We start from the raw sequence: 72,089 nt of genomic DNA, 5'->3' as shown, positions 1-72,089 counted from the left end.
TTTTTTCATCATGAGCCGAGACCTCTTAATAGTTCTCTGGCTCTCCATCTTTACTAACTAGAATGAACTTTGAGCTTGGATACCTTGCTTAAGGTTTACGCACTCTTGTTGTAACGACCCGACCCCCTAGGACTTAAGTTAGGCCGTTACTAAAATACATACATGCATGGCACTTAAAACGAGACTCCTTTATGTTGAAATAAATGCTAAATAGATAAGGAAGTTCAAAAGTTCTTTATTAAATGCAAACGTTAAAAACAAGAATAGGGTACCCTTAAATCATAAAGGTAAATAAATAAATATGAAAAAAAAAAATTCTCACTAACAAGTTTCAAACGTCAAAACTAACATTAAGAAAAACATAAAAAGAACTCTAAATCTCATTATGCGGAAGCGTAAAAACTAGTCTCAGTGGCTCGATCACGAATTTCGTTTGTCCATCACCAGTGCATCTCTACCTTACCTGAAACAACAACATGAGAAAGAATGAGTATGAAATACTCAATAAGTAACCCCACTACTGGGGTCAGGCTGGGGATCTATGTCCTCTAGACACCCACCTTTGGCACATATACACATGAAACAAGAAGAAGTTTGAGTCCTATCCTACTGTAGTTAAGTATTCCCACTACCTCTGGTGAATCCCGAAGGAGACACAAACTGGTGAATCCCAAAGGAAACAAAAACTAGTGAATCCCAAAGGAAACACGTCTGGAAAATCCCTCACTATTGGCTTCGAAGTCAAAGGTGACTTCATTCTCTCTAGTGTCCACCACTCGGGCCATAAAGCCCCAGGCTCCTTGGTCGAATAGTCTATTGGCGTTCAATGCGGATATCCACTTTGGGTAGGACTATTGGTCCCAACCCTTTAAACTTAAAACTGGCTCCTATAGGAGGGTTAAAGCATTGACCTCCTTTACGGGAAGCAATCTATGCTGGCATGTTAGCAGCTAACACCAATCCATGCCCAATATAACATCAAATATCACGCTTATCCTAAAATTATTTCAGGGTTACATCTAAATGTGTGATGCTACCTCTAGACTGACATGCTTTTATCTCTTTTCTATAGGCTAACATGATCTTTCTTGATGAACGTGGAAATGGACAATGACAAAATTGGAAAAGGTTCTGAGGTCTAACACATGCATGCCTCATAAAGTTACAGCATGATATATAAACTGAGTGCTGAATGAGCAGAGAGTCAAATTAAAAACAAGGGACATGGTGTCCCAAAATGGGAAGTGTACCTTGTCACCCGGTTGCCTGATCTTTCTCGGCTCACACCCAGTGGTAGAAAATACCCTCCCCTGCTGTTGCTGGCGGGCTGGGGGCCTTCCCTGGAATAAGGACATACGAGGCTGGCCCCTGGTTGCTCAGGCGCATTCCTCCTCGGGTCTTATTCTGACATAGTGCCCTTCTGGGCCACATCGTAAAATAAAATCCCAGAGTTCAGCTAGACAACGCCTTCAGTGTGCGTTATCACAAGTGGTACATATCGACCTATCCTCCCTGCCAATCACAGCCTGGGAACCTTTTGGTCCCACTGACGTGGAGCATTTCACTTGTGTCTGGCTCTCCACTGATGTTCAGAAGCCCTGTGCTCAGCCTTCCTTTTCTGCCCTTCGGAGGTCTCAATCCCGAAGTGACCTGTATTCCTCTCCCATCTGAGAATCGGCATTTTCAATCCTCACGGCAGCCCGTAGTGTCGCAGCATATGTCTTGAGATCCAAGGCATGCACCATACCTCGTAGTCCGCTCCTCAGGCCCTGGATGAAATCTCTCGGTCCTCACTGCCTCGGGTGGCTACTAGTTCATGAGCAAAGCGAGACAGCTTACTCGAATTCTTGCTCGTATTCCTCCACCGACATAACTCCCTGCCTTCAATTTCAAGAATCCTGCCTGTTTATTGTATCGGGTGTTGGCCGATGAGTACTTCTCAATAAAAGCATTCCTTTGAACTGCTCCCAGGTTTGCAAGTTCACCACCAATATCAATCATCTTTTCTACTAAACGCCACCAGATTTTCACGTTACTAGGTCGCAATGAAGACTGGGCATTGAAGCTTGTGCTCTTCTGGCACCCCATAAAATGGAAATATTGTCTCAATAGATGACAGCCACATCTCTGCTTTGATGGGTCCCCCAACGATCCATCAAAGGGGCGAGGTCATTACTTCCGGAAATCCCTTAGATGTTTAGCCTCAAGAGACAGGCCTTGCATGTCTCTGTCCTGTGGTCGAGTCTGTCGTAAATACAGCTCGGGTGGGCACTGGTTCATCCTGAGGCTGGGTCTGGGGCAGGTTGTTCCTGCCATCGTGCTACGATCAGTTCCTGCAACTTTTCCCATTAGAGCGGTTGCAATAGCTTCACTAATTTAGGCTTCCATTGCCTTTTCATCAACTTGGGTCACAGGCGGAATTGGGGTTGTCGGAGCAGTCTGGCTACTCCCAGCTCTCTCTACTTGCATTTCTTCTCTAACTGTTTTTCTTGTTCTAGGTTTAGGTGCCATGTCCTGTCATAAATTCGTACGTTAACTAACTATTTCTGGGTCTTTCTCAGACATCATGCATTTAAAACACTACATCACTGTTCTTATATATGCATTGAAACTTTCATTAGTAGAACGTACCTGGCGATGACGAGGAATCCGTTACTGGGCCACAAGGACTATCTAGACTTACGTAGTAAGTTAGTCTACAGAACCCAAAACATGGGCACTGATACCAATTGTAACGACCCGACCCCCTAGGACTTAAGTTTGGCCGTTACTAAAATACATGCATGCATGGAACTTAAAACGACACTCCTTTATGTTGAAATAAATGCTAAATAGATAAGGAAGTTCAAAAGTTCTTTATTAAATGCAAACGTTAAAAACAAGAATAGGGTACCCATAAATAATAAAGGTAAATAAATAAATATGAAAAAAAAAACAATTATCACTAACAAGTTTCAAACGTCAAAACTAACATTAAGAAAAACATAAAAAGAACTCTAAATCTCATTATGCGGAAGCATAAAAACTAGTCCCAGTGGCTCGATCATGAATTCCGCTTGTCCATCGTTGGCGCATCTCTACCCTTACCTGAAACAACAACATGAGAAAGAATGAGTATGAAATACTCAGTAAGTAACCCCACTACTGGGTCAGGCTGAAGATCTATGTCCTCTAGATACCCACCTTTGGCACATATACACATGAAACAAGAAGGAGACTGAGTCCTATCCTACTACAGTTAAGTATGCCCACTACCTCTGGTGAATCCCGAAGGCGACACAAACTGGTGAATCCTGAAGGAGACACAAACTGGTGAATCTCGAAGGAAACACAAACTGGTGAATCCCGAAGGAAACACAAACTGATGAATCCCGAAGGAAACACAAACTGATGAATCCCAAAGGAAACACAAACTGGTGAATCCCGAAGGAAACACAAACTGGTGAAACCCAAAGGAAACACAAACTGGTGAATCCCGAAGGAAACATAAAATCTAATGGGCATCTAACTAATCAGTAAGGACATTCACACAGTCTCAACATCAAAATCATCACCGTACGAATCTATGACTTACATATAATCCTCAATACCATGGCTCTACCACATACACATATACCTCAATAGCATGGTTCTACAACATACATGCATACCTTAACATCATAGTTTTATAACATATGTATACCTCAGCATCACCAGATCAAATACAATCATATGGAAGCACATACCATCTCATACTAGCATTCAAGTGTCTATGTGCATATTTAAATAATTCAGATCTCGTGCCAAAAATACTTTGATTCATATCATACTATCAATTTATCATGCTAACATTTTTCCATAACATACATTTATCATGCTAGCATACAACTAAAGTCTGGCCCATGGGCAGTTCCAATAGTAAGATTACTTACCTTAATCGAAATTCCACAGATACAATCAGACAACCAAACGATGACCGCGGTTTGAAGTAACGGCCCTAACATACGAATACAACCATTAAATTTCAGTCCAACAATAATTGTGAAATCTCATATTCAAATCCACAATACCCAAAAGCTTACCCAAAGAACTTGATCAACAACCACTCCTAAGATTTCGACTCCAAAATCTCCTTCTAACAAATTTTAAATCCCAATGGACGATGACTTGGAACCTTAAAGATACAAGGGTTAAGTCAAACTTAATTCAGTAATCAAAGCGTGCCCACAAACCAACAATAAGGACCATAACTCTTACTAAAACTCTTGTCGAACGATCTTGAATCCGCTGAATAGTCGCTGCTGTAATTTTCCAAGCTCAAATCTAAAATCAAAATAATGCGACTAATTTAATCTTTAATCCAACTTAGTGGGCATCCAAAATCTTTCAAGAAACCCAACCACAAAATATATCTTACCAAAATCTAAGAGTCCGACAAAGACCCACGCAACAGAAGATAGGCAGCGTGGCAATGGACGGTGGAGAAAATCGGCTGGAGGTGGCACGCGGCGTTCGTGGCTAGGAGGCTGGAGCAACGGTGGCGTGTGGTGGTCAGAAGGCTGGAGCGGCGACGGCGTTCGTGGCTAGAAGCGGCAGCGGCATTCGTGGCTAGAAGTGGCAGGCTGAACTAGACGGATGGAGCGGCACGAGGGCAAAACAGACGGCGGCGACTCAGATGGTTCCTTCGACTGGCGAGATCGGTGCGACACGCGGTGGTCAAAAGCTAGAGCGGCAGCGGCGCAGGGAAGGGAGGCAGTGACCGACAGTTGGAAATTTGGGGGAGAAGGGTTTCAGTGCATGAGGTAGAAGACAAGTTCCCTTTTTATTTTATAAAAATAATAATAATAATAATAACTAAAAAGGAAATAGTATAATTACATTTAAATCATTTCCGTAATCCACTTTATACTATTTATTTCCTTTCCTTTTCAAAGGAAAATTAACTCCTGCCATTAATTTTCAAATTGAATTTCAATAATTGAATAATTTTCACGTCAACACTTAAATTCCCACACTTATACTTGAAATCCAAAATTTCAAAAATGCCCTCCAACTAATAACAATTACTGAAATTCCAAATAATAAAGTTACTGAAATTACATTATTACTAAAAAAATGTGCGGGGTGTTACACTTGTGGACTTTTGAGGATGAGTATCTTCCACTTGGGGAATAGGTTGCATCCCCTACTTATGAACTTCCCCATGAATCACTTTCTCATATATATCTTCCTCGTGAATTTCTTCATCAGATGAAGACTCGCCAAGATCATCATCATCAATATGATCTGGTACATTATCATCAGGTTGTATCTCACCAACATCATCATGTACATTATCAACATTCTCATTTCTTGGCTGAACAACAGAAGGAGTAGAAGTAGAATCATTAGTAGTATCAAAATAAAATTATGAAGTAGAAGTGTGCCTTGTACTAAGAAAATCTGCACCCTTCTCGTGCTGAAAGAATACTACATTTTTGCTTCTCACTACTTTTTTCTTTTCTGGATCATAGAGCCTATAACCATACTCTTCAACCAATAACCAACAAAAACACATGGATTGGTCTTCGAATCAAGCTTTGACCTTTGTTCTTTAGGCACATGCATATATGCTTTGCTACCAAAGACTCTGAGATGCAAATAAGTGGGATCATATCCCTTTCATGCTCTCTCTAGAAGGTCTAGACCTAGAGGAATTGATGGAAACCGATTAATCAAATACAAGGCACGTTGCACTGTTTCACCCCAAAATTTCTTAGGAAGATCAAATATTCTAAGCATACACCTCATCTTATCCACAATGGTTCTGTTCATCCTCTCAACAACTCCATTGTGTTGTGGTATGCCAGGCTCTATCTTCTCATGTCTAATGTCATGTTGTGAATAATAATACTTGAACTCATTCGAAGTATACTCACCACCATTGTCAAACCAAAAATACTTCAATTTTCTTTCAATCTCCTTTTCTACCATGACATGGAACTTCCTAAAAATCTCGAACACTTAGCTTTTTGTCTTCAACATATACACCTAAGTACTTCAAGTAGTATCATCAATAAAAGTGACAAAATATTTATCCACCAAGTGACTCCACCTCAGTAGGCCCATAAATATCATAATGTATTAACTCCAATTTTCATTGCCTTCTAGTGGACTTCCCATAAAAGGAAATTCTATGTTGCTTACTGGTGCTTGAACTTTATGAAGTAGAAATGTGGATGATATGCGTTGATGAGATTGCGTTGTGCACTCAAGTTTCCTTAGCGGAATCCAAGTATAAATTCCATTGAGTTTCCTAGTAAGTCCAAGGTCGAACACAAGGACTTGTGAAGACAGGTTGCGTTGGTAATTTTTAGGAAAACTTTATGGTAACCGAATAAATAAATTGTTGGTTTGTTGTTGATTGCGTTAATGAGAAAATAAATAAAATGCGACGGATTTGAGAAAAGTCAGTTATGTGATAGATGCAGTGAGTATGCGATGAACGGGTTGAGAATATCTTTAGCTAGCGTTACTTGGGAATGCATCAGACTATACAATCATGCTACCACCATGCACAGTAAGTCATTTTCCAATGCAAATGCGATGCTCCTAAGTCTAGGACGCATGTGTTGAATGCAAAAGTGTCCATAGAGCTTATCCCTAAGTCTCTACTCTTGTCCTATGCGATGATGCAAAATGCATAAAAGCAAGGTGACTGCATACAATCATATCTTATCTCTAGGATGCATGCGATGCGTTGATAATAAATAGTGCTCATTTCTAAGCTCCTATCTTTTGATTATGCATTCTAATCTGACTCTCCCGAGCCTAGATTCTAACCTGACCTTCCCAAGTCTAGATCCTGGCCTTAGACTACCCTTCCGAGTATCTCTAATGAACGAATGAAGCATACATAATACAAGATAATCGCATAGCATGAAGATTCCCTAGCTATGCTAGTAAAATTCTTCTCAACTCATTCAACTAATTTAGCTACTCATGCATAAATAACAGAGAGTGAACAGATATAAAGAAATAGATTCCATTTCAATAAATGAGTGGAGTACAAAATGATAATGGAAGTTTAAGGTAAAGAGCTTGGTAGCAATTCCTTGCTGACCGAGGCTTTTACACTGTAATCTCAATTCGGTTCTAAAGATGTTCTCGCTTCCACAGGTGTCGGCCCTCTCTCTGTCCTTGAAGCTTCCTGTGCTCCCCAAGCTTACCGGAATGATCTATCAGCACAACCTTCTCTCTCGCATCTTCTTTAAAACGAAAAAAATGGAAAAAGACGTGCAAACTGAAGTATGAAATCTCTAACTGCTGAACCCCTTTTCTGAAGGATGCCTCTAGTATTTATAGAACATCCAAAGTGAACGGCGGCTTCTCTCTCATGATTGTATAGATGGGATGGCTTAATTCCTAACTGATGCGTCGAATATTTGTCACCGAAAAGCTTAATGTACTTGTGATCGTTATCGGCTTTCAACTTAATTCGGAGTCGACTGTCATCAGTTTTCTGTCCCATCACGATTAATTAGCCTTTCACCCAGATGCACCCACCAAGTTGGCTGACCAGGTTGTGGCAATCCTTCTCGAGCGAATGTTTGCGAGCACAATCATCATAAAGCCTTGCGGTGAAGTTGGGCTTTATCAATGGTTTTCTATGATCGCAATTCTTGCATTGCGTCAACGATATTCTGCACAAAAATACAAAAATCAACTGTTCTAATGTGATGAATGCATGCGATAGCAATATTATGAAATTGATGTTTAATGGACGCAAATTAACATATTTCATCGACACAATCTAACATTGTTTAAGAACTTAGCATTATGATAACGTGCATTTCTGCCCGTTATTACTTACCTGCTAAAGAATGATCACAATGGTCAAGAGAAATTGTTTTATCAACAGGGATAAGAGATTTGCCTGCCAACAATTTAATCCCCTTATCGCTCATATTCCCTAGCCTTCCATGCCATAAATTTGGAGAATTATTTTCTTCTACTGCATTAAGCTTAAAAGAACATATGCTCAAGTTTACTTTATACAAAGAGCAACACAACTCACCTCGAGCAACTATTATTGAACCCTTTGACAATTTCCACTTACCATCACAAAAGGTATGTCAAAATACTTCTTGATCAAGGACATTTGCAAACAACAAAAGGCGTAAATCAGGAATATGGTGTACATTCTTTAATGTAAGCGTGCACCCAATACTTGTCTTCACACGAATATCAACTAACCCAACTATGCTAGTTGAACTCTCGTTTCCCATTTTCACACTACCGAAATCACAAGATTGGTAGTTTATGAAATAATCTCTTTTAGGAACACAATGGTATGAAGCACCTAAATCTATCACCCACCCTATGTTTGAACTCTCTACGTGATGACACTCACTGGTTGCACAAATCGAGGTGACAATATTATCACTCTAAGAAATAATAGCTGCAATATTTTATCATCTTCCTCTTTTTGCGAGTCTTGATTCTTACTTTGTTCTTTCTTCCAACGATAGCATAACTTTTTTTATATGGTCAGGCTTGTTACAATAATGACATGTCCTGGTTGAAGGAACTCTTATCAAATAGTACCTATGAGCGGAAGCAAGATCACTCCAAATTCATTGTGACAAAAAAAACAAGCATTCACAAGCGTACATAGTAATTATGCATTTCATAACAAATTATGGCATGCTAAGAACAAATAAAAACAAAGGACAAAGAGACTCACCTTTGAAGAACTTTTCTTCTCTTTTATCTCTCGCTCTCGCTTGAAACATCACCTCTCGCTATCGCTGTGAACACCAAACCAATCGTCTACCCAATCTCGTTGTCGCTCAACACCGAACGGTCTTCTACACGAACAAGCAGCAACGTGGACGCCACCACTCAGTGACCTTGGTATTCTCGAAGTGAGAATCCAGAAGGTATGGGCTCTGTTGGATTTGGTAGAGGGAAAGAGGAAAGAACAATTGTATTCAATGACCAAGCAAGTGAAAGAGGTTTGGAGTCTATCGTATAGACTGGTGCTTGGTCGTTTAGTAAAGGGTGCACGATCGTTTAGGTAATCGGGTTTGATCGTTTAGACAATCGTTTAGGTAATCTCGCTCTCACGCGCAATCTCTTAGTAAAAGCTACAAGATCGTTTAGACGCGTGTACACGATCGTTTAAGAGAACTTGAGCTGTTGTGCAGGTTCTCGTTGGCTAGACGATAGACAATGTATAATTAGTGAAGATTATCCGATTTTTAAACAAAATGAAATCTATTTTCATTTTATTCTTCAGTTATGAAAACTAAATGCAACCTCCCACTTTCACGCACAGTCATGTAGAAAACCACCAACAATTATCTCATAATTGTTTAATTATAAATAAATATAGTAACTAACTTATCATATTATATTTATAACCTATAGTTTTAATATTACATCATATGCAACATTTAAACCATAGTCTTTTTCTCCTCTACTAGATATAAATCATATTTATATCCTTTTCCTCCAATTAATGTATCTCTTACATCATGTCAACTATATCATATATAATCAAACTCCCTCTTGTCAATTTGAACACTTCAAACTGATCCAAAAACTGATTCTCAATTTGAATCCTTTGAGCTACCAAGGGGACTTTATGAACCTGAGGCTTGAAGCTCCAACGGTACGTGAATAGTTGACTAAACTCTTTAGCCACGAGATCCACTATTCATTAACTGCCAGGCACTTCACTAAAGACCGACGGCTGCACTCTTCTCTCCACAGATATATATATATGTCCATCGGATATAACCAATCAACAGTACGATAACCCTTCACAGATGCTCGTAAGTACAGCTAGGCCAATTTTCCATTTTGCCCCTATAGTTACGTCTAACTCCTTAAGTACTACCGATCCCTCTAGTGAACAATACAACATAGTCCTACTATTTATGGACACCTCTCAGGCCATGAGAAGGTGTGTGGTGCCACATCGTTCAAGCCTCGGAATCAGTCTTTAAGCGAGTAATCTATCTACTTACCCCTACTTCGGGGAAGGAGTGAATTCCATCTTGTGTAGTTGAGTTCTCAGCTCCTAAATCAAATGAATCCCTAAAGTAGTAGGTTTGAGTCAACAATCTGGCCACTTACACCCATGCAAATCAAAGGACCGCCCTCAAAGGTAAGAGTTCCCAACTCACTCAGAATTAAGCTCATGTTATCTATGGTCATCTTAGTGAAATGAAATCTCTGTCATGAATGGTGTTATATAACGAGACTATAACACTTAGTGGTTCGATCTTATACAAACTTCTTTGTATAGGACGCCCCCGCTCGCATGTCTCCACGTGAATGATCAGGATTAGACCATCTATAGCACGTCACAACACTTGTAACNGCTCGCATGTCTCCACGTGAATGATCAGGATTAGACCATCTATAGCACGTCACAACACTTGTAACAATCTACAAAGCGGGTCGCATCCGCAATGTCACCAGGATAAGGTTTCCCTCCTATATTCATATACTACTGACCATTTTGGTTATCACTTAAAGCATGATTCATCTGTATGTCTCCACATACATGCTTAAGTTACAACGACAACTAGGGATCTTAGTTTATTGGTTTGTGGTAAAACAATTAAAACATCTCATGTTTCATATACAACAGTGAAGAACTCATATATTATCATATCACAAGCATTTGTTCAAAATAGATGTTTACAAACTACAAGACCCAATGAGAGTTTAGGGCATCAACCCCAACACTAGTCTCTTTGTTTCTAGACTTGGACCTCCCTTTTGAGTTACCACAATCTTTAGGTTCCTTACCTTTGTTACTTCCCCGATTCTCAACAACAAGAGCATGTGAATTATCAACTCCCATCTCCTTTCTTCTTATATCTTCATTGAACATGCTCTATTTGATAACATCCAAAGACAAAAACACTTTCTGAAGCAGAGTTACTAATAGTCAGAACCAAGGTTTCCCAATTGTCCGACAAAGAATTCAACAAGAACAAAGCCTATAATTCATCATCAAAATTGATCTTCATAGCAGTTAGCTTATTAATAATATCCTGAAAGTCATTTAAATGCTCATAAACAAACTTCCTGCCTTCAATTTCAAATTAACAAGTTGTTTGATTAAAGAAGCTTTGTTATGTGTGGTCTTCCTTTCATAAAGACCTTCCAATTGATTCCACAAACTCGTATGGGTAGAACTCTTTAGACACATGGTTGAAAATACTAATATCAACCCACTGTCTAATAGTCGCCAAAGTTTTTCTCTTTAACTTTCTCCAATCTTTTTCTTCATTTTCTCTAGTTTTGCAGGTTTAGAAATTGTGTCATCTGCTTTTGTGGTTATTTCAATTGGATTAAACAAATCTTTTCAATATAACAAATCCTCCATCATTGGTCTCCAAATGAAATAATTGGTTGATGTCAATTTTTTTCATTGAACTACCTCTACCATTACTACTAGATCCATAATAATGATTAAATTAAAACTCGCTCTGATACCAACTAATAGCACCCAAACAATATAACACAACTCACTAAGATCTCCTAAAAAACAATCAACTAAAAAATTTTCTCCAAAACATCATAAATAAATCATCAAATAATCACCAAGCAATCAATCAACAATAGGCAGCAATAAACCACAAAATTTTAGAAGGCTAAAAGCAAAGAGCACACACGAATTATATATGAAAAATACCTTCGATGTAAAGAGTAAAAACCACAGGACCTGTGAGGAGTCCACCCTTGTCAACTTCTCTTATTATGATAAAATTGAGGAAAAAAGAACCCAAATAAATCATACAAAAGCTCACTACCCACCAATACTTTCATACATAAAAGATGAATAAAAGGAATGAAAATCACCCAATTTTACAGATTCTGTTCCACATTAATTATAGATAAACTAGAGCTCCTACAACAATCCAACCATTCAAAACGAGACCGTATGCATCCTAAACAGGCTGACTAAATTTTAGCATAATCCAACGGTTCAAACTTTGACAATTGACAACTTTGTGGAAGCTATCGCTGAAAAACCAAACTGCTGTCTTTCTCTCCGATTTTCTGCTTCTTTTTTCACCTCTTTTTCCTTAGGTCATCCTTATATCACATAAAAGAAAACCTAGGGCTTTCAAGATGGACCAATCTAAAAAATTAGCTCCAATTGAGCTCACAAAACATAAATTTAAAATAAAATCTTGTTTGTGCAACAAGTGAGTTGGAGACCCACAACATTTTGTGCATCGATGTCATCTTGTTATCTTCTCTGACAATTAGGTGGTGAAGATTGGCCATTGTTTATCATGGTTTGTTGAAGAAAGGAGAAGACAAATCATGAGTCTTTATGACAGTAACTAAAGCAACAGAAAAGTAAAAGAATTTATATAATAATATTATTATTAATTACCTTGATTTTTAACTTAATAAACTCCCATTAAACAATCCGATAAAGTTAACTAATGGTCAAATGGATCCTGGGACTAATTAAAACTATTATCCAAACTAAAATCAAATAAATACCTACTTCAAACCTCACGGACCAATGCGTATTTTGCTAAAGAAAGAGATAAGGATAATAGAAGGAAATGTGTATAGAGAGATTAGAGGGAGAAAGTATAAATATACTGTGCCTTTTAAACTATACTGTCCATATACAATGAGTTCAAAATATGCTTTTTCTGATTCCCACATAAACACAAAATTTTGATTTCAATCGCACTTATGTGATGGCTTCATGTACACAACAACAAAGCGCAACTGCTAATGTGCTGCTTTCAAATAGGCTATGGTGAGTTGTTTCCAGAGGAAACATTCCTACAAACCTCTCTGCCAATGCACCATGCTCGGTTTCGGCTTGGAGTTGCAGTCGGAGAGTTTCCTCTAACTTTGCTGGATGAGAATGTCATATCGGGACTGTTTGAGTGACCAGTAAGCGGCTGCCACGCATTGAGATCGCACATCTGAACGTCACGAATGTTCAAAAGACTCATCCCTGGAAAACAACATGTTGGTGTAGGTGAATTTGGGTTGCACATAGCATCCTCTTGCAGAACATCTCCAATTCTAGACAGTATGCTGTAAGCTAAGTTTCCAAGCACCCGCGAATACGCTTCCAGAATCAAATGCCCAACATCCTATGAAAATTCAAACAGAAACTTGTATGATTTATGTTATTATTGTGCCAACAAGAACAGAACTCCCAGACCCAACACTAGCATTGTTTACCAAAGATTGGGAAGTCAATGTACATGAAAACAATAAAATTTTCTGTATTATAATGCACTGTTTGTTCCAGAAAGGGAAATGGTTCTACTAAGAGAGTTCAGTCCATATTTTTATGTTATCCCTTGTTCTCCTTAAAACAGAGTGTTTGTTTTCGGATTATTACGAATCAAGATTACCATCCCAACAGAGATCTCAATGTAAATATCATACTGCAATGTCATAATCTACCGATCTAATAAGTAAAAAGACATGAGAATGAGAACCGCACTTTCATTTAGACTGGAAGCAAGGGAGACGTAATGGATGCCCAACTCGGCTAATGATGAATGCGAAAAAAACATATACCTTCCCATGTTGGATTTTTGAAACATCCAGAAATGTTTGGGGATGATTTGGATATTTTAATTTCAGTAGTTGTAGAAGAAGCTCGGCTCGATCAGTAAGTAATTTCAACTTATCAATCCCAGCCGCTGGGTCCTTGACAAATGGCCAAGAAGTTCGAACTGGAGATTTATTGCCACTTTGTTCAGTGTATTTCTCTTTCAAGGAGAATATTGCAGCTTCAAGGCGGTTTATGGCCTCGAGAACTCCATGGTCGGATTTCAGATTAAGCTGATTCAGCATGTTCTCGGCTGGACCAGATTCTGATGTCAAAATCTTGTAGAGTTCTTCGCTCATATTTGCTTTTCCAGACTGTACAATTCATGGTAGCCAAAAAAAGTTATAAGACATAAATCTAGATCTCCCAGGTTCTAACCCTATTCATATTACCCAATAAAAGCTTGGTTTCTAACTAAAAAAAATGTTCTACCCATTCATGAAATGCTCACAAAAAGTGTCATTTTAAGAAAATACAACATTACACATGTAGGGGAATTCGAAATTTCAACCTACAAGGGAACCAATATCTCAACCGTTGTATGCTCAATTTGGCCAAAAGTCTTCAATTTATAGAAATATATACATGTGACACATCTAATATCATCTGAAAGCCCATAATCAAAATTATTAAAATTCATCTACTTTGTTATTATAGTTAAACTGTGATCCGTTTTGTCATGGTTGCAAAAAATTTGTCTATAGTATGCATAATTCTTAGCAGATAGAATTGTACTGTATAAGTGAATAGAGAATGCTCACAGCTCGGACTGCATCCCTTATAACAGTTGGTACGGGCATTTCACGCAAAATACTTTCATTGATGGATTTGGCAGCTTTGAATACTTGATGTACAACCCGGCCATGGTTGAGCAATTTCTTCCTCTCATTCTCAGATAGCCCAGTGGATGGTACTTGTGGTAATGGAAGCCACCACCTTGTGCTTTGGCCCATACTCCTGCTTTTTCCTTCAGCCCTGCTACCAACTTCTGCATACCAATACTCGGTCTTCACCATTGAATCCAGCGTTCCCTGTAATAAAAGAAAATAGCATATAATTCAGGAAGATGAGCTATAATATAAGCAATAAAAAGGTACATTAGCAAGTACAGATGGTAATTAGATCACCTACAATTAACATGGAATCTAACTTCTGGAGAGCGGGAAGATTCATGTGGATGTCTCCCCGAACCTTTGGAGTCATTATCTGCAAAAATTTGAGCATAAATTCTGGTTAATATGAGATTCAAAAACACATTTCACAGTTCTGGTTGCAACTAAATCACAACTAACCTCCATCACTCTACCACTGGTACCATTTTGCTTTGTAGGAACCAATTCGACCATATAGTGGGTAGGAGAGAGCAACCAGTCCATTTCCCTTCGCCATTTACTCTTCCTCTCCTCAGGAAGAGGTTCCAATTTCCATAATTCTCCAAAGACAGAGGCTGCAAAACCTTAATAATTATTTCAAGGTCGAGGCTGGGAATGAATGACAAGATCATGAGATATTTAAATAAAAAGGTCCATTACGATGAATAAGAAATGCCATTTATTGTCTACCTGCTAGGTTGGTGATGGCATTAGACAGAGACAAGGCAGAGCTCAGCCCTTTCTGCCCTCCTGTGACATCTTCACCAAGCAATAGTTTTGTGAACTTTTCTTTCATTGCTTCCATGTCTGAAGCCTGAACGGTGTAATCATGTTTCTCTTTCATGTAAAAATGCTGAGGGCTTTCTGGTAGTTCCCACTCATCCAAATCCTGCTCGTCCCTATGCATTGCCAACCATTTTGAGGAGAAAGATCCACAAGCATCCTTGCTAGAAGAAGAGCTTGAATCATGATCTTCCAGTGAATCAGTTGTACATTCATCTGCTCGGCTCGATCTGCTTTCATTTTCGTAGGTTTGATTGGTTAAAACGCAACTCTCAAGACCATTAAAAGTCATAATCCCTGAGTCCCACGGAAAAATTATTTGTCAATAATAACTTTAGGTTAACTTACATTAAATTTAAGCAAACAAAAAAGCGAGCAATCAAGAGGAGAGTTGAAGCGTCTACGTCTTTCTGAGTTAATTATGAAAAAGAAGATAAAAGATGAAAAGCATCTGATATAAAATATCAAAGCAGTATGATTTTAACTGCCTGTGCTCATAAATATTGGTGTGGAGACATAAAACTCTGAGGACTTTCTACTATACTGTATCGTTGGTCTTTCTCAGGAATATAAACAGACATGCTAGAAAAACAAATTGGCTTCCAAAACCCACCAATTAAGGATCAATCCTTCTGTTGTTGAAAGTTTTATTATGTGATCATCTTATGAATCCAGGGACCAAAATTTTAAGATTTCTTTCCCTGCAAAACACACTCCATCCTCTTCCCATTCCAATGACTTCCCCGAACATTTGCAGCATATTTTCTATTTTCGCCGCTGAAAAACTCGCCTGGATTTTAATGATTACTTCCTCGCTCAGATATCAGTGGCAAAACTAGAAGGGACGTACACACAATTCTTATCTAGGGATCAAAAAATTGATATTCAATGTTTTTTACTCCTTGCGGGTAACATTGTTCGCGAGGGAAATCAAACATGAGGGCTAAAGACTTAAACAGGAGTTATTGGCCTGAGTTAGCGTTAATTAGGGATTAGTTAATGGGCACGATCTTCACTGGATTCTCACGTGGATCTTCTTACCCATTGGAAGACAAAGGAGAAACGACAAAAGACAAATTCCTCATCCCTGTTCTAAAACAGTTGAATAACGTGTGTAAAGGCCAAATAATAATTAGTTAGGCCTGACTGCCACAGCTAGAAAGAGAACATTTACGCATACTAGTTCTAGCGAAGGTGTTCCAAATTTTGTTTCTCTTCGTTGACTATGTATGTACACAAGCAGATGCGAATGCAAAGGCTACTCTTGTAAAAATAATTTGGACTTGCCATTTACAGACTATAGAACAAATAAGACCTACAAAATTTGACCATTCATATTGATTTCTGAGCGATGGGGTTCATATTATCAGAAAATATACAGCCCAAACGAAAACAGAAACTTCGGTAATTATTGTTATTTGGGCCGTAGTCAGATACCATCATACTACTTCCAAGAAAGAATAAGACATCCAGAACTGCTCCAAAGCCAACTGGCTCAAGACACACCGCAAAGTTTGTCCATCTTTTCTGGCAATTTGGATACTTGTCTGAAGATATGTTTGAATGGTTTTCGCCCAAAAATGAAAATCAGAACCAAAATATGGAGGAGGATGAAAGCAACGGCAATTAGTGAGCTGAATTTGTCCTTTTCGTCTGGCATGTTGGAAGCTCAATAATCCCTAAAATTTTAAATCAATTGCCCCGGACGCACAAGTCATACAGCCAGACTTTTCTCAAATGCGTAATGTCCCTACTTATATTTTCTTTGTCTACTTCAAATGAGCTAACTCAACCATAATTGGCATAATTTTGGTTTTTTAAGTCAAAGCATCAATCACCCATCCCCGTTTGTTAAAAAAAAGGGGGTGTTTATTAAATGATATATTAGATGTCAATTTTTTTAAATAATAAATAATATATTCTATTCAATTTAGAATCCAGACCGCGTCCAAGATTTGAGCCATCCGTGGAAAACTGATAAAATGGGAAGCCAAGGAAATCTAAAGTCACGGATTTCTCACCCGGACACATCACCCATGTGCTAAGCACGAACAAATCACATGGACCAACGCCTGTTATTTTTATAACGGGGCCTGGAGGAGATCACTTAGCGTCTACAGCAAAACCAAAAGATTTAAAAATTTTGGCACCATTTATACGTATTCCATGCTTAAAATCAAAATAACCATGGTATTCAAAGAAATAACATTCTTTTCAGGGAAAAAAATAGAGAAAAACTAATAGAAAAGGCTAAACTTCAATGCTAAAAAAAATTAAAGAAAAACTAATAGAAAAGGCTAAAATTCAATGTTTTAGTTTATTTAATTCACTTGGCTTGTAATATCTTAATAATTACACTACTCACACGAATTATTAAATTAAAACTAGAATCACATGATCGTTTGAACAAGGATGTATTCTAAAAAAAGAAAACATATAAACAAAGATGTGGTTATGGATAATCTTAAGCAGGTAATTCTAGCATAGCTAAGTGTATAAAGCATCAATTACCATCTCGGAGGTCAATGTTTCTATCCCTACTCCCATAATTGTTGGACGAAAAAAATGATAGACTCGAACATGAGACATGATAATACATGGCATTTCTCATTCTTCGCACAACAGCCCATGTAATTTTACCAAATGCATTAATAAATTTTCTCCTCTAGTATAGTATAGTTCCTATGAATTTTTAAGTTTTTTTTTAATTTTTAAGTTTTTTTCTTTTCCAAGAACATAAGAGGGTGAGAATTTGAACCTTGGATGTTTTGATGTGGATAAAATGTTTTTTTAGTTTCTAAAGACTAAAATAAGTATAAGTTTATCCTTTAAAAAAGGTTCATAATAAATTATCAGTTCTTTTTCATCGCGTACTATGCTAACATGTCCTATGTCCATGCCCCGAGTGTACCCTATCAAATCCCTCACGTGTTCTAAGCATGTCCGAAATTATAAAAATAATAAACCAGCCGCTCTAAATCTAAAATCAATCTAACAAGGCCTAAAACCTGTCCATGTATATCAATGTCCAACAACTCAAAAACGGTGTTCATGCTTTCTTGTTTCTTTTTTTTTTTTTTTAATTTGTTTCTTCCCTTTTTTTCCTAATACAATGCCCCCTGCCCACCCTGCCCCCACCCCCAAAAAAGAAAAACCCCACATTCTATGCATAGAACCAGAAACCCAACCCATTTACGAGCTTTGATGTCCTCCAGTACATTTAATACTGCCATCAGAATCATAAATGAACGCACCAGAATTTGCATGGGACTAACCAATGGGTCAGGTAAGGCTAATAAGAAGCAGGGAAACACTTGGTAGTAATATCTGCCTACTACACCCACTCTAACCCTTTTCACATGATCTGACCCTCCGGACCCATCGTTTCCCTCGATCCCCCTTAATTTCTTTACCAAACCCTAACAAACACGTTCTTTACTCTCAACCTGGCCCACCATCATCGCCCCTTTTCTTTTCAAATTCAGCCTTTCTTAGCAATAAAGAAATTCCAAGGGAAAAAAAAAATCCTTCGTAGCATGTGAAGTTGTGGATATGGTGAGTGTATTTCAAACTAATATAGCTAGTCAAACCTGTATGAATAAAAAAATGTCCTAGTGGCATGTGGAGTTATTCCTAATTTTTCAAATTCAAATCCGTTGTAGTTACTTTTTGAATTTACAGTGAGATTTAATATCAGTCAAGCACAAAGTTACTTCAGAAACTTTTAAATAATAGACTAAAATCTAGCTGAAGCCAAAAAAATAGTAGTAAAATTGAATTTGATGAGCCAAATGGTACTGATGCGTAAAACAGTAAAGGGAAGCTAAGGCTTACTCTCTTGCTCGTCCATGTCCAGGCTGACCCCTCGGTCCCTTGTGCAGCAAGCCAGTCTTCTCCGCATCGACATCATCTTGTTATCTTCTCTGGCAGCTTGAGGCTATGGAGAAAATTCGATTGACCAAAATCACAGTAGACTTGCAGCAGACAATGTGACGAACAGACCGATCAACACAAGCCCACTACATGATTATTGATCAAGAATTAGTCCTTTCAGGATGAGTAATATGAAATCATGTAACGAGGTCATCGATTTGAAGGGGGAAAATGTCCATATACTAAGGATAGAGATGAAATTATAATCCAATCAAACCTGTTTCTGATTGGCGTTTGATTTGAGTTTAAAATAATAAGATTAGGGAAACGAAGAAGTCAACAGGACCAAAAGGTAAAAGAAAGATAAAGGAAAAAGGGGAAACGAAAAGGATTATATGAATTTTACAGAGAAACTGGTAGAAAATGGACTTTACCATCATGATTCAACAGAAAAGAAAAAATATATATTGAAAAACCAGTTCTCAAAAGTTGCATAAAGGAAACTTGAGGAGAACCGGAAAAGGCAAGCACACGAGGTTGGGCGCCGAGAAAGGTCACGAACTTCAATAGACTCACAGAACCACTAAACTTCGAGCAAAACAAGATGTCTAGAACTCGAACATCATTTCCTCATCAGTCTCTCTCCGTTTTCTGTAGCTTAAGAGAAGCGATACAGAAGAAATGCAACCAACAAACAACGCAGTGTGGAAAACAAAACAATCCTAGTGAATCGTGAAGTCGTACAGAAGACGGAAACGAGAAAAACCTCGAAACCAACCAGCCCTAGGATCTGGCGCAAATAAGGCAAAATGCAAAAGTAAAGCCAAACAACCTGAGTCCAGAAAACGGATTTCGCAGCGGCGTTTCACGGCGGAGCCGGAACAGCATCTCCCAACAAACTCAATCTCAAAAGCTACTTCACCAAAAGCTCCACTGAACCCTAAGCGAAGAAATGAACTCCCATTACAGAGCTTCGAGAGGATGAAAATGGCAGATGGATTAAGAGTGTGAAAGGAGGGAAAGAAGAAGAAGGAGAATGAGTATTTAGAGAGAGAAGAGAACTGTAGGAAGTGGAATACGGTTTTGGCGCGTGATAGCACGCACTGTTAGTCCATCTGGTCCGTCCGTTTAAGCGTGATCAAAGTGGGCTGCGCGTTTGGACTCACGCGCTTTCTCACGTGGCAATTGGAAGTCCAGTTGGATTTAAAGTGGGCCCCGCGAAAGCTAATGGGCGGGGCCCAGACCCGATTATTGGATCCTTTTTGGCGGTTTCTTATTCCTCTCTTTTTCAAAACATTTTTTTTGTTTTATTTTTCATTATTCATAATGATTAATTAAAAAAGTAATGATAATAATAACAATAATAATCGATTCCGTACCAACTTATATTATAATTATTTTAAAAAAAAGATAAACTTATACCTTAGAATTGACTCGCATCGTCAAAATGAATTTAACTCAACAGTAATTAACATGAAATTCTTCTCTATAGTTCGAATGTTCGATCTTTTATCTCCTATTTAAAATTTATTTAGATACAATAATTAATCTAAAACTGGTAATACTTCTTTAGATACAATAATTAATCTAACATAGAGATAGATAAGATAATCAAATAGATAGTAATTTTGTCACTAAATTTGAGGGATTTGTTTGGTTTTCTCTATTTTCATTTACTTATTCAAATAGAATTATATTTTTTTCCTTTTTGCTACTTTATAAATATTTTTTAGAAAGATAATTTTATTTTACGTGAACTTGCACATATTGTAAATGTAATTTAGGGAACATAAGATACAAATTGCTGACAAATTATACGAATTTAATCACTTGTGATTATTCGCTTTTTAAAATTGATACATCGGATGATACTTGACTCAATGTCATTCATTATCTTCCATGAAGTTGGAAGTTTGATCATTCATCTTCTCCGGGAGCTACTAACACGACAAATGAAGCAATGTCTGTCAATTACTATTGAATTATATTGATTTGGTAAAATTGAAAATCCATAATCTATAAAACAACAGTTAAAACTTATATTCTTACAAAACACAGATTTAAAAACTAACTAATGTAATAAGTATAACTCTAATTCTTACAATATATTTAAAAAGAAAATATACAAAAAAAAAATTAATAATTTAAGATTGAGAAATAAAGTAATTAATTAATCAATGCGAGAGTTTTTGTTTTTTTTTTTTTCTTCCATTTTTTATTTTTCTCAAGTTGTTTTTTAAAATTATTATTATTATTTATGTTAATTACCATTAAACTATATTCATCACCATAAAATAGAAAGTTAATGAAAATTATAAAATAACAGTTAAAACTTGTATTCTTACCCAACACAAAATTGAAAAACTAACTAATGTAATAAGTATAATTGTAATTCTTACAATATTTTTGTAAAAAAAAATTGTCGTGAAGAAAATATACAAAAAAAAAATTAAGATTGAGAAAATAAAGTAACTAATTAATCAATGCACGAGTTTTATTATTTTTTTTCCTTCAATTACTGATTTTCATAAGTTATTTTTTAAAATTATTATTATTTATATCAATTACCATTGAGTTACGTTGACTAGGTAAAATAAAAAATTATAAAATAACGGTTAAAACTTATATCTTTACCCAACACAAAATTGAAAACTAAGTATAACTCTAAAAAGGACAGAAGTAGTTAATAATTTAAGATTGAGAAATAAAGTAATTAGTTAATCAATGCAAATTTTTTTGTTTGTTTTTAATTATTATTATTATTATTATTATTATTATTTACGTTCAATCAAATAAAATTAGTACTTGATGTATGTTTGAATCAAATGCGGTGTATATATAAGAAGACAAATTCTATGTATTGGACAAAAATAAAGCTGGAAGGAAATCTCAAATTATTGAATAAGTAAATTAAAAAAAGAGGTGACATATTATTATTATTGAAATGGGGTTTGTTTTTTTTTTATAAAAATTAATATATATTATTATCTATCAAGAAAATAGACAAATCAATTTCCTTTTCATTTGTGATTTCGATATAACAAAACGACCCGTCGATTTTTTTGGTTCATTTCATTTTCACTTTGCAAGCATTTACATTGGTTCGTACGCCTTCAAACCCTACTACTAATTTGAATTCAAAATTTGAGGAAGAGATTATTATTATTTTCATTTATATATAACAAATAGAAAGACGGGAGATTGAACTATCAACTTTTCAGATGTTAATTTGTGATTTATTCATTGAATTGACTGAAAGTTTGAAAGAGAAAATTGATTGTGGAGCTTATTCAAGACATTTCTTATGAGGGACTGTTTGGGACTCTGAGGATGTCTAAAGTTCATATGTCTGTGGAGTTTATCTATCTAGAGAGTTTATATGTCTGTGTTTGGGGTGTAGAGTTATTTAGTCTGAGTTCATATGTTTGTGTTTGGGGTGCATAGTTGAGTTCATATGTCTGGGTATTATCACAGAGATGCACAGAGGAACAGAACGAACTTCTTATATCCCTTTTCCACTCAATCCAGAAACAATATCGGACGTTATTCCGGTTCGTCTCCATTTTTGTGAAACTATTCCTCAAGCAAGGCAGAGTTTTTTTAACTCTAAATAATATGTTTTTATTTTTTATTTTTTATTATTTTTTAAATTTTTTTATTCAATAATTCTATCTATCTTTGTTTGAATAAAATATGAATTGCAATTTTTTCTTTTAATGTTTATAACTTTTATTTCTTTCTTTTTTGGGCAATGAACAACGATTATCCCATTACATTTATTGTAAAAATATGGTTAAATAAAATGAGAAACTAAAGCAGAATTAACTCTTTCTAGCCAATTTTTCTCCATGAATTTCATTATCATCTTATTCTTTTCCTTTTTCTTTCTATTGTTACTCTATATTTTTACTATATCATATATTTTGTTAATTAAACCCCTCTCATCACCGTAACGACTAAAAGAATGACATCATATTTCTTCAATAGTTTCACTTTCATTTTCTCTAAATTTGGAGGATTTGAGAACAAATCTCTATTTTTCATTAATTTTTGTTGGAAAATATTCCAAGATTTTTTTTCCATTTTATGTTTTTTTTTTTTTTTTTATATGTTACTTACTTTTCAACTACATACATACTTTTCGTCTAAATATTCTTAACACTCATTTGATATGTGAATTCATTACGTATAAATATTACACTAGTAGACAAAATAATATTTTTTATATAATAAAAAATCCTACAACGGACTTTAACATCATTCTTATAGTAGTCGGAAGTGGTTGTCGAAATTGATTATCGAAGATGATTTTTGTTGGATTTTTTAGTCAGAAGTGGTTGTCGAAGCCTGAGGTTGGTCACATGAAGGTGTATTGGAGTTGATTGTCGAAGTTTGTTATCGAAGGTGATTTTTCAAATCCTGGAGTTGGTCGGGCGAAAGTGGTCGTCGAATATGATTTTTTCTGGATATTGTAGTCGAAGGTGACTGTAGGTTGCATGAAGGTGGTATTAGAGTTGGTTGTCGGAGTTTGTTATCAAAGTTGGTTGTCGAAGCCTCGAGTTGGTCGTCAGAGTTGCTCGAGGTGATTTTCATTGGAGTGGTTGTCATAGCCTACGAAGATGGTTGTCAGAGTTTGTTTCCATAGCCAATTGGTCGCTGGAGTAGGTAACGCAAAGGTGGTCGTCAGAGTTGGGTACCGGAGGTGGTTGTCAGAGGCCAAAATTGGTTGTCAAAGTTGGTCGCGTGAAGATCGTCGGAGCTCGAAATTTTTGGGTTGGCCTTTTAAATGTTGCAGTCCAAGTAGGTGGTTGTTCGGGTAGTCAAATTTACGACGTGTTGAACGTTGTCCGATTGGAGGGGTTGTTTTGTTCGAGCCCGAATGATGGGTCACCCTGGTGAGTTTGCCAATGCGAAGGGGTAATGTTTGGGGAGTCCGGGAAGTGTTGGTCGCTAGGAGGTTTTTCAATTCAAGAGGGTTTTGGGTTGTTCGGGGAGCTCGGGAGTTTAATTTCTCGGAGGTTGTGAAAACGGTGACCGGGATGGGAAACATGGGGAATAAGGGATAGATGAGGTGAGTTGGGGTGAAGTTTGGGGTAAAAAATACCAATCAACCTCTAGAAACATTTTAAGTTTTTGTGGACCAAACAAATGGAGTAGTAATATTATCCAACTCCCCCAACTCAACTCAATGGTTGGGTGAGTCAAAAACCCTAAAAATTTGTTTTTCGAGTTGTTATTAAACCAAACTGGTGGATTGGGAAGCGGGAGGGGATTTTCATTTTTTTTTTTTTAAAGGAACTATTTTATACAAAAATGAACAAAAACTAATATTTCTTTTTGATAGAGGCTGGCAGAGGGCTGGATAAGGAAGTTTGTTTAATTGATACTATGTGTATACGCTGACAAAAGTTTATCAGTATCTAGGGTTGACAAAATTCTCCGTCGGCGCCCGTCTCGATCGGGACGGAGAATCCCGGTTTGACCAGAGATGGGGTTAAACCGGGGAATTTTTTCATGGCCCCATTCGGGGACGGGGATGGTATCCCCACCCCGATTTTATATAGTTATATTTTTAATATTTTTAAATATATATTTAATATATATAAAAATAACTTATTTATAGTATGTTTTATAATGTATACTATAGACTTATAGTGTTGTAAGTTCAATATTGAATATATAAATTATAAATTTAAGTCCAAAAGTCAAACCCAAACTTAGAAAATTAAAAGAAAAAAATAGAAAATCCCCGCGGGGATCTAATAGGGGATTCCCGCGGGAAAGGGGAATGGGGCCCCGTGGGGACCCGTTTCCCGCGAGGGCGGGGATGGGGGAAGTTCCCCTACGGGGCCGGGGACGAGGGACCCTCCCCCGCCCCGCCCCGGCTTCGTTGTCAACCCTATGATAGTATCTATCAGTTTTTTTTTTACTATTTTTGTAAATAGTTTGACATTTTTTCTATTTGTGAAAAAATCTCTGATTGGAATGAATAGAGGTTGAGGATACCACAAAGAAAGTTTAGATATTTCACATTATTTATAAGATAGATGAGTTACTCATTTCATTACCAAATGATTTTTATGAGTAGAAAATATATGAAATAAAATAATTTTAAAATATTAAAAAGAAACATACTTTTTTTAATATTAATAAAAAGTTCAAATGGTTTTGTTTCAGGTGAATCTGGACCAACCTAACCCACAAGATTTACATTTATTTGAACCGAACTCAACCTAAATCGTACAAATTAGGTTGAATTGATCGGATCATCGAGTTTTTTGAACATCCATAGATATATCATGCTTCAACAATAAAAAATGAAACAATGAACCATAATAGAAGAAGTGTTTGAATAAAAGCAATGACATATTTTTGAGTAAGTTGAATTTCAAAAGGACAATGTGCAATGGAAACATCACATGTATGAGAATGGAGCATTGTGTAGTTTTGTCACTTGGAGTTGTAGGCAAAGACAATTAAATATTGAGGACCCTTTTTCTCCACTATATTATTCCTTTGAAAACAACTCTTCCATTTGCCTTTTACAGGCTTTTTTTTTTAATATATATATATATTGTTAAAATGTTTTTTTTTATTCTAACATTTAGTCCATACACTTTCAATAAATTTCAAATTTAGTCGATGTATTTTTCTATAAATTTTAAATATAGTTGTTTGAAATTCATTTTCATTGAATTTGGTTAAATAATAACAATAGTTTTAGGTCAAAGAAAATACACCATATGAATATATTTTCTAAACCTATTGAAAAAATATCAATATAGACTATTTTTTATATTAAAAAAAATCAAACAATAGACTAAATTTAAACATTTAGAAATAGATTACGTTATAAAAACTACACTTGAACTTGGTCATTTGTTTAAAAAAACACCCATATAATTTAAAAAATTATAATATTACTCCCAAACCTTCATAAACGATTCAAAACCGACCTTTATAATAAAAATTATTTAAAATTTTTGACAAAAATTTAAAATATGAAATGATGTGACAATGACCTATAATGAAAATTTAGACCATCCAACATTTTAAGTCATTATTATCATACCATTCTTAGTTTGAATTTTTTAAACAAATGACAAAGTTTAAAATTTTTTATCATAATTTAATCATGAAAGTATATAAACTAAAATAGAACGATGTTCGTAAATATTTCGATCTCTTAATTAATTAATAATATATAAAGTGGGGTGCGCACTTCCACTTTCTGCTCCACATGTCGTCCATGATTCTTGTGTGAATGTGGAAAGAGCATTTGCTGGCTAGAAAAATGCCACAAACTTTTCTGTTTTTGCTGCCTATCTTTTAGAATAAATACAAAAATAAAATCTAACCTAAATGAAACTCAACGAAAATTTCACGTTTATCGTTCAAACAAAATACAAACGGTATTACAAATTCTACTAATATTCTTTTTTTTTTCTCTCCTAAAAGACTAATAATGTGTTAAATATTGTCCAGAATAAGATTCGCTCAACGTTAAGTGATATTGTCTTCCTTTTTAAAATTGAGGTTCAATCTTCCATTTTTACTGTTCTTGTACTAAAAAAACTAATGTGTTAGAACATTAAAAAAAAAAAAGACTAAATATAGAAAATAGTTGACAAGTATTTTTGAAAATAGCAAAATTTTATTATCATTGATAATTTGTCTAAATAATGACATTTTGATATATTTGAAATATTTTCGATAGTTTTATTATCTAAAATAATTAGATTTGAAAGTGAGAAATCTCACTTGAAAAAAAGAAAAACAGACTTCTTTTTTTTTTTTTTTTAATTATTTCATCTTTTGTTTTGATTTTTTGAAAATTAAGTTTATAAAATGTTATTTTCCTCTGTGAATTTATTTTTTTTTATTACCACTTTATAGAAACGTTTCCAACGCCTAACATAAGTTTTGAAACTAAAAAACGATAGTTTTTTAAATCATGTTTCTTATAATTAACTAAAATTCTTTTTTTTTTCTTTTTTTTTTCTTTTTTTCTTTTTTATAAGAAAGGTGAACCCCATAGTAAATAAATTATGAAAAGTCGACACAATTTTTGTTTTAAAAAAAATTATAAGGCCTTTAGACCATTATGTTGCTAAAAGATTTAGGCTTAGTTTGAATTTGATGTAGCTTCTATAAAATGATTCTTGGTAAGTGTGTTCTTCGAAAATTTAGTTGTGGTGTGAAACAAATTGGTGTGCATTTCAAGGTGATTTTAAAATGGTTACATTACTTCTGTTGTGTTTAGAATTACTTCACGACACACATCACTCTAAATTAATTCAATATTTAGTTTTATGCCTTTAGACGCATTTTTCAAATAATTTAAAAACCATTTTAAATGATTAAAAGTATTTTATGAGCGATTTTGAAAAGGACAAAAGTAATTTAACCGTTTTATACTCCCAACCCTCATCTAAAAGGGACAAAAGGAAAAATAAAAAATTTATCCTCTATAGCCCCTTTTAGATAGTATAGATAATTTTAATTTTTAAATACTTATTTAAAATGTTATATTTTGTTCTAATCCTCCCAAAAAATCAACCCTAAAAGCACCTATTATTTTCATGTGTTTATACGTTATTTGCTGACTGCCACAACTTTACAGTAAATGAACAAATTTGTATCTGAAATTGTAAATTGATTTTGAATGATTGAAAGTTTATTAGAAACTCGTTGTTACAAACTTAAGTTATGTAATTGTTAGCTAGGCTAGGTAAATTGCCTAAGTCCAACACTTGCTTGACGCTTGAAAACAGTAAGCTAGTGAGCAGGGCAGCATCATAATGCTTCGAAGATAGATAACGCCACCGTCGTGACGCGCCAGCCCAACGCTGAAAGGTAGAATGGTCAACATTGCAACGCTACGACTTCAACGGACAATCCTCCTTCACATGCACGCAAGCGAGCGTCAAAGTCCTATTGCAACGCTTTTTCAACACTGTAACCTATGCCACCACAGTGAGTGCAACGCTCTCCCTAGTGTTGCGACGCTACGCCAAATCTATAAGTTGATGTTTTTGGATTCAGCTAGGGGGTGTGAAGAAAAACATAGCTTGAGGACGTTTTTAGGAGATGATTAAGTCGAATTGCTGACCAAGTTTCATCATATTCAGCCGCCCTTTTACATCTTTGTTTTGTTTTTCAATATGCATATGCTAGGCTAGGTACATTTTTCTTGGATTAGTTGTATGTTTAAATTCTTGAAGGATTTCTAGTTAATTTACTGAATTATTTTGAATTCTTTGGGATGATTTGATTTAATTTTAATAAATTTTTCTGAATTGATTTGACAAATTGATTTATTGAAATTCTTGTTTGCAAATCGTCATACCCTATGCAAAAAATTTGATTGATTTAGTTGCACAAATTAGGATTGCATGTATAAAGTCTATATTTTTTCTGACCCAACTCATATATGCCCCGATTTAATCATTTCCAATTAACCATGCTATAAGATATGGATATCCGACTTGTAGTATGTCTCAACAATTAAACCCTTTGGTAATGCAATTCAGTTTTAACTTGTATTTTGCTAAGAAAGAAAAGTTGTAAATTGAATTAGGGCTAATTAGGTTAATGTCGAATTTGGCTAATTGGGTTGTTAGACTTTCTAATAGGTTGAGGGGTTTTAGTACAATTAATTGGTGCTTAATGATAGAAATATTAAACATATATACTGATCTCAAGGATTTTTCATTGATTTAATCCAACCTTTTTTGCGTGCTCATTTTTGTTTCTTTCTTGCATGTTAATTGTTAGTCATTATTTTCACAAATCCAATCAAACCCCCGTCACATGGAATTTTCTAATTAACCTAGCTAATCATCAGTTTTCCTGTGGATTCAACCCCGTTTTTACTACTTTACTGCGTTTGTGGGTATAAGTTTAGGATTAGTGATTTTATTCATTTGTTTGAGTCAGTGAGCGTGTTTGACAATGTTTCTGTTAATTCTAAACCTCGAACAAATTGGTGTCGTTACCGGAGAGACTTGGAAAAGTGTTGTTATTTTCCTTTGGTTTATGACCCGCTCTTTTGAGAGTACAAATCTTATTTTTGTTGCATATATTAACCAAGATGAAAGGAGAATCCGAAAGAGGTGCCAAAGAGAGACGTCGGAAGAAGGCAACCGACAAGTTGCTGACAATTCAATAGGAGCAATAGGAGAAGAAGTTCGAGAGAAAACTCTGAAGGAGCTGGCAGAACCAAATATGGACCAACAACCCCTATGCATAGTCTTTCCTCCTACCACCGTACCATTCGAGCTTAAGTTAAGGCCGATAAACTTGTTGCCAACCTTCAAATGGATAGCAGGAGAGAACCCTCACAACATATAAAGGACCTCCATATGGTGTGCGTAATTATGCGACCTCATCGAGTTATATAAGAACAACTGAACCTTAAGGCTTTTCCTTCCTCTTATAGGATGACGCTAAGGATTGGTTGTATTACTTAGCTCCAGGATCGATAACTACTTTGAATGAACTAAAAAATAAATTTCTCGAAAAAAAAATTCAAGCTTCTAGAGCTCATCCAATTAGAAAAGACATCTATATAATTAAACAATTTGTAGATGAAACCCTGTTTGAATATTGGGAAAGATCCAAAAGATTATGTGCTAGTTTTCCCTACCACGGATTTCTGATTAGTTGTTAATTCAAGATTTCTATAGTGGCTTACTATCTAGTGACAGAAGTTCCATTGACTCTGCTGCTAAAGGTGCTCTTGCTGACAAGACTCCTAGAGAGGCCCAGGAATTAATCTCGCACATGGCTGAAAACTATCAAAATTTCGGGACTAGGGCTACTGAATCTGACTCATTTGCTAATTATGAGGTAAATGAATTGAGATCCCATATCTCTAATTTGACATCTTTTACGACATAGATGACCCATGGAGGAGTAGTTCAAGTGAAAGATTATGGAGCCTGTGTATTGATGGAGCATGCCTCTGAAGCATGTCCTCAAGCCCAAATTAATGCAGTTGAGGGTTATCATAGAAAATATGACCTTCATGCTCCAGTGTATAATCTAGGATAGTGAGATCACCCTAATATCAAATGGGGAGGTCAAGGCCATAGTCAAGGGCATAACAGTTTCGGTCATTCTAATCAACCGTCATCATCTTCTTCAGGTATGTCATTAGAAGATATTGTCAAATCTTTGGCTAACCATTACTTAAAATTCCAGCAGCATATCCAACAGCTGCAAAAAGACTCATTCCAGTTATCACAGGACATCAAGGCATAGCAGTAGGAAACCAAGACGAGTATGGTAAATTTGGGCACTCAAGTCACACGATTAACTATTGTGGTGGGTTGTTTATAAAGGGGTTCGAGGAAGCTACCTGCTCAGCTGGACCATGCCAACGTGAGTGCCACCACACTCAGGAGTTGTAATGAGCTTCCATCACCCATCCTCTCGTCAGACACCTTGCCTCTACTTAGTAAGCCCAATAAAGAAGTCCAGTAGGATGAGAAAAATGAAACTGAACCTAAGGTATGCCCATCTACTCCTAAGGTAAGTACTTCTTCCTTACCATCTATTGAACCTTACATACCTAAGGTACCTTTTCCCAATAGGTTGGCGAAACCGAAGCAGGACAATAGGGACGAAGAGTTGATTGAAATGTTTAAAAAGGTTCAAATCAATATTCCCCCTTGAATGTGATCCAGTAGATTCCAAGGTACGTTAAGTTCCTCAAGGAACTTTGCACCAAGAAAAGGATAGGTAAGGATAAGGAGTAAGCTGTGGTGAGTAAAAATGTTACGGCTTTGCTTAAACATAATATGCCTAAGAAATGCCGAGACCCAAACATGTTTACTCTACCCTGTGTCATTGGTAGTAGAGTCATTCGTCATGCCATGCTTGATCTGGGGGCTTCTATTAATGTCATGCCTTATCATGTGTATAAAGATCTTAAATTAAATGATTTGCGAAAGACTGTTGTGTGCATCCAATTGGCTGATAGATCTTACATTCAACCCCTAGGGATAGTTGAGGAAGTGTTGTTGCAAGTTAAAATTTTGATTTTCCCTGTTGATTTCCATATTTTGAAAATGGATGAGGTCTCTTCCCTTTATTCTTCTAAATTCTGTTAGGTAGGCCTTTTATGAAAACTACGAAAACAAAATCTGATGTTGATAAGGAATGTCTTTCTGTAGAGTTTGATGGAGAAGTGGTTGCATTCAATATCTATGATGCTATGAAATTTCCTGAGGAATATCTATCCCTTTGCATGATTGAAACACGGGATCTAGTGGATGAGATTGTTTTACATGATGGCGATGATGATTCTGATAAAGTGCTCCATATATTGATTTGGACTTGCATGACTTGCATGATTTATCTCTCTCTTCTATTGATGTTAACAACCACGAGGAATCTTTTTCTGGTGTTGTTGATTTGCAGGTACAAGGGATTGAGTTGAAAGCTCTCCCTAGTCATTTGAAATACGTGTACTTGGGGGAAGGAAACACTTTTCCAGTTATAATCTCCAAGGAGTTGACATCCACCCAAAAGGAATATTTAGTTGAGACTATGAAAACTTATAAGAAGGTCACTGGGTAGACTCTTGATGATCTTAAGGAAGTCGGTCCTTCTCTTTGCATGCACAGAATAACCTTGGAGGAAGAAGCTAAGGCCACAATTCAACCATCAAGAAGGCTCAATCCCACGATGAAGGATGTTGTTCTCAAAGAAATTATCAAGCTCAATGAGGCCGGTATAATTTACCCAGATCCTAACAGTAAACGGGTAAGTCCTATTCATATGGTACCAAAGAAGACCGGTATGATGATTGTGGAAAACGATAAAGGTGAGATGGTGCCGATGCGCGTCCAGAACGGATGGAGGATGTGCATCGAATTTCGAAAGTTCAATGAGGTAACTAAAGAGGATCATTTTCTTATCCCTTTTCTTGACCAGGTGGTGGAACGACTCACTAGGAAGCCATGCTTTTGTTTTCTTAATGGGTTCTCAAGATTTTATCAAATCCCAATTGCTCAAGAGGACCAAGAAAAGTCTACATTCACTTGCACTTACGGGACCTATGCCTTAAGGAAAATTCCATTCGGGCTTTGCAATGCCCCAGGTATATTCCAAAAGTGTATGATGAGTATTTTTTTTGTTTTTTTTTTTATTTCATAGAAAAGTGCATTAAGGTTTTCATGGATGATTTTACAGTTTATGGAGAGTCTTTCAATGATTGTTTACATAATCTTGGTCTTGTGATGAAATGTTGCATTGAAACTAATCTTATGTTGAATTATGAGAAGTGTCATTTTATGGCTTCACATGGCATTGTTCTATGACATCTAGTTTATACTAAGGGAATTGAGGGAGACAAGGCAAAGATAGATGTTATTGCTAACCTCCCCTATCCTACTTGTATTAGGGAGATTCGTTCTTTTCTTAGTAGTGCATGTTTTTACGGGCGTTTCATCAAGGTTTTTAAAGTTGGCTCTATCTTTATCCATATTGTTACAGAAGAATGTTCTTTTTCGTTTGACAAACAGTGCAGAAGGCCTTTGACACTTTGAAGGAAAAGTTGACTACCACCCGGATTCTTCAACCCCCACGGTGGGACATTCCTTTGAGATAATGTGTGATGCTAGTAATCTAGTAATGGAGACAGTTTTTGGCCAATGGATTGACAAAAAAAATCATGTTATATGCTTCACATCGAGGGCCCTGAATCCACCTAGATTAACTACACCACGACTGAGAAAGAGTTTTTGGCAATTGTTTTCACTTTAGACAAATTTTGCACTTACATTCTTGGCTTTTCTGTTACTATTTATACTATTTATACTAACTAAGAAGGAGCCTAAGCCTCGACTTGTTCGATGGATGCTTTTTCTTCAGGAGTTTAACTTGACCATCAAGGATAGGAGAGGAGCAGAAAGTTCAGTGGCAGACCACTTGAGTAGGAATGTGCAAAAAAAGGATCCTACGCCTGTACGAGAGGATTTCCCTGATGAGTTCCTATTTCAGATCACCACATCAACACCATGGTATGCTGACATAGTAAATTTCCTTGTGACTGATAAGTTTCCTTGTGATACGCCTAGTTTTGGGAAAGCTAAACTAAGGAGTGACTCGAAATACTTTGTTTGGGACCTGTCATACCCTTGGAAGATTTTCTCAGACTAAATCGTTAAAAGGTGTGTCCCCATGAGGAATTCAAGTTTATACTTTCATTTTGTCATGAGATGGCGTGTGAAGGGCATTTTAGCCCTAAAAGGACTGCTAGAAAGGTTTTAGATAGTGGTTGATATGGAATTCTTTATTTGTCGACAGATTCGCGTTTTGTAAATATTGTGAGAGATTTCAGAGGTTAAGATCTCTGTCTAAGATAAACTAAATGCCACTTAACTCTATTATTGTGTGTGAGGTTTTCAATGTCTGGAGTATGGATTTCATGGGACCCTTTCCTTCTTTTTATGGGTACTTATATATATTGTTAGCCATTGATTATGTATCAAAGTGGGTTTGGGTTATCTCCACCAGGACTAATAATGCTGCTGTTGTTTCAGGATTTTTAAGGGCTAACATCTTTTCCAGGTTTGGTATTCTTCGAGCCATAATCAGTGATCAGGGTTTGCACGTTTGTAACCGAACCACTGTGACTCTTATGAGGAAGTATGAAGTTCATCATTGAGTTGCTACTCCATACCACCCTCAGATGAATGGCCAAGCATAAATATCCAATTGAGATGTCAAAAGTATCCTTGAGAAAATCGTCAACCCTACGAGGAACGATTGAAGCACGCGCTTCGGCGATGCTCTTTGAGCTTACGTAACTGCTTTCAAAACTCCCATTGGGACGACGCCCTTAAAGATTGTCTATGGCAAGATGTTCCATTTGCCGATAAAGGTCGAGCACAAGGCCTATTGGGCAGTTAAGCAATGCAATATGAATTTAGCTCAGGTCGGTGAAGAAAGGCTTCTGAAACTACGATAATTAGAGGAATTACATCTTAAAGCCTATGAGAACTCGAGACTCTACAAGGAAAAGACAAAGTTAATTCATGATAAGGGTTCTGTAAGGAAGAAGTTCAGGATCAGTTAGAAAGTGTTGCTTTACAATTCACATCTCTCACTCATGCCCGATAAGCTTAAGTCTAAATAGCTTGGTCCTCTTGATATTATTAATCAGTTTCTTGGTGAAGATCAGGAGCCTGGAGACTGGAAAGGAGTTAAAGGTGAACGGGCATCGCCTCAAGATCTTCAATGAATGGGAAGTCAACTAAGCTCGCTCGAGTTTTCTGTTGACTCCACCCTCAATCACTTAAGCCCGTCCTCACCTAATGTCGAGCAAAAGACGTTAAATGTTGCGCTTCCTGGAGACAGTTAGACGCTAGAATTTTATCGACTTTTTTTTTCTTCCTCTTTGTTTCTTTTGTTTATTTCTTTTTGAATAATATGAAAGGTTGGCTAATACTTTTGGCTCTTGAAAGGATAGCTTTCGATCATGCTCGTGTCTCATTCTAAGAGAGTTTTTTTTTTCTTCCCCCCCCCCCGGTCCCTTCTTTTTGTCCTTAACATGAATTGTAGCTTAGTTATACATTGAAGACAATGCATATTTCTAAAGTTGGGGGTGGTCAAAGCATGCTTCTTGATTTTGTGATTTTTTTTAATACCCTATACCAATTGCTTTGTGATTGTTTGATGTTTGAATGTTCTGTTCGCTCTGTTTGCCGTTTCCTCTTGATTAGCAAGAATGATATGTCTTGGGCTGATAACCGAGCCATAATAGAGAGAAGATGAAATGAGAATATGATAAAAACTTTTTCAGGAGTTTTTCGATTTATGAAAAAGTTTTCATGCCTTAGTGTTCATTCGTATATGACTTTGATTGTAAAATTTTTTGTTCTTTTAAATTTTTATAATGAGTCTCAATTGAGTGATTAAATGAATTTGAATTTTATTGAGATTTATTGTGCGACCTAAGGACGGTTGAGACTTGAGATAGGATTCAATAAATTGAATGAACAATCTCTTTGTCAATTGCATGATCGAGTCTTATGACTTTGCTTGGGACAATCAACAACTAAGTTGGGGGTGTTTATTAGCTCTAAAAAAGAGCTAATTTTATGTCCTTAATTCTTATGCTGCATGGATGAAAGATTGAGCCAAAAGAACAAAAAAATTGGAGTTGGATGCACCAAGCTGAGTGGAGATGTCAAAAAGACCAAAGTACCCTATTTCAGCATCGGAACACTCCAAAATTGCCTAAGTCCAACGCTTGTTTGATGCTTGAAGATAGTAAATTGGTGTACAGGACACCCCAAGCATTGCAACGCTCCAAAGATAAGATAGATAATTCCACTGTCGTGATGCACCAACCCAACGCTGAAATGCAGAATGGTTAGCGTTGCAATACTACGACTTCAACGCGCGCACGCATAACCGAGCGTCAAAGCCCCGTAGCAACGTGCGACGCTGTGCCACATCTATAAATTGCTGTTTTTGGATTCAGCCGAGGGGTGTGAAGAAAAACAAAGCCTAAAGACATTTTTAAGGACATTTCTAGAGACGATTAGGTCGAATTGCTGGCCAAGTTTCATCATATTCAACCGCCTTTCTACATCTTTGATTGGTTTTTCAAATATGCTAGACTAGGTACATTTTTCTTAGAATTATTTGTATGTTTAAATTATTGCAGGATTTATAGTTAATTTATTGAATTGTTGTGAATTATTTGGGATGATTTGATTTAATTTTAATAGATTTTTTCTGAATTGATCTAACAAATTGATTTATTGAAATACTTGCTTGCAAATTGTCATAGCCTAGGTAAAAAAAAAATTGATTGATTTAGTTGCACAAATTAGGATCGCATCTGTAAGTCTAGACTTTTTTTGTTACCAAATTCATGTATGCCCTTATTTAATCATTCCCAATTAATCATGCTATAAAATATGGTTATCCAATTTGTAGTATATCTCAACAATTGACCCTTTCACAATGCAATTCGATTTTAACTTGTATTTCACTAAGAAAGATTGAATTCAGACTAATTAGATCTAATATCGAATTTGAATAATTGAGTTACTAGATTTTCTAATAAGTCGAAGGTTCATAGATTTAGTACAATTCATTAGTGCCTAATGATACAATTGTTTCTTTACATTGCATATAAATTTTAGTTGTTGTTTCCACAAATCCAATCAAACTCTCGTCACATGAAATTCTCTAATTAACCTGACTAGTCATCAATTTCCTTGCAAATTCGACACTGTTCTTACTACTTTATTGTGTTTGTGGATATTTAGTTATGATCGGTAATTTTATTTCATTGTTTGAGTTAGTGAGTATGTTCGACAACGTTTCGGTTAATTTTGAACCTTAAACAGTAATGTCAAAAAATGTAAGAGTTAAATATTTAATTCGTCTATGGAATTTAAACTATCAGTCTTATTAAATAAATAATAAATTAAAGTCACATTAGAAATTTCTGTTACACAAAGCATGTCTACATGGCAGACAATAAATAGATATGAAATATGCACCTGATTGAAAATCTATAAAATTTGTTATGGAGATTTTGTTTGAAACTTTAAGTGATTCCAAAATTGCATAAATATTCATAAATAGATTGAACTATCAATTTTGTTCATCACCGTTTTCCTCGGGAACGAGAAGGGCTTAAATCACTCAGACATATCGATGTGCTTAAAAATGAGAAAAACTTGGATACTGTCTACGAATCCAGAACTGTTTAATAAGAAATTATGATGTGATAATTTTTTTTTTGTAAAATGATCTCTCTCTTTTTCTTTTTTTCTTTTTAAAAAATTTATGTGCAGCTATGAGAGAGGTCGAACATTTGGATCTTCGCTACTCCTGATTCAAAGCCCACCCTAAAGTTTAGGAATTTTGTATAGTGCACCGAAACAAAGTAAAGTAAAGTTGAAGGGAAATGAATGGATGAGAAACAACGAGGCCATTGCCTTATTAACCCCGACGTTTGCACAAACTACCCAAACTAAACTAAACTTAATCGATTATTCATACCCTAAAGGGTAGGAGTTTAGGAATTACAAAGTGTACATAGGTGATCGAAGAGCCGTGTCCCATCAGTACAAAGCTCATCCAAGGGCCCAAAATCAGGCCCACACCCACGATGCTGTGTTCTATCAAGCCATACCCCGGCCTTACTCGTGCCACAGTTTCGTTACTGTAGAAAGGAATATTTTACTATAATTGGGATATATATAATCTCTACTACTTTTGTTTTTGTATCTCTCTCACTAAACTCTTTGTACCCAAATTCCCAAAACTAAGAGAGAAAAAAATGTCATTTCAAATTCACTTCATAAAATCTGCCCCTCTAAAGTTTGATTTAATTTGTCACAAACATTTTTTTTTTTTTTTTGCTTCTTTTTTAAAATATTATTATTCTTATTATTTGCTTGTAAGCAATTCACCAGAACGTATCTTCACTAAAAAGGCCGCTCCTAATTTTTTTTTCTAAAAAAAAAAGTTGAAATAATTATCCACCATAGTTGGCATCTTTCAAACGGTATGTATTTAGCTTCTAATTGGTTCATGCAAAAATTAGTAAATTTTAATCTTAAAAAGACATTAACAAACTTTAATCTTACAACTATAATTTACTTTTTCAAATAAGACCGACTTATAATAAAAACATTCTTACCAATACACATTTTTTATTAAAAAAAAATCACTATTTATCATAGCAACGGAAAGATACCTGGTTCCATTATTACCCTTACCCTTCAGTGAAATGAACAAAAAATGCTAGCCTTGAATAGAAACGACTTTGAGTATCTTTGGAATAAATTTCCAGCGATTAATTTAAAAAAATAAGTTATTTTAGAAAAAAATCGAATATTTGACAATCATTCAAAATAATTTTCAAGTGTATTTTAATCAACTTTTACCAAAAATATTTAAATAAAAATGAGTTTTTTTTAAAAAAAATATAGAACCCTGTGTATTATTGAAATGAAAAAAGAAAAAGCTTCAAATATATAGCTGACTAACCTTCATTAGATTCCGCCATTTCTTTTCGCTGAGCTCCTTACATTTTTGGATTTACTTCTGTCGCCACAGCTGATCAGATTCCAGGATGACAACGAAAGGTCCTACTACAAAAATTACTTGGACAAAATTTGATTGATAAAATTTAACATTTTTAAAATAGCGAAATAGGAGGATTCTGTTAGAAACAGTTAGCCAAAATTAATGGTAAAACTAGTGTAATGAGATACAAAATGCAAGGGTGAACATTGCGCATAAAATCGAATAAAAAAGAAATTGATAAAAATTTATGCAACTCTGTTCCTCTGCAAAACAGAAAAGAGTTGGTATTTTCCATATAAAAATCAAGCTACACCTATAAATAAGGACATATCTAGTTTCCAACCTGAAGCAATACAGTACGGAACTTCCCAAGATGAAGAAAAAGATTAATAACCACTAAGAAAGAGACAAACAAAAAGTGATTTTCAAAAATGGAAAAATGAGAGAAACTTTTAACACAAAGTAGCAAAATTTTAATCTTTTCACCGACAGAAGCCTATCGCGCCGATAGACACCGACAGAAGCCTATCAAATTCCCCCCAAAAACTATGACTCTATATACTCTGTGTGTTGTTGATCAAACAGATAGATTCCAAGTCGAGCATTTCAAAAGAGAAGAAAAAAGGCCTTAACGGTTTCCTTAAATGCCTATCAAAGAGAGTAACAACGGGAAATTTGGAATGGATAGTGGATAAGCATCTTCAGAAAGATGCACAGGAAAAAAGTTACTACATATGGAGAATAAAAAGTACAGTTTACTGAGCTCGGTTGGAAAAGGAACACGAAAAGATTCGACGACGGTGTAGTGCCAGACTGCAAAGTACTTGGATAAAGAAGATGCTAAAAGCAACCGGGAAAAGAACAGAGATTAAAAAAAATAACAATAACAAGAAACAACCAAAATGAATCATTGTTAATGGAATTTTACTCGAAACGCACTGTGAATCCATGGAATAATTGCAAAATGGAAGAATCAAGAAAAGCGAATGACGCAAACGTGGACCACAGTAAACGCACTGCACAAACAACGATTTATTCAAATTGACTGAAATCACTTTTAGTTCTATTACTATTTACTTTTCGAACAGAGAGATCATCAGATCAGGCTATAGCATAAACCGATTCTGTTTCTGCCAAATTAAACCTCAAAATTGATAAATCATCGACAAAGTAATAACTAATCAGATATTCGTACAAAACAATTAAGTCATATAAACACGCATTGATTCACCAACAACATAACGTCAAAAGATTGATAAAATCCAGAGCACAGAAATGAATTAAACCTTCGAAATTCGATAACAAAGCTCCTAGAGGTGGATTTTCCAGATCTTAATAGTAAATTACAGGAAGGAAAACAATCCAAACCTTGAAGAAACTACATCAGGTAAAAGATGCTAGATCCATGCAATCTTCATCGCGGTCTCGGATTCAGTTGATGCAAGGCGGGATCCAATTCGCTCGATTATATAAATTCCCACTAATAACAGAGGAAATTGAAAGAAACAACAACATCAAGATAAAAAGGAACAAGAAGCGAAGCAGTTCCCGACCTGCACCAAGCGAATTAGAGACCGCCGATGACTGAACCAAAAAATCGCCACCACCATGAGAGAGAGATGAAGAACAAAAGAAAGAAAGAGAGAGAAATAAATGGTTAGGCATTTAAGGCTAATGGAACCCTATCGAGGAGTAGGGGAGGTGATTGCGTGATGCGAGGGTTATATATAGCGAGCACAAACCAGTGTGATTAGAACACGTGGCAAGACTGATTTTCGGATCGGTGACGATTTCAATTTCAAGCGGCGCATGGTGCAGTCGTTTAAATTAAAAAATAAAAAATAATTTCAAACCAAGCGGGGGCCTCTCTTCCGCGTGAGGGGTTAAATAAAAAGGCATGGATTTCTATTTAATTACTAAAATGCCATATCAGCGTTTTGGCAGAGGTCACAGTAAATGCACGTGCGTTTTTTTGTTGCCACTTGCCGTCTCTCTGTAATTATACCCGGGGGGGGAGCTGGAGCTTCAGCATAAAAAGGGCATTCAACTAATAATAATAAATAATATTGTATTAAATTATTAGTTTTTAGTTTAATTATAAATTTAGTTTTAAAAGAGACTTTTTTTTAAAAAATAGTAATAATAAGTCACAATTTAATTCTTATAGTTCTTTTTAGTACCAAACAAAATATTCAAATTAGGACTTTTGAATAACTAACACATTTATATGTCAGTTGGACTATGTTCTCTCTTGCAATTTAATTTTGAAACTAAAATTTAGTCTTTATAATATAATAAAATCTCATAAATACTTTATTAATTTATAAATTAAGTATGTTGTAACTATTTTTAAAATTATTCGTGGTAACTAACCATCTATGTGGCAATGAAGCGAGTTTTGACTTTTGTGTACTTAACTAACAGTACTTTGAGTTAAGGGAGAAATTTACGATAACGTATTGTACATATTCTTTACGTTCGACATTTGACACGTTTGTTCACACGAGATTTCAAGAGAAATTCATTTCGTGAAACTTGAACTTTGTATTTATATTAATTTTGTAGAAAATGAGTACATTATCTGATACAATTGCTTTTAAAATAAATTATAATCTTTAAGCTGGTTGGTCTCTTAAACGATCAACCTTTGGGCATGTTGATCTTCTTGGACGCTTGTTGATCTTCTTGGAAGTTGGTGTTGATGTTGAGGTTGGTTTGATGCGATGTGGTTCGATCTATAGTATTTGATCTTCTAATTCTCTCTTGGTTGGGTGGATATGTTCGACTTGAAAAAGAAAAGCACTGAACGTTCTTGAAATAGAAGTCTTTGAACATTGTTCTATTTCTTGGAACATTGTTGATGAATTCTCTCTGGGCTCTCTAAATGTAGAATTGCTTGTATCTTCAAAGGACTTAGACAACAGGTATGGTTCAGGTATGGTTCGCTTCAGGAGTTAAGGAGTCTTCTAATTGTAGAGATTTCGAATTGCTGATCTCTCGAAATGAGGAGAGCTTCTCTATTTATAGAGTTCATAGGTGGGCTTCTTGGGCTTGGGCTTGGTTGGTTCATGTACCTGGCTTTTGGGCCCAATTAGTTGGATTTGGGTTTGATTTGACATTTCGGTCAAATTTAGTCCATTTTTTGGTTACTTTAACCCATATAATAATATCAAATTGGGTCAAATTAATGATTCAACGGTCATAATGAAACCACATTGCATCATCGGAATTTGTACTTCAATTTGGGACACATGGCGACTTCTAATTAGTCCAAAATTTAATTATTTGGAATTTTATCATTAATTTGGTAAATGACGTGGCAATTGTGATTGGTCCAAAATTTCTTGTTAAACAACGTTAATATATACATTCTTAGTAAATTGAGGGTGGAGATTTGAACCACGAATCTTTTAATCATCCTCGACGTTTTATTTTATTTTATGGATCACGTAATAATTAAATATTTATTTTGTGATATACAATTAATGAACGTAGTAATAGTTTTGTTTTTAATACTACTATAGTATAATTTTGTCCGTAGATTAAGTAGCTAGCTTGATAAAAAGTTGAGTTGCATTCATAATTAATTCGGATGCGTCTTTAATTAATAGACCCCGATTTATTTTATTTTATTGGGAGCAATAATGGATCTCATATTAGCATCAAATTGAAATTTTAAAAATCTTATATATAAAATTACAGGTATTTTATAATAACATGCCAATATTAATTTAATTCAATTAATATATAGTATCTACAAATGACTAAGAAGTATGTTGTTCAAATTATCCACAATTCAATTATGATTAAACTAGAACAAAAAATTATATGTGTGTGTGTGTAAGGCATTGTTGTAAAAAATCTTTTTAAATTCTATACTCGATTAATTGGATGATTAACATTATTGTGACAAGCCAAAATGAGTTTAGATCAATGATATTGACATGTATTCAGACTTAGATTTAATTTCTTCACCTCTATCGTTATTGTATTAAAAAAAACATTATTGTAACAAAACTTACACCTATTATTGAGTTTACCATTAACTAACTTGTATTTAAGCTCTTTAAAAAATAAAAAGAAAAAAGAACTTTTTATGCGAGTTTTTAAATGCAAATAAATGTTGATCTTCGAGATTATAAATTGTAATCAAATTATAAAAAAAATGTTAATTAAATATAGCTCAATTGATAAAACCAAATATTATTTCATAAGTTGATAGTTTAATTCCATGTTTAGAGTACGGTCAAACATAAAAAATGTGTGGTCTTCAATCTTTTTTTCTCACCATTGCAAGGTAACAAATGTTTTGTTTGTCTATCCATTAAACTTGTATGTATATATATATATATATGTATGTATGTGTGTTTGTATTTTTTCTTTTTCTTTGGTACCATTGTAAAAAAGAACATAAGAGAACTCATTGTTTTATACTCATAGGATCATTTGGTTGGAGAATATTATATACGGAAATTAACATGAAAATTTAAATCTCATGTTTATTTCACAGTTTTTAGCTCTTTATCTAGTAATAAGTTTTCAAACATCATAATTTTTCACATATAAGGGGTGTTTGACCCACCAACTTTTGTTGATTTGAGTTGGTATAATATAACAACTCATTGTTTGGCCTACCAACTTTAAATGTTGGTGGAGTTGAGTTGGTATATTTTACTAACTCACCCAACTCTTCCTTATTCCCATGTTTTCAATGGCTCCACCCATCGACCACTGTCACACTCCGAGAACAAACTTCGGGCTCCGACAACCACCTCCGATGACAGACTCCGGTGACCAACACTAAGCTCTGACATCCGATGACAATTTCGGTAACCAACTCTGAGCTCCGACAACTACCTCCGATGACAATTCCATCAACGAAATCCATAATCTGACAACCACATTCGATGATAGCTCCGACACCAACTCCAAGCTCCGACAACCACATACAATGACCCAACTCCGACAACCACCTTTACGCTACCAATTCCGACGACCAATTGGCTCCGACAACAAACCCCGATGACCAACTCCAACAACCACCTTTGTAGGCTCCGACTACCACCTCCAACTACAAACTCCAATAAAAATCACCTTTGATGATCACCTTTGAGTGAGCAACTCTGATGACCAACTTGAGGCTTCAATAATCGACGACAAACTCCGACAACCAACTCTAATACCATATTCATGCGACTAACTTCGGGCTCGACAGTCAACTCCGACTATAATCTCTAGTAAAAATCATCTTCGATAATCACTTTCGCTCGACCAACTCCGGGATTCAAAAACCACCTTTGATGATAAACTTCGACAATCAACTCCAATATACCTTCATGTGACCACTTCAGACTTCGACAACCACCTCCGACTACAAAACTCCAGCAAAAATCATCTTCAATAATCAATTTCGATAGCCACTTCTGACTAGTATAAGACTAATGACTATTAAAGTATGTTGTAGGGTTGTTGATTATATAATATATAAAAAATAATTTGTCTACATTAAGTGTAATATTTATATGTAATGAATTCACATATCAAATGAGTGTTAAGAATATTTAGACGAAAAGTATGTAACATATAACAAAATAAACCATAAAATGAAAAAGAAAAAAAAATCTTGAAACATTTTTCAGTGAGAATGAGTGAAAAATAAAGAGTTATTCTCTAATGATCCTCCAAATTTAGAGGAAATGAAAGTGAAACTATTAGAAGATGTGGTGACATTCCATTGACTGTTAAGATGTGGTGACATTCCTATTGTTGCTCTATATTAAAAATATAGAGCAACAATAGGAAGAAAAAAAAATGATGATAATTAAATTAATGGAAAAAAAAATAGCTAGAATCAAAAGTTTTGATTTCACTTTAATTTATCATTTAATTTATTTATATTTCTAAAAGAAATGTAATGAGTTGATTATTGTTCATTGCCCAAAAAAGAGAGAGAGAAAAAAAATTCTTTAAAATTTAAAAAAAGAAATTGCAATCCATATTTTATTCAAACAAATATGCGTAGAATTATTGAATAAAAAAGTTTTAAACAAAAATAGCAATTATAAAAACATATTATTTATAATTCAAAAAAATGTATCAGATACTCAAACATATGAACTCAACTCTGCACTCCAAACACAAACACGTGAATTCCACAGACATATAAACTCTAGACATCCTATCTCAATTCATGAAAGATTTTTTGTTATAACAGTTTTCTATTTTTAGCTTTCTGTTTCCACTTTGCTGAATTGTAGTAAGAGTGGGTTGCTATTTTTTCTCCTTTATTTTCGTGGATGTAGTTTAGCTACTATTTAAGCTTAGCAGCATTATCAATAAAAGACAGTTTGTTGTGCAATTTTTTTGTTCTCAACATTCTGGTATCAGAGCTAAGGTGGTTTTGATTTTTCAAAGCAGCAATCTTTGAAACTTTGCAGCAAAATGACTATGGAAGCAAATAAGAATGAAGGAAGTTTTGTACAGCCGGCAATTCCACGTTTCGATGGTGATTATGATCATTGGAGCATGTTGATGGAAAACTTCCTTCGATCCAAGGAATACTGGGAGTTGGTCGAACCTGGATATGTTGAACCAGCTAGCGAATTGTTGCAAACAGAAGCCTAGCGAAAGAAAATGATGAGATGAAGCTGAAAGACTTGAAAGTAAAGAATTATCTCTTTCAAGCCATTGATCGTACAGTTTTAGAAACCATTCTCAAGAAGAACACTTCTAAAGAAATATAGAATGCAATGAAGAAAAAGTTTGAAGGCAATGCAAGGGTCAAGAGGTCTCATCTACAAGCTCTTCGTAGAGACTTTGAAATTCTTGAGATGAAGTCAGGTGAAGGAGTGATAAAATACTTCTCCAGAGTCATGACGGTGGCAAATAAGATGCGGATTTATGGAGAAGATATGCAAGATGTGAAAGTGGTCGAAAAAATTATACGCTCTTTAACAAAAAAGTTTAACTATATCGTTTGTTCTATTGAAGAGTCAAAGGATATCGATACTCTCACTATTGATGAGTTGAAAAGTTTTTTTATAGTACATGAACAAAATTTTCAGCGACGAAGCGGAGAGGAGCAAGCCTTGAAGGTGACGAATGATGAAGGAAGAGGTCGAGGTCGAAGCAGCTACAAAGGAAGAGGAAGAAGAAGGGGTCGAGCAAATTTCAACAAAGCAAATGTGCAGTGTTACCGATGCCAAAAACTTGGGCATTACTAATATGAGTGTCCTGAAAATAAAGAAGCAAACTATGCCGAAATAGATGAAGAAGAAGAAATGCTTCTAATGTCCTATGAGGAATTGCATGGAGTCAAAAGAGAAGATACATGGTTTCTTGATTCCGGGTGTTCTAATCATATGTGTGGTGATCGATCCATGTTTAGTGAGCTCAATGAAGATTTCTAACATTCAGTGAAGTTGGGAAACAACACTAAAATGGATGTGATAGGCAAAGGAAATGTGAAGTTGTTTTTTAATGGAGTTAATCATGTTGTTACTGAGGTATATTACATTCCAGAATTGAGTAACAATCTCTTGAGTATAGGACAATTGCAAGAAAAAGGTTTGACTATTTTGATCAAGGGAGGGGAATGCAAAATATTTCATCCAAAGAAAGGCTTAATTATTCAAACAAAAATGAGCAACAACATGATGTTTATTTTGCTAACCCAAACTTCTTCTCAAACACAAGTTGATCAGTGCCTTCAAACAAAAGCTGAAGCTGAAAGTTTATCTCATATTTGGCATCAACGATATGGACATTTGAGTTACAAAGATTTGAGAACTCTACAGTGCAAAAACATGGTATATGGGCTTCCTCAATTTAGTGCCTCAAATGCTACATGCACTGATTGTATCAAAGGGAAACAACATCGAGATCCCTTTCCAAAAAGGAGCACTTGGAGAGCAACACAAAAGCTAGAACTTATTCATGCAGATATTTGTGGCCCAATCACCCCTACATCTAATAGCAACAAAAGGTACATTCTGTTGTTTATTGATGATTATAGCAGAAAAGCATGGGTATATTTTTTGGTAGAAAAGTCAGAATCTTTTAACTATTTCAAATACTTTAAGTCCTTGGTTGAGAAAGAAGTTGAGTTGCCTATTAAGTGTTTACGCACCGATAGAGGAGGAGAATTTAATTCAGTTGAGTTCAATGATTTTTGCAAACAAAATGGGATCAAAAGGCAATTAACGACCATCTATACTCCGCAACAGAATGGTGTAGCGGAAAGGAAAAACAGAACGATAATGAACTTGGTTCGTTCAATGCTATCGGAGAAAAATATACCCAAAACCTTTTGGTCGGAAGCAGTAAATTGGACCATCTATGTCTTAAATAGATGTCCTACCTTGGTGGTCAAGATATCACACTAGAGGAGGCTGGAGTGGGATAAAACCTTCAGTAGATCATTTTCAGGTTTTTGGATGTGTAGCACATGCACATGTTCTAGATGCAAAAAGAACCAAATTAGATAATAAAAGCATTTTTTGTGTGTTATTGGGAGTTAATGAGGAGTCAAGAGGTTACAGACTATATGATCCTGTCGGTGGAAAGGTTTTTGTGAGTAGAGATGTAATTTTTGAGGAAGAAAAACAATGGGATTGTGATGCAAAACAAATAGTAGCAGTACACTTAGATTTGGGTGATGGTGATGATGCAGATGAGGAAAAAAATGTGAGTGAAAATGAACTTAATAGTGATAAAGAAGATGGAGTTAGGGAGGAGGATCACATTTTTGGTGATGGTGGGCAAAATGTGAGGAATTTAAGGGAATCTCGTGAGAGACGTCTTCCTACATGGATGAATGATTATATTAGTGGAGAAGGTCTTTCAGAGGATGAAGCTCATATGGCACCAGGGATATCAACTGATCCATTGTATTTTGAAGATGCTATACAAGATGGAAATTGGAGGCTGGCCATGGACAATGAAATCAGATCCATTGAGAAGAACAAAACGTGGACACTTGTTGAACTAACAATTGGAGCTAAAAGGATTGGAGTAAAGTGGGTCTACAAAATCAAATACAATGAGCACGGAAAAATTGATAAGTACAAGGCTCGATTGGTTGCTAAAGGTTACTCTCAGCAATATGGAGTAGACTACACAGAAGTTTTTCCACCAGTGGCAAGGATGGATACAGTAAGAATGATTATTGCTCTAGCTGCACAAAAGGATTGGAATATTTTTCAGCTTGATGTTAAGTCAGTTTTTCTCCATGGTGAGTTAACTGAAGATGTTTATGTAGAGCAACCAAAAGGGTATCAAAAGAAGGGTAATGAGCACTTAGTTTACAAATTTCACAAAGCTTTATATGGATTAAAACAAGCTTCACGTGCTTGGTTTAGTCGAATTGAAACACATTTCATCAATGAAGGATTTCAAAGGTACGATAGCGAACAAACATTATTCACCAAGAGAAGTTTTGAAGGAAAAATTATCATTGTAAGTGTGTATGTTGATGATTTAATTTTTACTAGTGATTGAAACTATGATGATTGATTTTAAAAATTCCATGTTGCGTGAATTTGATATGACTGATTTAGAAAAAATGCGATTCTTTTTTGGGATTGAGGTGTTACAACAGTCTTCTGGAATTTTTATATGTCAAAGAAAATATGCATTGGAGGTTTTGAAAAGGTTTGGCATGCTGGAAAGTAACTCTGTGAACAGCCCAATTGTTCCTGGTTCCAAATTGAGTAAAGTTGGAAATGGGGTCCCTGTTGATGATACATATTACAAACAATTGGTGGGAAGTTTAATGTATCTTACTGCCACAAGACCCGATATGTATGTTTGCTACTTGCCTTATAAGTAGGTACATGGCAAAACCAATGGAAGATCATCTTCAAGCAGCTAAAAGAATACTTCGGACTTAAAAGGGACTGTGAACTATGGAATTCATTACATAAAAGAGGAAATGCTTGGATTGTTGGCATATACAGATAGTGACTATGCTGGAGATTTGGAAGATCGAAAAAGTACATCTGGGTATGTATTTTTAATGAGTTCAGGTGTTGTTTCGTGGTGTTAAAAAAAATAACCTATTGTGACCTTATCAACTACAGAAGCGTGTTTGTAGTTCTGCAATTTGTGCTTGTCAAGGAGTTTGGGTGAGGAAAATTTTGAAGGAGTTGGGCCATCAGATGAAAGTTGCATTACCATATTGTGTGACAATAGTTCAACCATCAAGCTGTCAAAAAATTCAGTTATGCACGGTCGAAGCAAGCATATTGGTTGTGAGGTTTCATTTTCTAAGAAATCTTGCAAAAGATGGTGTAGCTGAATTGGTTCACTGTGGAACAAGATCAAGTGGCAGACATTATGACCAAACCCTTAAAGTTAAGAAGTTTTTCAGAAGCTTCGAAGGTTTCTGGGAGTATGTGAATTTTCAGAGGAAAACTAATTGCTTCTGAGCATTTAGTTTAAGGGAGGGAATGAAAGGTTTTTTGTTATAACAGTTTTCTATTTTTAGCTTTCTGTTTCCACTTTGCTAAATTGTAGTAAGAGTGGTTGCTATTTTTTCTCCTTTATTTTCGTGGATGTAGTTTAGCTACATTTAAGCTTAGCAGCATTATCAATAAAAGACAGTTTGTTGTGCAATTTTTTTGTTCTCAACAAAGCCCCGAATAGCCCCATAAGGATATTTTATTTTCCTTCCAAAACGGTGAGCTTTCTCTTTTTCTCTTTTTTTATTTATATATAATTTCATTTTAAAATATAATTAATTGATTAATATTAATTTAACAAAACTAATTATAAATTGTATTTTAATGAATCATTAATAATATATTAAAATATTTACTTAATTTATTTTAATAATATACAATTATTAAAACATTTTCACATGAATTACTAATTAATTAACTAATGGTATCTTAAATGTATTTAATTAGTAAATTAAGATTAGTTAAATTTAGTTAGTACAAAAGTTCAATTTTCCATAATAATAATAGATTCTTTTCGTGTTTTTTTTTAATAATCAAATATTATTCATTGAGATTAATTTTAATTTGATCATTTATTATGAACATATATTCATTATTAATTATTTATAATCCGTTAATTATTTACTGTGATTCATTTATATTACTTCATCAATGGTTAATATATCATGAGTATACACATATATATAGACATATATATATTACTAACATATTATATTTTTATCTCGTGTTTCACTTTCTACATAATATATTATTTATTAAAATATATTTTCTTGTATTATTTAATTAAAATCGAAATTAATACTGTTGGACTTAATTAATTAAAAATATTATTAAGTAGTGGATTATAATTAGTGTGACGTTCCTTTCATTTTGATTAATTTTAATTTTAAATTACTTGATTTTAAATATCTATAATTAAAATTATTATTAATTCTTAATTTTATCAATGTATTTATATTTATTGTTTAATTAATTAATCTATTAAAATTATATAAAATTTTCATACTTAATTTCATAAATTAAATACAAACATGATTTTTATTCATAAAATTTTGATAGCATTTCGCATACCCAACCAAACCGTTATCTTTTATTTTCGGACATTCTATTATTAGATATCTTATTTCCAAACATCCTCTATTTTTAGTGATCTATAAAACATTACACCAAACGGCTCATAGAGGATAGTTTTAAATCTTATCCTTTTAAGATGTTCATGATTCCTACTCTTAGTCGAGTTTTTTTTTTTTAATTAATTTTATTTAGAACAACATAAACTATTAGTTGAGTTGTTTAATATATAGACAATGCACAAATATGTTTATTAATGTAATAGTGTGAGATCTATATTGAATAACAACAAAGTAATTGAAAGAGAACAAAGTAATCAATTTAAAAATAAGATTTCACAAATATGTTTATTAATGTAATAGTGTGAGATCTATATTGAATAACAACAAAGTAATCAATTTTAAAATAAGATTTAAACCTGATTAGAGCCTGAACTAACAATACTAATAATAAAAAATTAAAATAGTGGAATTAGAAGACAATAATTATTATTTCTATATATATATATATAAAAGAGTATATATTCATGGCTGACGAAATATTTTTTTATTATTATAATTTAAAGCACAAGTGGAAATAAACATATATTTTTTTATTGGTGAGAGAAAAAGAATCTGCACATATGGTATGACAGATAAGAATATATTAATATTATTACAAAAACAACACTATTTCTCTCCCTAGTTTAATTTTTTATTTTGGGCATTAAATTACAATAAAATGAAGAAGATCTCAGTATTGAATTGCAATTATAATCCGTAGTATTATTGCTAAATTTGAGCCTATTGTCATTATTATCACTATTTATTACTACTATATTTAGCTTGGTCACGAGCTAATATAAATTTAAATATCAATTCAATGCTAGTCTTTTAAAATTAGTGGGTTCTAACCCTAGCGAAAAATTTCGGAATTTTGAATAGGAGAATTTCGGTTTTCAATGTTTTTTTTTTTAAATAATTAGTTAGGCTAGTCCAATAGAAGTTTTTTTTCTCTCTCTTTTACCATAAAAAAATATATATATTTTCAAGAAACTACGTAACTTCATTCAAATTTCTACATTAATTTTTCATCATTTCACCTCGATTTTGAATTGATGTGATTCTCTAATATTCCTCTAATTTTCTCTCGTACTCTATCTACTTCTAGATTTTATTTTTCTCATTTTTGTTGTGTTACGTTTAATGTTATGATTTTTTTAGTCATATTATGTTATGTTATATTGGTTTAAAACAATGAGTTTTTGTATTCGATTCCTTTTATAATAAATAATTTATAATTATTTTATATACAAATATTTCATATCATTTGATTTTTTAAAATTAATTTAAAGTATTTTATATATTTTGTAATTATTTTTCTATTTCCTTTTTAAGTTCATGTTTTTGTATCGACATTTACAAAGATATTTTATAATATATATTTAAGTGTTATCTTACTTTATAGAAATAATTATTACAAATTGTCAGTTATAGTCTAATTCAGTTAAACCAAAATTTTATTAATTAAATATTACAGTTTCCACATAATTTTTAAAATTTTCATCGACATCGATATTTCAAATCTTGGTTCTAATCCACAATATCTCCTTTTTTGTACTTTTTAATTAGTACAACAATCATATAGTGGAGAATTAAACTTCCGATCTCTAACAACAAATACGAACCTATTTAATAATCTAACTTCTATAATTAAGAAAAGAAAATGCAAACAAACATATTTTTCTTTTTCTTTTTGTTTTTAATCTTTCTTTTAGGGTAAGAGATGGGAGAGAGAAATATTTCTTAAAAAATATTGATATATTTGGGGAAAAGACAACCACCTAATATATATATATATATATATATATATATTTTATTATTATTATTTTTACTTTATTTGCAATGAGTACATGATCTTTCAAGTATATGTCTTAAAATCAAATTTGTTCGACATTTAAAAAGTAAACTGTGAACCTTATTGACATAAGAACGAAAAGTTTAGGCACCGTAACCATTTGATATTTTGTTTTTGTTCTTAAAAATTAAGTTTATAAACACTATTCTTACCTCCAAATTTATTATTTTTACCAATGTTTAAAAAATCAAATCAAAATTTAAAAAATTAAAAAAAAGTAGCTTTTAAAAATTCCTCGTTATAGGTCATTGTATTTAAGAAATATGCAATGCAACTCATGGAAAGAAATGGAAGAAAATAGGTTTCATTTATAAAAAAACAAAACAAAAAATGAAATGGTTACCAAACAGGAGATTAGTGATTTATTAGACACAAAGTTAAATTTTATGTACGATAAATGTATTGATTCTAGAAGATGCTATAAATGTTAGAGTCTTATTAGATACAAAATTTAATGTTGAATAATTTATTTGACATTTTTAACTTCGAATATATAAAATAAAAAATTAATAAATTTATACTTTTTTTAAAATCCAAAAACCTATTAACAAAAAAAAAAAAAAAAAAAAAAAAAAAAGTTATGCACAAAAGTTGTAATTCAACCCACAAATATTAAGCCCTTGTTGATCATTTTTTCTTTTTTAGTTATTTGTTTCTAACGATCACATTTTTTTATTAACATTTTCTCTAGATATATTGAATAAGTCAAATTTAGACACGAAATCAACTTTTCAACTTTTTATTTTTTGACTTTTCAAATTGACTTAATCTGATAGACACTGATAAACTTTTATCCACGTTTATCAATGGTAAACTTCTATTAGTTTCTATTACTGAACACTGGACTTTATCAGCTCTATCAGCCTCCATCAAAGAAGATTAAAATTTTGTTATTTTATATAAATAGTTTTTCTTTCTTTTCAACTTTTGAAAATCTCTATGTAATAAAACAATTTATATAAGTCCAATAAGCCATTTCTAAGTCTAAACAAAATTAGTTCTAATAAGCAAAAACTATAATTACGAAGGTAGGAATCCTTGGACTGTATTTTGCCAAAATAATAATAATAATAATAAGAGAAATTCTTATAAATAGAAAAATTCCAAAAATATTTATACTTTTGCTTTGTATTTTTAGAACTTTTTCTAAATATTTTTAAATATTTTTTTTATATTTAAAAAGGTCCATCATCATAATAATAATAAGTACACGAGTGCACTAATATATCTTATTGCAATTAACAAGAAATGAAATAATAATAAAATAAAAAAGATGTGGGAAACGTTTTCAACATATCAACCCATGGAGTTCAGCCAAGTGTTACGTGGACTAAAAAAATTTCTAAGCAATAACACAATTATGATTAACTTATCACCCTAGAGAAATCAATTAAAAAAAATTAATTATTTTAAATGGTAAAATTATTTGAAATATTTTCAATTATAATAAAATATTGCCGTATATTAGTGAGATAGAAATATATATCAGTAATAAACAACATTTTGTTATATTTATAAATAAATTAGACTATTATATATATATAAAACATAAGATTTTGAATATAATAGTCAAAGATATTTATAATGAAAAATTGGAAAAAACAAGATGATGACTTTGAAAAGGGTTGTAAAATAATGTGATGGAAGTTGTCAAGCAATTCACATTACAAATTCTGTCCCAACTATTTTAGCTATATTGACTTTTCAGTCACTTTTTTGTGTTTGGAATTTGGGACCATACATTTTAATCAAATCTTCCATAATTTAACCCTACCAAAACCATATATGAGAATTATACCAACTTTTGCCTTTGGCTTTAACCCTATTATTTATTTATCTTTAGCAAAGACTTTTGATTTTAATTCTATATAATTTAAAATAATAGTCATTCAAAAGATTTAATGGTTTTTCCTTTTTTAAATGCATTGTTTCTTTTAAACTCTTCCCTCATTTGGAACACCTTGCACATTAATAAAAATTACCATGCTTCTAGACCTACCATTATCAAGACAAAATATTCCAAATGGTAATTAAAGTTACACCATAATCCAAACTTTTTATCTAAATAATATATAGTCATGGTAAAATACTCATGAACATGAGCATAAATTATAAAAAGAAAATAATAATAGGAGTATAAATATTATTGGTTATATATATATATATATATTTAATTTTTTAATATAATGAATTTAATTTTTATTAAATTTATAACAAAAACCATTCAAATATGTTTTTTAATTATTAATTTAGACAAATATGTGTAACAATGATACTAATTTATTACATAAAATTAACAAATTTAATGTAAATACTAAAATTAGTTAATTTTAAATAATAAAAACAATACAATAAAAACCAAAGATTTTTCTCATGGAAACTCGAATTCCCGAACAGGGATTCCTCGACCCGACCCTGACTCCCAAAACATTCGGAATGAAGTGGGGACGAGAATAAAAATTTCCACGGGAACGGAGATGGGATGATGAGTGTATCCCCGCCCCACCCCAACCCCGTTGCCATCCCTAAATCATTAATAAGAGCCTATCACCAATAGAGTCAATTACAAATATATTTTGCTATATTTACATTTATTTAAAAATGTTGCTATATACTTAATTATTATACCTAAAAGTACTACCTAGCAATCAACCTAAATATATTATTTGGACTTAATGGATTTTCAAATACTACCTTCACAATTAATAGTTTTGGCTATCTTTAACAATTTAATATAAATTATTAATATTCTAATTGATTAATTACCAATTTTATTTTATTTAGTAATTATTGTAAATAATTTAATCATGTTCAGCAAATATTTAATATAAAAATAATAATTTATTCTTACTTTTATTGATTAATAATTAATTAATACAACAAAGAAATTATTTAATTTGTATTTCTATATACTAAATTATACATGGTTTATTCTAGACATTTAAATTTATTATTTTTGATATCTATACGTAAAAATAATATTTGTCGAATAATATTTGTGATCCTCGACGATCAGATCATCACATCAATCTGCAAAAAATAAAGTAAGAAAAAAGATATTTGAAAGACAAAATTGCTCAACTATTCATCTAAGTTTTGATTTTTAAAATTATAAGTTTTTAACGTAAAGATGTTAAATGATCAGAGAAAATGTCGAAATCTCATTTTTAGAAAAATTGATCAATATCTTTGAAATAAAATATGAACAAACAAATAAATAATAATAAACACCACAACAAAATATATTTAAATCATATCTTGTATTCTCTTGCATAGAACCATCCATTCACCGCACAAATAAGACTTATGATAATAATAGAATTGTTGATCCATCCGTCATGCCAATATCCAACCATGAAAAAAAAAATATTGATGGAAATAAAACTAAATTAAGTGCTCAGAAGTCAGAAAATAAGAACATATATTTAAAAGATTAAAAAGAAAAAATCAACGAAGACATTATCGTTTAATCATTCAAAAGCTACATCTACAATTTGATAATTTGATCACCGATTTATCACTTGCCATCTATAGATGATTTGACGTCAAATCAATTATTGAGAAATAAATAAAAAATGAAATTATGAGATGCATCATACGATATCAAAATCAAAAGAAAAATAACAACAAAATAAGCTAGCAATTTGGCATTTGCTGGTCCCCAATTCGAAAGGAACTTTCTTGAAATGGTGCATACTTCTTTATTCAAGGCCATTTCTTTTTGCCATTGTTCTTATCCCTTCTTTTAAATGGGTAACAGGAAATATTCTTGTTTGATATAGACATGCAATCTAGTATCGTTAGATTCGATCGCTGACAAAATGTAATCTATCTAAATACATAATTCAGAGTTAGCATCTCAATTTTTGTTTAATGAGATCCTTTTAGATAAGGAGTGCAACCATAGAGAACTATATACCATTTATTGCACTAACTTCTGAATAGCTCAACAACTAAAAGATATACCCCACATTTGTTCTTTAATAGAAGTATTAGATCAACATTTACAACAGACTTTTTTCTCTTTATAAAAAAAAAAAAGAAAAGAAAAAGAAAAGAAAAGACTGGGTGTATCTCAAGTCCAAATATGTAGTAGGACAAATCTACGCTTATCTTGATTTGCTATGTACAAGTGTCTCGACCAACTTACGCGCCTCGATGACTAATCTCACATGACAACCTGCCTTACCTACAACATTTAATTGTCAAAGAAACCTGTGTAAGATATTAAATCCTTTAACTATTTATCAAGATCATGCCACCTACTTACCACTTGGTCCACCATGATGGTTCAAAACTAAGTTTTTAATCATATCGACAATTCAAGATCGAATATAATAAAAACAAGAAGAGTTTGGTATATATATAAGCATATGATTACAACATTATCATATGTGACAAGTTCAAACGTTCAAATGTCCTCCCCTATCTCCACTCCTACGTGATTAAACTAAGAATAAAAATGAAATCAAAGTAATAGCGGATAGTTTAAAGGCCAAATGACGCAATTAACAGAATGAAATAAAGATTAATATTTCTTCAGGATTCGAATTTGAAAGAAAGAAAATATCTTTGTCTAGCAAAGCATCACCATCAAAAAAACTAATTAAAAAAGTTAACATCCGACAGATGACGACACTTCAACTCTACCAATAATTCAGAGCATCAACAAAAAGTTTTATCTCTCATATCGTGCTTAATGGCAACGAGAGATAAATATATAACAAAAGCTGGTCCCCAAAGCATTTGAACCGACAAATCGGCCAACCAATATGACAAAGAATAAAGACAATGAGAGAGCAAAGTACTGTGGCAAAATACAATCCAAGCAACCAAAACCGAACATTTAATGCATCGAAGAACAAAGCTAAATTAAGCAGAATCCACTACTTTAGTCTAAAGCTTAAGACAAAACCGTAGACTTTATTCAATGAGCAGACCCCAGCCACACATTTGTCCTTCCATTCAAAACTACTTTAACAACAATTTAAATTTCCATTTAGGCTTGAATATACTTCTACCTCTAGAAGGGGCACCTTCCAAAATATGGTTGTCTATGGTTGACAGCCACAAACCACCCAACTCGATTCATGTAGGCCAACAAAGGTACCGATATAGACACGACATAAATAAGATAAAGCCTCATTTTCTAAAATATAAGAAAATTTACATTGTTCTAAGAAATATATATATAGTTAACTTATATGCTTAAACAATTTCATATGCTGAACAATTGTCTAACTCGTTGTATTTTGTATAAAATGAATGTGTATAATATGTTAAGAGTTACCAACATGTATTGGACATGAACATGGGGCAACGAAAGTGTGTGTGCGTGTATATATATGCTTCTTAGATGATAACTAACTTTCTAATGTATAGGACAAAAATAAAAGCATATCTAAATAGTCTCTCTGTTTCTGTTTTTCAAGAAAACCATTTAAACCCTTCTACCCGTTCATGAAGTAATAATGGTAGTGTGAATAGTGAAAATACAAAATAACATCAATCTCTATGAACCCTTAGCATAGCTCAACTAGCTAAGATGTACACCCTCAACCAAAAGATCAAAGGTTCAAATTACTCCACATGTTGAGTGGAAAAAACACTTATCTTTACAAGCTAACCAACAAAATAGAAAACTAAATCTCAAAACAATCTCTAATCATCACCTCCTAATCTAATCTACATGAAGAACGAATCAATCAAGAAGAGAACCGGTAAGTTAGATTCAAGTAGAAAGTGATATTAGGTGATGTACCTCTCAACTTCCACCTTGCTGGGGTCAAGTAGTTGTGATCAAGTCAGGAAATGGAGAAACTGAACCATTCCACAATCCTCAAGGTTGGAGGAGCAAGCAAACGAGCAATAATTGGAAGCGTTGGGTAAGCTAGTATTCCAAGCACGAACCAGTTGAAGCTCAAAAGAGAAACAGCATCCAAAGCAGGTTTATTCTTAATAGTCGTGAAAAACTCAACTACACTCTTCAATGAGATGCTAACCACAAACATGAGAGCCACTACTAGACACAAGTGAGGCTCTTCAGCTTCCCATATAATCACTCCAACCAAAAGTGACAACAGGGTACTGAATAGACTTCGGGAAATTGCAACCTCCCTTTGTTCATCAAGAATTTCAGTGACATCTTCATCTTTTGATAGGATTTCAGTATGAGAGTGGATGAACACGCCAGATTTTAATCCAGAGTCTAAAATTTTGATCAATTTTTCTTTGGATATACTACCATCTTTCAAAGCATCACTTTGAAAGAGGTCTTGAATAATACTGCTGCTACCATAGCTGGATGAGCATGATGAGATACCATGGGTAATGTCACTGTCAACTCTGCCAGTTTTTTGTGCTTCACTTTTGACATCAAGACCTTTTAAGCTCCAATAAGCCTTACCCTTGATTTCTTGCAGTCGAAGATTTTCATTTCTCAATTTCTGCATCTGTTGGAACAAATAATGGCAATCGGTTTGTTTGAAGCAAGGGATATTGCTAATAAGCTACTATTAACATATGACAGAACAATACTAAAACTACATGTAAAAATACAGTCAAGGTTATGATGTAAATCTCCGCATGAACCAACTTTTTCCCATCCTATAGACATCCAGGGCCAAGTCAATACACACAACCAATTGATTTGAACTTCACATAAGCTTGGTGAAAAAAACTATTAAAATTATTAAGAACAATCACCCAAGAAGAATGATCTGTTGCAGTACATGATTTTAATGAGAAGTCCAGAAATATTTTAAGACTTACCTACATTATAAATTAGCAGGAAACTCAGAGGAATGGTAAATAATTAAACATCCCATCCGGCAAGTCAATACACACAACCAATCTTAATTCACACCACAGAGAAATTATTGATGTTATGTGTTGGCAGAACGTGTTATTGATAAATAAAAGATGCTTTACAAGCCTGATATAAGCTCCTTAAATTAGAAAAGCATAAGGAAATTAACAAAACAAACTAACTCTTAACTACATACTAATTACAGCTCAACCACACAATCAATTACAAAACAACTAACCACTTTACAACAAAGTTTAGACTATGGCTGCAGCCTGCAGGAGCCTGCCTTGGCGGTAAAACTTGAAACACACTTCCAAAGCAACTAGGCATCAACTTAAAGAATTAATATGGTCAAACTTAATAGAATACGGTTCGCTGTATGATTCTGAACAAATTTAGGAAAAACATGTCAAGAGTGAAAGAACAAACTATACTGTATATGTTAAGGGTGAAAAAAAAACTAGTATGAGTCCTGAATAGGCATATTTTGTTGTAAAATTTGAACCGGTAGTTCCCTTGGCTTCATGTAAAACATGTGCTGGTAATTACTTAAAATATCACAACTGAGTAGCATTATGCCATTGCATATCAGAATTCAAAACCACATGGTTCAACACAAGCGAAACTTTCCATGTATTTTAAGCCCGTTTCTCAACCTAAAGAGTAAAAAAAAATAATATTTTCCTTTCTCCAAATCAATTTACATCTATGTTTTATTGCACTGATCAACGCAATTCCATGTTATATCATTCTAAGAGAAATCACAGTACCTCGATCAGGTTACACATGGAGCATGGGTCAACAGAACTGCAAACAGTGTTGCAGGGCATTCTAACGTCTTAAAAGATATCTGAGATATATGTATATATATCTATATCTATATCTATATATATTTATATATATATATATAGAGAGAGAGAGAGAGAGAGAGAGAGAGAGATTTTATTAGTTAATACATTGTATGGAGTTCGTCACTGAGTTCTTGACAGACATACAAGTTTTCAACTCATAAAAAGTAAACCAAGTTTTTATGTCAAACTTCAACCTATCCTTTAACAACTGCATAAATTTCTCCTTCCTCTTCTTATCAAAGATTCAAAACTATGATACTTGTTCTCAGTTTCAACCGTCCATGATGTAATTTATGACATTAGTACAGGAGCTAGAGCCTGAAGGAGATTGTTAGGTCATTACCTCACTTTCTAAGAGTGAAATCTTGTTGGTCGCCTTTTCATGTATCATTTCAAGTTCGTCCAACATCAATTCCATCATCTTATGCTCTCTCATAGCAGCCTGGAATTGTTTTTGGAGCTCCTTTCTTTCCCACAAAACATTATTGAACTCAATTTCCAGAAATTGCAAATATTGTCGCAACTGCATGAAATTGATCGTTATCAAGTATTAAAAAAAGAGGGCGAACCAAATTAGCAGAATCTGCCCAAGTAGCCTACGTGGTACAATACTTCGATTACTTAACGACTAGCAACGACCCCAAAAGCCACCAATAAACAAAACCCAAATTCAAATTGTCGATCAAACTTAGGCTGCAAATAACTCAGTGGTATGTTTCTTCATCCCTTTTCATGTTTTAAACACCTTATTAACATAATACTTTTATGCTTTTGAATATCAAGGATTCCCAAATAAATTTTGATCTCGGGAAAAAATCGTAGTTTTTTATCTTTCCAAAATTTCACTTTAATATCATACCCATTTTTGGTTGAAATACTAGTCAAAACGTGAAATACATAAGAAGTTTGCGTACGCAGTTAACTCCTATTTGCAAGCAAATGAAAACCACCAAAATGTTGTCTATGAAAAAATCTACTACCGTAAGTTGACGAATATTTTTCTTTGTGCACATTTTCCTCAGAGACAAATCTAGAATAAAAAACAGAGAAGAAAGACAGAAACAAAATACGTCATTATTGAACAAAGCACAGATGGCAATCAAGAAACAACAGGGCGAGAGCGCTAACCTGCCTTTCCCTCTGTAAAGCAGCTAATATTCGTCCAGGAAGAGAGACAATTGCGACTACCCACATCAAAGTTGTCCAAAATATGTTCAAGTGAAGACTGACCGAGGTCTTCAACAGCTCCAACCAAGTTTGAACAACAACAACAAAGGTTTTCAAGATAAATGAGCATGTACGCATGAAAAACGAGAAAGGCCTCGTGACCAAGAATATTGTAGTATTCAGGAACTCGGAAAGAAAAGCCATTGAACCCACCATTACCACTACCTTTGTTGCTGAACTACATGCCAATAACTTTCCCGAAGCTGTAACCAGATTTATTGAACCCCAATTCTGCATAACAAACAAATCCCTTCAACCAAACTGGCACCAAAAGTCCTCAAACACTGTTCATTAGATAATGTAGTGCAGGCCACTACTTCACAGAATCTCATGAGAACAAAAGGATAATGGACCTTTTTATTAACTAAATCTTAACATAAAAGACCAAAAGAAGAAAATAAATAGTATGAATGTTATTCCCCAATTTCAGACTGCACCACCGGGAGAGATAAAACGACTATATTTTCAAACAAAAATGACGGGATTCTCAAAATCTTCAGAATTTTGACACCATGCTACTGATTATTCAACACGAACAAAAAGAGTAACAGACACACGTACAGATTAAGGGAAAAAACCACGCCAAAAAGCCTCTGAAACACACTTTCTTGTGACTATAACAGAGAAACAATAACTATCGAGTGTCCGTCCATCAATTTTCCCTTCCCTCTTCGTCATCCACCTCTCGGATTTGCTTACATCACACAAAAACCCAATGAACCTAAGCTAATAAAGTGCGATTGTTCATACTTTAAACTACAGACATCATTCCTATATCATAATGGATCAAAAGACGAAGCAAATCAAATTGAGTAAAGGAGATTAATGGAATCGAGTGAATAAAAGCTTACAGTAAAAGGAGAAATGTAGACGAATTAGAACACGGAAGAATCGCAGCAAAAAGGCAGAGGTAGAGAGAGAGAGAGAGAGTCTGCATGGGAGAGAATCCTGAGATTGAACAGAAAATGGCATCTGGAAATGGAAGGCAACTCCATGATTGACACGTTTGAGAAATGGTGACAACATCAATGAGAAAGGAAACTTCACCATGGTCGAAGCCAATATGCCGCCGCTTAACTGCTTTCTTAAATTCCCTTTCTTATTAAATTCTTCTAGATTTTAGACCCAATTTTTAAGCTTAAAAAAATGGAGATTTTTATTTATTTATTTTTTTTAAAAAAAAACTTCTTACATTATAAATATTATCACGTGATCTTTTTTTTTTTTTTAAGATATTTTTTTCTAATTCTTTTTTGTAGATTAATAAATGTGGAGTATTAGAATTAGCTACATCTAATCTTTACGCTTTTTATGTATAGATGATTTAGAGGTGTTCATGTGAAATCAATTTTAATGGACTTTAAAATTATGACCCGCCTCTATTGTAGTATTGTATTGGGAGGGTACCTACGATCTCGAGTTGGCAAATTGAGGGGTTTTGTTTTGGAGAAAGAAATGGGATGCAAATAAATATCGTGTTAAAATCTCCGATTATTTTATAATTGGTAAGACATCCTAATGTGATAAGGTTTTTTTAAGTGGTAGAGCGTTATGTGACGTAAGCAAAATGTTAGTTTTCATTGGTTTTTAGAATATGATCATTCCACATTAATTAACACATTTAGGATTGGATCAACGATACATAAATCTTCCCAAAATGTCGTTTGACTCATATTTTAAAAATAAAGATATATAACTTTTTGCTTGTGTCACTCGCTCACTCTCTGGCATTGATGCTTGTTGTTATGAACAGGGGGAAAAAAGTAGTTGGTAAGTTGTTTATAACACCAATCAATGGTTATTCTTCGTTGGTTTCAAACGAGAGTCAAACGACACTTTGGACATGAAATTTGAGTCATCCATATAAAAGTCTCAAATTATAACATGTCACTTTTTCAACTTCAAGTTACAAGTAACTTCGTTTCTTTGTGAAAAATGAGATGAGACTTCTCATTGGCAAACAATTTCTAGTGCAACAATGGTATAAAAACAAAATCATATTACTTCCACTAATTGCTTGCTACATATATCAAGGATGGGATAGACAACAAGTTTAAAATTCAAAAACTCATTAGAGATTTTCAAAATTCAATGATTTTTTTAGAGATTTTTAAAGTTTAAGGTCGCATCGAATAGAAGATTTTAGTTTAAAGTCGCATTGAGCAGAATATTCAAAGTTCAAGGTCGCATTCAGTGACTTTCTTAAAAATCTTTAAAGTTCAAGGTCACATTCAACAAGGATTAAAAGTTCAAACCTATCAGTAATTTTTTAAAATTAAAGTTTCTACAAGCATAAAATTGGAAATTCATAAACTAAACTTTTATTTTAACATATAAAAAAATTAATCATGAATATCGACATTTTGAATCACTTTACCTTAGGCGAAGAGACAAATACATATCATGACTATCATTATTACTTTTATGAGTACGGGCATACTTTATTGAGCTAAACTTAAGTTAGTATTTTAGCAACATTTTAAATAAAAGCGAGTAGAAAAACCTAAATATTTGAAGTGACAAGTAGGTAAAAGACGTTCAACATCATAAATAGCATGATTATAGTTCTTATTAGCTCTAGTGTGAAGTTTGAATCTCTATTCTCACGTCAGTTTAATTATTAAAAAAACAAAATATTCGTGGAGAAACCGAGGAGAGTCAATTACATTTTCTTTTAGTTACATTATATGCTAAATTCATGTAAATTTACCATATTCCTTTTCACCTACATCAAATATTTTATCAAATTTAAATTAAAGTACACTTACCTAATCACAATTATACACTAGCATAAGCCTAAACCTAAATTAAACAGATCGCGGAAGGAAAAAAGTCACTGTAAAATAGTATTGATTTACCAATAGTATAGTAATAAATATATCACAAGAATACGAACCTCAACAGTAATCGACACATACTCATTCTTTTTAAGATGTTACAACTCTACTCTGGTCTCAAAAAGTTTGTGAGCCCCATAATTAAAAAACATAAATTTTATGCTCTATTAACTATGTAACCATAAACTGCACAACTTTACCATTTCACTTAATGTCACAAAAACACCTATATATAAACTCATAATTTCAAATCTTTTATACCTACCATTGTACTATCAAAATATCCATTTAACAATGTCGAATAATGATTTTCATTTAAGATAATTGTTTTAAATGGTAAAACTGCTGAATTTTTTTTAAGTATAACAAAATGACTTTTAAGACTAATAGACAGTAATATTTTGTTATATTTATAAATAAGTTGCCTTGTTTTTTTTATTCGAAAACAACCCTCTCATTTTGGTACATATACTAAAAAAAAGCATGAAAGAAATGAAACTAAAAAGTATAAGAACTTCAATATTATTTGGAAAAATTATTAAAAAGAAAAATACTAACAATACTCTAAACGATTATACGTATTTATACCAACCCGATCTTCAGGAACGGAGGAGATTCATTGTTTTAAAATTTTCAAATTCAAATTTTGAGATTTTTTTTTTCCTTCTGCAAATTACTTCTGCCTTGAAGAACAAGGCGCAGGGATGTAGCTTCCATTACGCGGGTAAAACCTGAGGTGACAGTTCAAACGGCACCAAAACTTGAGGGGTCCCAAAATTCCAACTCGCCATCGAGTTCTCGAGCTTCCTTTCAGATCGAATTGCATCAAATCTCTCTTCAGCGACCAGCTAAGATGCTGCATTTGCGTTGGATTGAGCGGAATCGCTGATGATTCCACTAAGAAATGCAAATCTAGGTAACTCATTTTGTTCACTTTGAACGGCCGGTGAGCCACCAGTGATGCGATTTCTATGCCGTCGAAAAGCAGGACGAAATCGGTCTGTGAAAAGCTTGCGTGTGCCCTAGCATTTTGATTCTCGGCTCGGACGACGATCTTCATCTGGACTTCAAGCAATCCGGTTCTGCTGCTTCGGATTCTGTCGAGATGTCCGTCGGTTACACTGATTGAAGGTACCCTAGGGCGGATCGTCACATAGCCGATGAAGATGACGATGCCTGCGATTATCACTGCAAGAGCTATGGTGGCGCAGATTATGCCGGCAATCCAAATCAGAGGATGAGTATGTCGCTTAATACTGGATAGGAAATTTGGTGGCATTTGAGATCGATGCAATTTCTCATAAACTAAATGCAATAAGAGAGAAAAGAAAGTAAAAGTGAAGGTAGTATATTTGGATTGGCAGCTGATCTCCCTCTTCACCACTTTTGTTGTGTTGCAGAGCTCAATATTAGGCACGGCAGAGGAGAGACACCGAGGAAGGAATGCAAGATTATCAAAAAGTTGCAGCGATGGAGGCGAAGGTTTTGGTATATCTTCCTTTCCTACTTTTAACGCATCTAAAGATAAAGAACGACTACTGTTAGAGCATATTTGTTATCTGGGAATGTATCCAAAGCTTTGTCGAGTAATGGTTTCCTTGAATTATACTTGCATATTTCTTTTCTGAATCCCTAATAGTACTAATGATAATATAATGGTTCATTTAATAAACAAAAGATAATGTTAATGATTGTGTATACCATTTAGATTCTGTATTTGATAATTATATTACTTTTGTAGTTCAATTTTAAAATGTAGATTTTTTTCCTCTCTTTTCTGTGCTATAAAATACTTAAATTTTTTTTAAACTTCTAGCAAAACTTTAAGATTTTGGAAGAACTGACATTTGTTCTACATCAATCTAGTGGCTTCTTTTTTACATTTGATTATCATTGGTATATTTTAAAAGTAACTTGTTTAATTACTTGAACGATACATAATAATCGAACCTACTATTGCAACTGAGTTTTTTTTTCTCCTTTACCTACTTTGCTTTAGAAACTAAAATACCAAACTTATACTGGAATTTTCTAGCTGTTTCTCTGGTAATCTTCCCACAACCACCAATTGGAGCACAAAGAAAGAAGTCTAGGGTCAAATATATGTCTAAATCAATTGAGTTAAACTCAAGCTTCTTTGGAAAAAGAAAGCTTAAACCTAATAACATTTACATTTAAATATCATATATGCTATTCTATGATTTAAATTTTATGTCAATGTCTAAACTTTAACAATATTTTCATTTAAACTTTAGTGCAACCTACCTTAAGAACGAAGACATGACAAAGATGGGGCAAAAGGATGCAAAATAGTTATATATATATATATATATATAAAGAACTTCTGATGAGGTGAAGTAGGTGATATATTGCTAAGGTCAAAATGATTCATGTAGACGAGGTAATTCTACTTGCCTCAAGGAGATCACTAATGCTGCTATGTATTGAGCTTGTGAAAACACCAAGAATGAATTGAAGATAGGGTAAAAACTACAAAATTGAAGAAGCTCTCCACCTACGCAAAAGACTATCATAATTCTCTCTTAAACCTCCCCTCTGCTGATAGAAACTATTCTTTAAGAACTTCATAGTTGATTCCAATATTCCAATTCGCCGATCGAGCATATCGTAGGCGAAGCTCTTAACCTCTGTTAACCGATCCAAGTTGCAGAGGCCAATGAGCAGTGCATTTGCACTTGCATCCATAGGTTTGATGTGATTCTCAACCATGTAGTTCCATATATCAATGGCTGTTTCAGGGTCATAACCATCAAACAACATTGTGATAGCTGCAGCACAATTAGAAGGGGTAGGAGGGCACTCATTCTTTACCATCTCCCTGAAAAATTGACTTGCTTCCTTAACTTTCTTATTCTTAATCAAACAGCTAAAGATCAGGTTGTAAGTTGAGGAGTTAGGAAAAGCACCATGGAAAACCATGGCATCAAAGAGCCGAAATGAGTCTTTGATCTTACTCTTCTCGCTGAGCAGTCCGATTATGGCATTGTACATAATCAAGTTAGGAACTAATCCACTTCCCACAACTATATCCCACAATAGAATTGCATGGTTTGCATCATTTTGCTGAATTAGACTATCAAGAGCATTGGACAGAAATTTCAAACCTGGCAAACAACCATTCTTCTTCATTTCTAAAAGAACTTTGATTGCCTCTTCAGATCGACCCCCACGAACCAATGTTGTCAAAAATGCATCATAAGATGAAACATTTTCAGGATTCCAGCCGATCCTTTTCACCATTTCACCAAATGCAACCTCAGCTTTCTCCACATTGCCTTCTTTCTCCCAACCTTCCAATAAAATGGCGAATGAGTCCCCATCAAGAGGAATCTTCTCTTTATACTTCTCAAAGAACTCCCATGCCTTTGATGTTTGATTTTCCTCAGTGCAAATTGCACTCAGTAGAGAATTCACTGCCACCACATCCTTCTCAACTTCGTACCTATCCATCACTTCAAAGCTCATCATCGCTTCTTTGAACCTGCCAGCAGAACAGTAACTCCCAAAAACGGACACGAAAGTTGGCAACGAAATGATCTTTTCTTGTCTCATCGTGCGAATGCCATTCCACATTTCCTCGAAAAGTTCGTTCTTGCCCAGCAAATCAATCATTAGATTCCACGAATATGCCGACTGCTTCGCCAACTGCCTCGCCCACCGGAAGAACTTGATCGCCGACGACGGATGGTTATAAGAAACCCTTAGAACTTCTTGGACAAGCTCCGGTGACGGAGCCACGCCCGTCGCGGACAGCGCGGCGTCTACATCATTCCGTGAGACTCTGACCAGGACTTCACAAATGGTTTTAGCAGCCGGCGATATGTCGAGCAAGTCGAGATGCAAAGGGAAGCGTGGGGATTTAGGCGACGCAGGCGAAGAACTGGTGGGAATTTTGGAAGGGTTTTTTACACCCATTTTAGGGTTTTCAGCCATGGCTTCCACCATCCATCACCTCAAATTACTTGATAGAATCCACAATTGTTGAACCAAGAAGAAACCATTTGGACTCAAACGATCGATCATAACTTTTCTTCGTTAAAATCTCGACTTGAAAGAGAAATTTTTAGGAGCGAAAGGGTTGGAGTCTACACGTAGGTCAGAAAACTTCCGTCTTGGAAAGCTTCGTCTAGAATTTTTGGAACTCTAAAACGAGGGAAGCTAGTTGAATTTACAGAGAAAAGGAACTGCACGGACAAGAGATGCTGACAGATGGAAGAGAAGTTCCCTGGAACCTCGGTAGAGTGAGCAGACATGTATTGTATTTGGGAAGAAGATGGTACAGTTGTCGTTCCATGGTAAAGCCCAATTCACGCGGTCTGGCCCGTCGTAAGGAGACAATGGGCCTCGATTTTGTTTAGGGTATCAATGGTGGATTGAACTTGGGAATGACTGGGTCATCCTCTAAATTTTTATATGGATATTCAATCCATTTTCAAAACTTATTTTCGCAAATGTTTAAATTATTTTATATTTTTTATATAAGATTTAATGGATTTTTTGGACTAAAACACCCTTTTAAGTATGGTGGGCGATTGGAGAAAGAATGTGATATCGAAAAAAAATTCTATATTTACAAGTACCCTTAATGTAGGAGAGAGATAATGCATTTATTTATTGAGATTTTATTCTTTTATTTAATTGGAGAGAGAATGCATTTATTTGTTTAGATTTTATTCTTTTTGTTTGGAGAAAGAAAATATATTTAGTAAATTTTGATTTTCTATTTACGTTGGTTTCATATATCAACTTATTGGTTTATTCGGCGGATTCATGATTATTTTAAATATATCTTAGAATATTTTGTCAGGTATTGGAAAATATCCTAACAAATATGTGAAATATACTACTTTATATAAATTAGAGTTTGACTCAATGTTTGACGTAAATCACAGTATAAACCAATATATGAAATTTATCACGGTATATAAACTACATATTGACTTAATGTTCGACGTAGATCACATATATCATAACTTTCATTTACATCACAATATATATATCATATATACCATTTAGGTAGTAAAAATTCTCAACGAATCAAAATGTGTATTATTATACATGAAGTCTAAATAATAATTTAAAAAAAAACTTACATTATATCAAATAAACAAATACATATATCACAATATATATCAAATTTCTTATAAATGATGCATATATCACTGTATATATCAAATATGTATACCACTTAAATATATATATACACACACATATGTATATATGAGGGTTTTTAGAGAGAAATTGAAGAATATGAAAAGTTGTGAGTATTTGAAAAATATTATGATTTAATATATTTTTCCTAAAAAAGTGCGCCTCAACTAAATCTCTTTTTCTCTTTCGTATTTTAAAAACGTATAATCAATTTATTGTTGGGGACTAAATAGTAATTTGACCATAATTTTATTGTAATTTTTGAAGAAAACTAGACATTTTTGTAAATAAGGAAAAACTTGAATATTAATGAAATATAGGTCCCTATTAGGGCTTCATGTGTAGAAAGCTCTTTTAATATTGAGGTCTACAATAAGTTCTTTTACTAGATTTATTTTATAAAGTCAAAAGATAGAAATGAATACAGATCTTTTTCTTACATCGATGTTAATGAATTTCATCCTTCAAATGCTGTTGAAATGATATTATTCACACGAGGTTTTCGGAGAAACTTGTTTCGTGGAGTTGAATTTGTTTTTTGTATTTATTTTAGTATAGCGATTGCAATGTCTAATACATAATCCTTTGATGCTTTAAAAATAAACTATAATCTTTAAGCTAGTTGATCTTGTTGGATAATCGACATTTGGGCTTGATGATCTTCTTGAATGATCGATATTTGGGCTTGATGATTTTCTTCAATGATTGACTTTTGGGCTTGATGATCTTTTGGGATGATCAACCTTTGGGCTTGTTGATCTTCTTGGATGATCGACCTTTGGGCTTGATGATCTTAGATGATCGACCTCTAGGCTTGATGATCTTCTTGGATGATCGATGTAAATCCTCGAATCTCCCCTAAGCAAGTCAGGTTAGACTTAGGTAATAAAGGAAATAAGTAAATATTCTAAGAAAGAAGTTGGATGATGATTAAAAGAGGAGGAAAATATCTTAATTGTGGAGAATAATACTTTTGAGGGCTAAACATAAAAATATAACTAAGCTTGGTTAAGAGGACAAAAATTTGGCTAAGTGGGAAGCCATGTGTTGGAGATAATGGTTGAAGATATTGCTCGATTGTGCGGCACCCTAAGCAACTTGAGGTCAATTAGGGCAATGGAGCAAGGAGAATGCATGACTAAGTGTGGCCGGAGGTGGTACCCATGCGTGAAAGCTTGTAGGATGTGCGACAACCCAAGTATATTGAGGTTTGTTGAGCGCATGAGGGATGCAAGGCAAAGGCCCTTGTGTTGGCTAGGGCCATCTTGAGGTTAGGAAGACACATGGACGCTAAGCAATAGGGGTCTAGGTGAGAAGGCTTGTGCGTGTTGAGCCTGATGTGTGTGGAAGGAGGCCATGCACTAACCATAGCACTAGGCATTGGGTGCAAGGATAAGCGTTGGCCGAATGGAGCATGCGCCAACCATAGCACTAGGCGTTGGACACAAGGATAGGCGTTGGACGAATGGGGCATGCGCCAACCAAGGAGGCTACGCATTGACAAAGGTGATGCAACCAAGAAGGGCTATGCGTTCAAGAGGGGCTAGTAAGCTTGGGGAGCAAGTTTAGATTGACAACAAGATGGGGCAAGTGACTAAATTTTGGTGAATTCGGAGTTGAAGTAAGGATGAGGTGGGCACACCACAAAACATGCAAATGGTGCCCATCGTTGGTTTAAGGAGATCGAGACACTTCAAATTCATGCAAATAGGAGGTGTCAAGGGGAAGGCGTTGGCGCTTGCATGCTGAAGGCATCTGGACGTGCAAAGGAGGCGAGGTGTCAAGTTCTAGACATCGATAACTTGCATACTGATGGCAAGATTAAGTCTAGTCTACCGTTGGCGTATCTGTCCCATTGCCAAGGCTCGATGGCGTATCCGCCCCATTTTCAAGGCTCGATGGCGTATCTGCCTTATCTTCAAAGCTCGATGGCATATCTACCTCATTTTCAAAGCTCGATGGTGCATTTGCCTCAACTTCAAAACCGAATCAGGGTTTGGTTCACATAGGGATGACCCCAAAAAAGTCTAAACAACCCAATTAAAGTAAATTTGGTTCACATGGTTCATCACATAGGGTTGTTTAGACTTTTTTGGGGTCATCCATATGTGAACCAAACCTTGATCCGATTTTGAATTTGAGGCAAATACACCATTGAGCTTTGAAGATGAGGCAGATATGCCATCGAGCTTTGAAGATAAGGCAGATACGCCATTGAGCCTTGAAGATGGGGCAGATACGCCATCGAGCCTTGGAGATGGGATAGATACGCAAAGGAGGCGAGATGTCAAGTTTTGGACATCAACAACTTCCTTCCTTCTCCAAATGTAGCTTTGCTTCCTCCCCAAAAATGTTGATGCAGCTTCGCTCGTTCTCCAAAATGTCGGTGTAGCTTCGCTTCCTCTTAAAAATGTTTGTGTGGCTCTGCCTTATATGCAAGATCAAGTTTGGTTCGCCTAGTTTCTCCTTATACGCGACTAGTTCGACTGGCTTCGCCTCATATGCGAGATTGACTTCAGTCCGCTTGGCTCCGCCACATCTCCGAAAATCAAGTCAGATCCGCTTGACTCCATCTCATACACAAGATTAACTCCCGTTCGCCCAACTCCACCTCATATGCGAGATCAACTTCGACCCCTCTGGCTCTGCCTTATACATGAGATTAACTCCAGTTCGCCCAACTCTACCTCATATGTAAGATCAACTTCGACCCGCTTGACTTTGCCTTATATGCGAGATCAACTCCAGTCCGCCTGACTCTGCCTCATATGTTAGATGAACTCTGGTTTATTGAGCTCTGCCTCATCTCCAAAGATCAAGTTGGTATGTCTGACTCCACCTTATATGCGATAAATCTAGTCTACCATTGAGCTTGGATCTTTTTGGATGATCGGCCTTTAAACTAGTTGATTTTCTTGGATGATCGACCTTTGGGCATGATGATCTTCTGGGATGATCGGCCTTTGGACTTGATGATCTTCTCGGATGATTGGCCTTTGGATTTGATGATCTTCTTGGATGATCGACCTTTGAGCTTGATTATCTTTTTGGATGATCGACCTTTAGACTTGTTGATCTTCAGGGATGATTGGCTTTTGACCTTGTTGATCTTCTTGGATGATCGATCTTTGGGTTTGATGATCTTATTGGATGATCGATCTTTGGTTTTGATGATGTTATTGGATGATCGATCTTTGGGTTTGATGATCTTCTTGGATGATTGATCTTTGGGCTTGTTGATCTTCTTGGATAATCGACCTTTAGGTTCGATGATCAACCTTTGGGCTTGATGATCTTCTTGGATGATCAACCTTTGGGCTTAATGATCTTCTTGAAGAATTAGTGTTCGCACGAGGTTTCTAGAAAAATTTGTTTCATGGAGTTGAATTTGTGTTTGTGTTGATGTTGATTCGATTTTTAGTATTTGATCCTTTGATTCTCTCTTGGTTGAATGCATACGCTTGATTTGAGGAAATGGAGCGTGTGGATGTTCCTTTAGTCTTTAAGTGTGGTCAGAAGTCAAGGTGATTGTAGATAATTCTCTCTAGGTCCTCTGGAGTCTAAAATTTATGACTCTTGCAAATGAAGA

The 72,089-nt window shown here is 34.3% G+C and overlaps 4 protein-coding genes and 1 long non-coding RNA gene across 15 annotated transcripts; all 5 read right to left on the bottom strand.

Annotated features, from left to right (window-relative positions):
• Positions 1-12,578: 12,578 nt before the first annotated feature.
• On the bottom strand, positions 12,579-20,157 carry LOC120086430 (rop guanine nucleotide exchange factor 14). Of its 5 annotated transcripts, none has more exons than XM_039043073.1 (8): positions 19,943-20,157; positions 19,072-19,256; positions 15,145-15,534; positions 14,875-15,038; positions 14,714-14,788; positions 14,344-14,613; positions 13,549-13,896; positions 12,579-13,112 (listed from the first exon to the last, which is right to left on the bottom strand). In XM_039043073.1, the coding sequence occupies exons 2-8, from the start codon at positions 19,145-19,147 to the stop codon at positions 12,762-12,764; spliced, it is 1,674 nt and encodes a 557-aa protein (XP_038899001.1). In that variant the 5' UTR covers positions 19,148-19,256; positions 19,943-20,157; the 3' UTR covers positions 12,579-12,761. The 5 variants fall into 5 exon arrangements, with proteins under 5 accessions (XP_038899001.1, XP_038899002.1, XP_038899003.1 ...); XM_039043074.1 differs by having other exon boundaries at positions 14,875-15,029; positions 19,943-20,154; XM_039043075.1 differs by lacking the exon at positions 19,943-20,157 and adding an exon at positions 17,259-17,351 and having other exon boundaries at positions 19,072-19,210.
• A 16,371-nt stretch (positions 20,158-36,528) lies between these two features.
• Positions 36,529-39,888, bottom strand: LOC120086074. Its single transcript, XR_005484141.1, has 2 exons — positions 38,140-39,888; positions 36,529-37,309 (listed from the first exon to the last, which is right to left on the bottom strand). It is a non-coding gene; the product is annotated as an uncharacterized LOC120086074 (long non-coding RNA).
• A 15,608-nt stretch (positions 39,889-55,496) lies between these two features.
• LOC120086031 lies at positions 55,497-61,587 on the bottom strand. 7 transcript variants are annotated; one of them, XM_039042435.1, is made up of 6 exons: positions 61,343-61,587; positions 60,393-60,722; positions 60,245-60,294; positions 59,608-59,787; positions 57,367-58,057; positions 55,497-55,794 (listed from the first exon to the last, which is right to left on the bottom strand). In XM_039042435.1, exons 2-5 carry the CDS (start codon positions 60,559-60,561, stop codon positions 57,410-57,412), a joined length of 1,047 nt encoding a protein of 348 aa, XP_038898363.1. In that variant the 5' UTR covers positions 60,562-60,722; positions 61,343-61,587; the 3' UTR covers positions 55,497-55,794; positions 57,367-57,409. The 7 variants fall into 7 exon arrangements, with proteins under 7 accessions (XP_038898363.1, XP_038898364.1, XP_038898366.1 ...); XM_039042436.1 differs by lacking the exon at positions 60,245-60,294 and having other exon boundaries at positions 60,393-60,500; positions 60,645-60,722; XM_039042438.1 differs by lacking the exon at positions 60,245-60,294 and having other exon boundaries at positions 60,393-60,500; positions 60,657-60,722.
• A 2,414-nt stretch (positions 61,588-64,001) lies between these two features.
• Positions 64,002-64,607, bottom strand: LOC120084885. The gene has a single exon (XM_039040694.1). It carries the CDS (start codon positions 64,605-64,607, stop codon positions 64,002-64,004), a length of 606 nt encoding a protein of 201 aa, XP_038896622.1.
• A 1,069-nt stretch (positions 64,608-65,676) lies between these two features.
• LOC120087227 (pentatricopeptide repeat-containing protein At1g77360, mitochondrial-like) lies at positions 65,677-67,598 on the bottom strand. The gene has a single exon (XM_039044140.1). The coding sequence runs from the start codon at positions 67,292-67,294 to the stop codon at positions 65,819-65,821; it is 1,476 nt and encodes a 491-aa protein (XP_038900068.1). The 5' UTR covers positions 67,295-67,598; the 3' UTR covers positions 65,677-65,818.
• Positions 67,599-72,089: the final 4,491 nt, after the last annotated feature.

This window comes from Benincasa hispida, chromosome 9 (genome assembly GCF_009727055.1).
Source record: "Benincasa hispida cultivar B227 chromosome 9, ASM972705v1, whole genome shotgun sequence".
NCBI classification, from domain to species: Eukaryota; Viridiplantae; Streptophyta; class Magnoliopsida; order Cucurbitales; family Cucurbitaceae; genus Benincasa; species Benincasa hispida.
The sequence above is the reverse complement of the archived record's forward strand: the minus strand, read 5'-3'. Positions and strand labels throughout refer to the sequence as shown.

Excerpts from the sequence above, each read along its gene's own strand:
- LOC120086031 (XM_039042433.1), bottom strand. The coding sequence starts at position 60,647 with ATGGTGGGTTCAATGGCTTTTCTTTCCGAGTTCCTGAATACTACAATA. Across the intron at positions 59,788-60,392 it reads CTTTACAGAGGGAAAGGCAG|TTGCGACAATATTTGCAATT; the intron begins GTTAGCGCTCTC and ends AATTTCATGCAG. Across the intron at positions 58,058-59,607 it reads TTTCACTCTTAGAAAGTGAG|ATGCAGAAATTGAGAAATGA; the intron begins GTAATGACCTAA and ends TTGTTCCAACAG.
- LOC120087227 (XM_039044140.1), bottom strand. The coding sequence starts at position 67,294 with ATGGTGGAAGCCATGGCTGAAAACCCTAAAATGGGTGTAAAAAACCCT.
- LOC120086430 (XM_039043073.1), bottom strand. The coding sequence starts at position 19,147 with ATGATGTCGATGCGGAGAAGACTGGCTTGCTGCACAAGGGACCGAGGG. Across the intron at positions 15,535-19,071 it reads GGACATGGACGAGCAAGAGA|GGATTATGACTTTTAATGGT; the intron begins GTAAGCCTTAGC and ends CGTGGGACTCAG. Across the intron at positions 15,039-15,144 it reads TGCCATCACCAACCTAGCAG|GTTTTGCAGCCTCTGTCTTT; the intron begins GTAGACAATAAA and ends ATAATTATTAAG.
- LOC120084885 (XM_039040694.1), bottom strand. The coding sequence starts at position 64,607 with ATGCCACCAAATTTCCTATCCAGTATTAAGCGACATACTCATCCTCTG.